Here is a 72,089-nt window from a genome sequence, read left to right on the forward strand (position 1 = left end):
TGTGTGATGTCCTTAGGTTAGTTAGGTTTAAGTAGTTCTAAGTTCTAGGGGACTGATGACCACAGCTGTTAAGTCCCATAGTGCTCAGAGCCATTTGAACCATTTTGACAACTTACTCCATATCAGGTACACAATACGAGGGAGCGGGTTCCACAGCTTCACGGCTTCCCTCCAAATTTTGTTCCCAGAGAAGTCACAGAACTTGTATCTCCAAGCTCCCCATGTCGGCAAAACGCCCAACCAATTTCACACCACAACGTGTAACGGTCATCACGCTCGTTGGGCAGCCGTTGACACTCGCCTCCCTGCGAATGTCATGTGATCTCCAGGGTTACCCGTCGAAAGCTAACAACCAACTCCTTTCGCCCACCAACCCGGACGATAAGACACGCGAAAAGCAAAGATAACTTAGCTCAACACAATCGATCTCAACGATACATAAACAAAATAAAACTGTCACCAGCTCGCCACGGCTCAGCAACTTTCTCTAGGTTATGTAGATGGCTTAAATTCGGTTACTGATTTGCTTTCTTCACAGATGACACAACATCAGTCAGGGCAGCTGCTTGATGCCTGTTGTCATGTAAAATTCCGAGTCTCGCTTTTTACAGAGCCACAGATTTTTCAACTTTTACTTTGTTATTTCAGTACTATTTATTCCTTCCCAGATACGTAATATCTCTCTGGGGATACGGTCGGCGACTAGACCAGCATCAGCCCATTTGGTTCTATTGGTCTTCTCCTATATTTTGCATTTTATTTGTAGTTCTCTGCTAACTTCTGCTATTCTTTTCTACTTGTTCGCCCTGATCGTTTCCTACAGATCCTTTTTTATCCAGTAGACTTTGACTAACTATAGTTTTGCAAAATTTAGTAATGGTATGTCAGATTATTGTACTTCACAGTTGGAACAGATATCAGAATTAGTAAGTTTTCTCGAAGGTTCTACAGAGATGTAGTTCCAGTTGTGGATCGTGTGGCTCAGAGGGATATGTGGAAAATTTCCTGATTCTAGAAAACTTACTTTATTGTCGTCATACTGGATTCTTTCTGTCAACGGCTGACTGCTCCTGTAGCACGTCGCAAGAACTCTGCAATAGATGAGAACGTTTAGTGTAGAAAGGAATCTTGTGAAGTCTCCTTCCTTTTACCATTATAGAGGAGAAACTTTAAGTGTCAGTTTAGTTTCAAACTTCGTAGTTTTTCGTCCAAGGTATGTGGGTAAAAATTGTGCCAACTTTCGTGGAATAAGAAGGGAACTGATAACTGTAGAGTATGATGATGTTAACATCGATGTCGGTGTGTATTACAAAATAACTTTCACAAAATAGGTAACATCCGTAGAGGAAGCCATACTATACATAGATACTGGTTACTGCCCATACTAATGTTAATCTTAGCCTACTGTGTTATCCTACACGAAGGGACAAACAACCTACATTCCTGTGGGAGATATATAACAACGACAATACTCCACGATCACTGCACTTCATCCTGTAGAGAACTGCCGTCGTTACACGCAATTCCAGTTCCGGTACACATCGTTCACTCTATCGTCCCATTAGCTGCCACAACCTCTACACACTAATTAAAATTTATCTGCCGTACATCAAAAATTCTCATGAAAAATTCTTTACTGCATTCTACATTACTTTCACTAACTTCATACCACAAAACATTGTGATACAGTTGGATAACTTGCTGCCAGTCGATATAGAATGAAGCGACAAAAGTCATGGGATACCGCCTAATGTCATGTCGGATCTCCTTTTGTACAGCATAGGACAACAAATCGACATGGCATGGGCTCAAAAAATCGTTGGAAGACCCTGCAGCAATATTGTGCCATATTGCCTCTATAGGTGTTCATAATTATGTCGCATAATTGTTCGATGAGTGTCATTTCGAGCGATCTGGGTAGCCAAATCATTCGTTCATATTGTCAAGAACTTTCTACAAACCAATCGTAAACAGCCGTGGCCCAGTGACATAGCGCAATGTCATTCTATCTTTATTTAGAAACACGAGAACCGTCAGTGGCTTCGTTTTCTCCTAGTACCCAATTATAGCCGAGGAGCCAGTCCATACCATGTAAACTCAGCCCACACAATTATCGAGTGACCATCAGCTCGCAAACGGGTTTTAGAATATGTGCAGCGTATGAAAACAGTTGTGCTGTTGTGTACAGTGCTTGTATGACGCAACAAGCAACTGAGCGATATGTATATTGACATAGTCTGTTGCAAAGGGTTCTCTATGTTTTTAAATATTTCATCGATTACAAACCTTTTATAATGTGCTATTTTTATCCACTTGACATCTTTTCCGCGAGGTCAGCTGTTTTACAGCAAAACATTTTAATAAATGGAGATGAAGTATAGTCTGTTGAAACGGGTTGTCTATATTTAAAAAAAATATTTTATACGATTTTGGCTGTTCAGTTGTTTGTAACCCTACAATCAGCTCTTAACAACTGAAATCTGGACACATCTGATCAGGCCACGGTTTTCCAGTCCCCTAAGGTCCAACCGGTATGGTCACGAGTCCAGGAGAGGCGCTGCAGGCCATGTCGTGCTGTTAGCAAACGCACTCGCGTCAGTCGTCTGCTACCATAGCCCATTAACGCCAAATTTCGATGCACTGTCCTAACGGATATATTCATCATACGTCCCTCACTAATTTCTCTGGTTATTTGACGCAAAGGCCGCTGCTCTCGGCCGTTAAGTGTTGACCATCGGCCACTACGCAGTCCGTAGTGAGAGTTGATGCGTCAAATTTCGTATTCTCGGCACACGCTTAACGCTCTGGACCACAGAATAAATAGTCCCCTATCGATTTCCGAAATGAAATGTACCATGCGTCTAGCTCCAACCGCCATTTCGCGTTCAAAATCTATTAAATCCCGTCGTGCGGCCATAATCACTTCAAAAACCCTTTCTCACGAATCACCTAAGCGCAAATGAAGTTCCGCCAATGCACTGCCCTTCCACACCTTGTGTGTGCGGTACTACCGTGATCTGTACGTGAGCAAATCGCTATCCCGTGGCTTTTGTCAATTCGTTTATTGGGACATGGGTGTTGGATGTCGGTCGTCAGCTCCTTGAACGCCAATGGGAGGATCTTCGTTCTGTGGAGGGACGTGGAATTTGGACACTTCCATTGCACTCGATTGTGATGTATAGTCTTATTATATACGGAAGGAAACATCATCATTTCATCTGTTTTCTGAATCCAAATGTAATCCTGGAAGTACACGGAAGAGCCAAAGAAAATGGTACACCTGCCTAATATCGTGAGCACGCAGAAGTGACGCAGCAGGACGTGGCATGCACTCAACTAATGTCTGAAGTAGTGCTGGAGTCAACTGACACCATAAATCCTGCAGGGCTGTCCATAAATCCGTAAGAGTACGTGGAGCTGGAGATCTCTTCTGAACAGCACGTTGCAAGGCACCCAGATATGCTCAATATTGTTCATGTTGGGAAGTCTCGTGGCCAGATGAAGTGTTTAAAAACTCAGAAGAGTGTTCCTGGAGACACTCTCTAGCAGTTTTAGATGTCTGTTCTGTCACATTGTTCTGCGAGAATTGCCCAAGTACGTCGGAATGGACAATCTACATCTACGTGATTACTCTGCTAGTCACAATAAGTGCCTGGCAGAGGGTTCAATGAACCGGCTTCAAGCTGTCTCTCTACTGAACCACCTTCAAGTTGTCTCTCTACCGTTCCACTCTCGAACGGCGAGCAGGAAAAACGAACACTGAAATTTTTCTGTGCGAGTCCTGATTACTCTTATTTTATTGTGATGATCATTTTTCCCTTTGTTGGTGGGTGCCAACAGAATGTTTTCACAATCGGAGGAGAAAACTGGTGATTGAAATTTCATGACAAGATCCCGTCGCAACGGAAAACGCCTTTGTTTTAATGATTGCCACTCCAATTCACGTATCATGTGTGTGACACTACACTGCCCTTCTGTTTACTTTTTCGATGTCATCCGTCAGTCGCACCTTACGCGGATCCCACACCGCATAGCAATACTCCTGAACAGGGCGGACAAGCGTGGTGTCAGCAGTCTCTTTAGAAGATCTGTTGCTCCTTCTAAGTGTTCTGCCAATGAATCGCAGTCTTTGGTTTGCTCTACCCACAACATTATCTATGTGATCGTTCAGATTTAGGATATTTGTAATTGTAATCCCTAAGTATTTAGCTGAATTTACAGCCTACATATTTGTGTGACTTATCGGGTAATCGAAACTTAGCGAATTTCTTTTAGTACTCATGTGAATAACTTCACACTTTTCTTTATTCAGGGTCAATTGCCACTTTTCGCACCGCACAGATACCTCATCTAAATCATTTTGAAACTCGTTTAATCATCTGATGACTTTACAAGACGGTAAATGACAGCATCGTCTGCAAACAATCTACGACGGCTACTGAGATTGTTTCCTACGTCGTTAATATAGATCAGGAATAATAGAGGGTTGGTTCAAATGGCTCTGAGCACTATGGGACTTAACATCTTAGGTCATCAGTCCCCTAGAACTTAGAACTACTTAAACCCAACTAACCTAAGGACATCACACCCATCCATGCCCGAGGCAGGATTCGAACCTGCGACCGTAGCTGTCCCACGGTTCCGTACTGCAGCGCCTAGAACCGCACGGCCACAGCGGCCGGCAATAATAGAGGGCCTATAACACTTACTTGCGGAATACCGGATATTATTTCTGTTTTTCTCGATGACATTCCGTCTATTACTACGAACTGTGACCTTTCAGACAGGAAATCACGAATCCAGTCGCACAACTGAGGCGATATTCCATAGGCACGCAGTTTGGTTAGAAGATGATTGTGAGGAACGGTGTCGAAAGCTTTCTGGAAATCTAAAAATAGTTAATCAATTTGACATCCCCTGTCGATATCACTCATTACTTCATGAGAATAAACAGCCAGATGTGTTTCACAAGAACGATATTTGCTGAATCCGTGCTGACTACGTGTCAATAAATCGTGTTCTTCGAGGTACTTCATGATGTTCGCGAATACAATTTATGTCCCAAAACCCTACTGCAAGTCGATGTTAGTGATATGGGCCTGTAATTCAACGGATTACTCCTACTTCCCTTTTTGGGTATTGGTGTGACTTGAGCAATTTTCCAGTCTGAAGGTGCAGATCTTTCTGTGAGCGAGCAGTTCTATATAATTGCTAAATATGTAGCTATAGTATCAGCATACTCAGAGAGGAACCTGACTGGTATACAATCTGGACTGGAAGGCTTGCTTTTATTAAGTGATTTAAGCTGCGTTCCGACACCGAGGATATCTATTTCTATGATTCTCATCTTGGTAGTTGTTGTTGATTGTAATTCAGGAATATTTACTTCTTTCGTGAAGGAGTTTCGGAAAATCGTGTTTGATAACTCTGCTTTAGTGGCACTATCATCAGTGACTTCACCGTTGTTATCGTGTAGTGGAGGTATTTATTGCATCTTCCCACTGGTGTGCTTTATGTATGATCAGAATCTCTTTGGGTTTTCTGCCATATTTCAGGACAGAGTTTAGTTGTGGAAATTATTGAAACCATCTCGCATTGAAGTACGCGCTATATTTAGAACTACTGCAAAACTTTGCCATTCATTGGGATTTTGCGTTCTTTTAAGTTTGGCATGCTTTTTTCGCTGCTTCTACAACAGCGATCTGACCCGTTTTGTTTACCGTGAGTGATCAGTACCATCACTTATTAATGTATTAACATTATTTATTACCACTGTCACTTCAGACACTCAACTCATTTTAATAGTATTTGTCACGTAAAAATTTATTTCTTAGATAGCTATAATTAAAAAAAAAAAGCATTGTATGTGTGAAACCCTGGTCTGAAGTATGAGAGGGCCTGATGACCCTAAATATATTAGGCTAAATAAATAAATACAAAAAAGTAACAAATATCGCGTCATCAAACAATTTCACCCACCCAGCGAGATCTTCAGAGTACTCTTTCCATCTATCCTCCCTCTCCTCTGCATTTAACAGTAAAATTCCCATTACGTTCTTCATGATGTCGTCCTTGTTTCAATTTCCCTGATGGTTGTTTTGACTTCTCTATTCGTTGAATCTATCATTCCAAAGATCATATCATTTCCATTTCTTCATATTTTCCCTGCACCCATTTTGCTTTGGTTTCCAGCATTTCCTATTTATTTCATTCCGTTCATATTGCTGTATATCTGTCTTCCTCTGAACTTCTTTGTACTCCCTTCTTTCGTCGACCTAATGAAGTATTTCTTCTGCCATCCATGGTTTCTTCGTAGATCCATTCCTGGTAGATATATTTTCCTCTCCAGTTTCAACAATGAACCTTTCTAGAGATGTCTACTCCTCTTCACTGAATGCTGTGCTAATCCTTATCACAGTATCCAAATCCATAAGCAACATCAAATGCGTTTCATCGTCCCGCAGTACTTCAGTATCACACTACCTTCCACACTGATTCTTTCGGACGATCCTCTTAAACTTCAGTCAGCTTTTCATCACTACTAAGCTGCGATCTAAGTCTATATCTGCTCCTGGACACACTTTACAATTCGGTGTTCGGTTTCTGAGTATCTGTCTATCCACAATGTAGTCGAACTGGGATCTTCCAGTGTCTCTGCGCCTTTTCCAAGTATAATTCTCTTCCTGCAATTCTTGAAAAGAGTGGTAGCTCAAATTTGTTGCAGAACTCAATTAGTCTTTCTCCTCTCTCATTCATATTACCAACCCCTTAATCTCCCATAATCCTTCCATCTACTCCTTCCCCCACAACCCAATTTATATCCTCTGAATTACGCTTTCAATATACTCGTACCTTTTCCAACCCTTCGTCTTCTGCTTGAGATGTCGGTATATATACCCGAAAAATTGGTATTGGCGTTGGTTTGCTTTACTATCACTGAACTGTTCACAATAACTCAATCTCTGGCCTACCGTTCTATTAATTAAGAAGCCTACTCCCTTTGTATCAACAGCGCTTGATACCTCACATAAGGGTTGGCACAATTTTAAGAAAAACCACATAGAAGTGGACCTATACATTTGTTCATTTGTTGTTTCTTGTAATACACTTTATTGCTTAAAAACAAATATAAGTACTATTTAAAAACCTTGTTAAGAGAATAACAATGTGCAAGCTCCGAACGACTGGTATTTAGATTGTAAATGTCGTTACTTCTCCCTGTCTGTGGCAGGCTGAGAAGGGAGTTTGCTTAATTTTATCAGCAGGGATTACTTTTATTCATTTTTATATAAGGCTGCTGTGGGGAAGGATGTTATGCACACTTTTTCTCTCTCGGCAGCGTAGCCTTCCCTGACAATTCTGTCCGCTTTAGAATTGATGTTTAGGCCCATCAAAGTTCAGAGTACAATCTTATCAATTGAATTTGAGGTCGCAACGGATAACGCAATTTGTAATTTTGGGGGTAGTCAGAGAAAACTACGTCCTGCACGAATCTAGTCTTGTGCCAATAATTTTAGTAAAGGGGCAGCGTGATTAATATGATTCTTTTTTCTTAGGTATGGTTTAAATGAGCAAGCCGAGAACGGAAATTAGTTCGAAAAACAAAGTTAATTTTATTTTAACCAACGTTAGACAAAAATTAACAAAGTTACTTCTTAACAATCTTTTGAATACACATTTGCATCATCCTGTTGGGGAGGGGGGGGGGGGGGAAGGAAAATCTTGGAGAGCACGTGGTCACTACACTACTATGCTGATACATACACATGCACTAAGTTATCACTGAAATGCAAATATCGTAACTATATCTCTATGCAGATTTTCTATGTACAGTGGCTGGCATCGACAGGACTCGTGGCTGGTATCTCCAGCGTGAAGTGCTTGAATACGAAAGAAAAGCTACACTTGTCACTAAATTTTCAATAAGTTGTTAAACATCGACACACGCTAGCATAAATGTTCAGCAATCGCAAAAACTGGCTACAAATCCTTTTATTAGCTTTCTTGGCGGTTGCAGTTTGAAACTAGGCACAACATGGCGGGTCGCAACGAAAATCTAGAACGGAGAAGATTATTCTTTTATCGGATAAATTGAACGAAATTCAATAAATGGTTCTTAATAAATCAATCGCAAAAAAGCCTCTGATAAATAAATTCTTAACATTAAACATTTAAACATTCAAATACCTTTGGTCTGATTTCGACGCAGCGTTCTGAAGGAACTCCTCGTAACCGTTGCGTGGCTCTTTCTCCCAAGCAGCGCGAGGTGGTGGGGGAAGCCCATGACCAACCTCTGCTAAGAAAACTTTTTTTTAGACTTTCGCACCTCTGGTCGAACCCTCCTGTTCCTGCTCTTTGCCTTCCACTGACTGTGTTAAAGTTGGTAGAAGATTCTGAGACCCACTACATCTCTGGTTCGTCTGCTACCACACTCAAAACATTCACACCTGACCACGTACTGGAGATGTGGGGAAATGTAAATAGGGCCACAGGACGTGCATATTGTAATGAGAATAAAAAACTTTGATCCATAATTGTTTCTACATGCATGTAATTTGGGACTGAGATTATTTCACTGTTCATTAATTACGTAAAGTTATTCAGTTTACGCTGATAATGTCTGTCAGCTGATAGCAATATATTATAACACTGATTTTAACTACATAACGAAACCTATTGTGACGTTACAAACGCTCAAAAATTTAATGAACTTGCATAGGAATAATCCATTAATAACAAACTTTAACAATTTATACCACTAAGAACAGGACTTGAAACCAAGAATATACAGTCGGCAAGTACAAGTAAGAAGTCACACCAACTGCGGTTTATCAATAAAATGAATTACAAATGACTGTCACTAAACGTACTAACAGTTCCCAAGAATGGATAACACACTGAACAAACGAATAACTCCCATCCAAAACACAGAAAGGATAAAAACTGACGCCACCGAGTGTTGCTATTGAAATTTCCTTAACAATGTATAAGCTTCAATAAAATACCTTAAGGAATAAAATGCTCAATCCCCAAAATGGAAGAAATGCTGGGAAGGCATACAATTCAAATGTGACTCTCAGCTGATACGCACCAGCAGAAACATTGAGAATGACCGTTAAATAAATATATAATGCCCCAAAATACAAGATAGCTGGCAAATAGAGCAGGTGTCTATCACAGACAACAAGTAGGCAAGTTTTACAATGAGTGGAGCTAGTTAATGACTGCGAATAAAAGGAAAAGGTGAACAGTTCATTTTCATAAGCAACAGGCCTTAAAACTTAACGCTGGAGCGTTGCTCTTGGGGGGTGAAAGGAAAAAGAATTGTTATTTTATATTTTTTTTGAAAAATGTCGAAAAAGTTAATATTTTGGTGGGCCACTTGGCAACAGAATCAGGAATTGATTACACTATTATAATAACATACGTTGAGCGTTAAATACCTGAATCAGAGCAGCGTATTGATATATTTGAGATCGTTCGGAAGAAACATTATCATTTCCGTGCATTTTTATAGTCGCAATGTAGTCATACCCGGAACAACACTAAGGGACCCGAAGATTTATAGACTTTAAAAGAAATGCAACACTACACAATTAAAAAAAGAAGAGTTGATTCAGAAATAATAGGGAAACGATAATGTTCCTTCTGCCTCAAGCTGCGTTCGGCCCATCAGCGTGATCGTAATTTCTGGTGATAATCAGAGATATTAGAGCCCACACAGAAGCACGCCGACAATCCTTCTTTCCACGAACAATACGAGACTGGAATAGAAGGGAAAACCGATAGAGGTACTCAGGGTACCCTCCGCCACACACCGTTAGGTGGCTTGCGGAGTATGGATGTAGATGTAGATGTAGTGAGCAATATTGGAGCACCTACGTAGATTTAGCCAAACATCTTACTTCGTAGCTGAGACCATTGGTGGGAAAATACTCACATCACATTCGTAGCTGAGCTGACTTTGTCAGAGGACTGGAGACTAAGCAGTTCTGACCATTTGGTTAGCTTTGATGTAATATCACTTTTTACAAAGGTCTCTCTCGCAGATTCTTTGACACTGATTGGCAGAAAGTTTCAGGCAGACCTCACTGCTTTGATCTAGTCTGCTCTATCCTCAGCGTATTTTGTGTTCAACGAAGAATATTTTGAACCGACTGACGGCGTCGCGATGGGCAGCCCTCTGTCTCCCTTGGTGGCCAACCATTTTACGGAGGATTTCGAGGAGAGAGCGCCTGAATCTGCTGCCCTTAAACCACTATATTCTGACCGATACTTTCGTAGTGTGGCCTCAGGGAGAAGATAAGCTACGTCTTTTCGGGACTCTATTATAAAGAATCAGTGAAAAGATGCCTGGCGGGAAATCTGATGAACCGTGATAGCTGCTACCATTTGGAATCTGCGTGGAACACCCCCTATGGGAGTGAAATATTGAGTGAAAGCTTTTTGTGAAAATAAATCGTTATTGAAGAGTTCCTAAAGTCTTTTTGAAGCTTCGTCTATGAATACTGGTAGTTGAATTTCTGATTTTACAAATAAAAAGATACGAGTTTCTGTGTTTTTGGAAACTGGACCGCTAAGTGGGTGAAATAAAGAATGAGAATTTTGGGGAATGTATTTTATTATGAAAGCTTTTTTGAACCTAAATCTATGAAAATTTCAATTTGGCTTCTCAGTTAGAAATAAAGAAAAATAAGTGTTTCACTGCTTTTGGAAATTCAGGCGCCAAAGGGGTGAAATAGGGTGAGACTAATTCACCGCCTTATCATCGCCCAGCCCAAAACGCTAAGAATATGAACTTGGAGTTTGGCGACGATGTGCATCTTCAACTGCTGGCGTCGTTTCTGAGGTGAGTGTCCGATATTCCACTCCTAAGGGTGTGAAACAGGGGAAGAAAGGCATTTTGAAAGTATGTTCGCAATAAAGGAAATTCTGAAGCTAGAACTACGAAAACTGGTATTTGGTTTCTCAGTCACAAAATAAAAATATACGTTTTTCATTTTTGAAAATTTATCCACTAAGGGGGCAAAGTAGTGGGTGAAAGATTTTCTGAAAATAAATAATTACTCAAGGACTACTAGCGGCTTTCTAAGGCAACATCTATGGCAACTGATTCTTCGGTTACAAATTGGAAAATACCTGTTTCAGTGTTCCTCGATTTCAACCCCTAAAGGAATGCAATAAGAGGGTGAAAATTTTTAAGAAAATAATTCGTTACGTTAAAAGAAAATTAAAGTTAAATTTTCTGAAATGTGGTATTTCACGTCTCGGTTAGATACAAAGAAATGTATGTTGGAGGATGAAAATTCCTATGGAAATATCGCCACAAGAACAAAAAAGGCATGATTAACAGATACTTTGGACTCCAGCTACTAGAATTGCTTTTTGGTCAGAAGTACATGCGGAAAAGGCCATTCTTATATGGGCTTAATTAGCGTGGAAAGCTTATCAGGTGTTGCAATTTGTGTATAACATAAAAATTAGATTAAACAAAAGAAATCTCTGCAGGCCATAGAGTCTATGCAAGCGAAGCAGCAGGCGCTAAGGTAGGTACAAGTTACACGTTAGACAACACTGCCTTGCTGCTCCTTTGCAGCCATGTTGGAGTGATGATATCTGGATTGGTTTTCGTGATATTATTATTTTAGAGGAATGCTTTTAAACATAGTGGCGATTTGTGAAATGTGCGGGTGAAGCTGAAGAAACGTTTTGCAGAATCTTTCAACTTTTTTAAAAAATATTATGAAGATGAGGCCCTGTGTCGCACGCAGTGCTGCAAATAGTTTTCATGATTTATAGTTGGTCGCCAGTCAGCTGAAGATGGTCATCGACCAGTAAGGCCTCCCACTTCAGCTGATGGCTCACACATTCAGAACAGCAGTGACGTGATCCATGCAAAGAGATTAGCATCTCAGTTGGGTGATGCGTCGACCTGCGGCAAAATTTATTACCCGTTTGATGGCAAAACAACATGAAGAAAATCGAGCAGATGTTTATTGCAACTTTTTGAACAAATCCATGGCGATTGAACATCCATGTAAAGGATCATAGCGGGAATCGAAAGCTGGATTGACGGCATCGACATTGAGACAAAAGTTCTACCATTACAAAGGACTGGTAAAGGATCCCTACGCCCTTAAAAGCACATTACTCTCAGGAGAGATCTAAGCAGATCCTTTTCAATATTACCATTCTTAAGACTCCCATTAAATTTCAGTTGGATACGGTTGCCTTTTCATGTCAATCAAAGAGCTTAAATACAAAAAACTGGATACGTCACAGTACTGCATAGCGACTCTGTTGTCGTAGCGAGCAAAATACTCCGCTCCGGTGTGTCCGTGAATTGAATGCCGTGTACAAAGAAAATATCGTACCAACTCTCATTGATTAAAGTTTCTGCCCAATTGCAAAACGTTTTTGGTTTAGATGAGTTTCAACCTTCGGTCCCCATATCGATACACAGTCCATAATACTTCCCTTCAACGGTTTTTGACGAACTTTCTTCTCACGTCACACCGGACTGCATTGCACTAAAGATTATACACACCACGTCACACCCCAAGTGGCAAGAAGGATTGCCATGAACAACGCACTACAAATCCTGACTGGTGAGGGATGAGGGTGGAGTAGAGATGCGTTTGAAGGTCACTTTCGTACATTTTTCTTAAATAACTCGAAAATCATGGCCTCCAGTGAAAATGTATCTCAGTAAAAAATTTAACTACATTAAATTTCCTATAAAAAGGTGCAGTTCACTTTTTCTGTAGAATAAACAGCTTTCGCGTAGCGAGCGAGAATATGAAAATCACGCGCGTGATTTATGAAAGCCAGCTATAACGGTGTGGGTTGCCCAAAACGACAGCGATAGAGGCGGGTGACACCCTATCTAACTGATTATCCACTGATTATCTAGCATGTATTTCAGATTGTATGTGTACGTGGTTGTATCCTTTTCATTACCTTTGTTGGACAATCTCTAACTCTTCTATTTGTCTAGTTTCGTAAGGGTCCCAAACTCATGAGTAATTTTTGATTATCAGTCGAAACAAGAGTTTTGTCAACAATTTCTAGGGATGATTTACATTTCATTAATATTTTTCAATGAATCTCAAATTGGCGTCTGCTTTCTTTCTGCCTTCTTCTACAGTTTTTGCCCTCTACGATGGAAGTCACTACCTGATGTCTTAGCAGATCTGTCCCTCCTCTTTGTCGGTGTTTTTCACATATTCCTTTCCTCTCCGATTCTGCGCAGAACCTCCTCATTCCTCACCGTAGCAGTCCACCTTTCAACATTCGTCTGTAGCACCACACCTCTAACGCTTCGATTCTCTTTTGTTCCGGTTTCCGACACCCCTTGTTTCACTACCATACAATGCTGTACTCCTAATGTACGTTCCCAGAAATTTCTTCCTCGAAGTAAGGCCTGTTTTTGATACTAGTAGACTTCTCTTGGCCAGGGATGCCCTTATTGTGAGTGCTAGTCGGCTTTTGATGTCCTCATTGCTCATTCCATCATTGGTTGTTTCGCTGCCTAGGTAGTAGAATTCCTTAACTTCATCTACTTCGTGACCATAAATCCTGAAGTTAAGTTTCTCGCTGTTCTCATTTTTGCTACAACTCATTACTTTCGTATTTCTTCGATTTACTCTCAATCAATATTTTGTACTCATTAGACTGTTCATTCCATTCAGCGCATCGTGTAATTCTTTCTTACTTTACTCAGGGTAGAACTGTCATCAGCGAATTAGTTTTATGCCGTCGTTTTAGAGCGCTCTAGACGGGAACTGTTTTCAGTGATTTATCGCCAATAGCGTAATTAACGATTAACGGAACTCTTCGCCCGTTTATGTGAAGTACGTTAAATTACGTTCACGATTGACTATCGGTGGTTTCTACACCAATCATAGATCCTACACTTCGAAGCGTTGCATCCTGGTTGCACATGACAGTAAGGTCCATAAAACGCCTCATGAAGCGTCTGGCGTCATTCACAGGATTCTATACAGCCACACACACACACACACACACACACACACACACACACAAAAACACACACATTATATAGGGGGCGAGAAGGGTGGAGACGGGGGGAAGTTGGAAAGAGGGTGGGAGTTGGAGAAGTGAGGGAGGAGGTGGGAGGGGGTAGGGGTGACGAGAGTAGGAGGGAGAGGGAATGAAAGCGAAGTAAGAGGGACTATATCGCTTCCGTGCGGTACTCCTGAAAGTACCATTACATTTGTCGATTTAATCCCATTACGCGTGACGTTGAACTTACCTGCTGGGGAAACTTAAGTGCAGTCATAAATCTGGCCCTATACTCAGTAACCTCGCAGTCTGTCCAATTACCAGCATAGCGAAATGTGTTTCATGTCTCCTGGAAGTCAACGAACATGGCATCAGGCAGTGCGTCGTTGCCTATGATGCATTAGACCTCATGTGCAAAGTGACTTGTGTTCAACAATATTTCTGTCTAAGGAACTCACTTTTTCATAGAGGAGATTTCGATTCTCCGAAAAGGTTATTATGTATGAGCGGATGAAGTGTTCGGTTACAGCGATTTGTCTATGTAAAATGCAGCGGTGGTGAAATGGCATCATGTACGTTCTCTTTTAGAGGATGTCGTGGGAGAGCTGTGTCTGCTCGTGAAGCCCGTGCGCTTTCACTCGCTGCTCCGCAGCGACGTCGAAGCGAGCAGTGCTCCTGGGAGCCCGGCCATCTGTCAGCAGGGGAGGGAAGGGAAAGTGGAGCTGTCGTAAGCCGCCACCGCCCACTGGCTTACCGGACATATATCAGCGGCTGCTGCGTGCCGGATCGGTCTGCGAGACGACTGGGCGTGCCGCAAGGGAACATCAAAGTGGGAGGGAGTCCAAGGGGGGCTAGCCACAAACAGCAGACCGCCACTGTTGACAGTCTACACTCAGGCGCCACAGCAAGTTGCTCCGCACCAGGATGCTTAGCGGCACATAAATACCGAACTAGATTCGAGAACCGCTGGCAGTGTTTGAAAGTAAATACTCCGTGTAGAGAAGCAACTCAAGTCTTTTAATAAAAGGAAGTCATCCGATGTCTATTGTATGCCAATTAGGTTTTTTTCGAAGTACATCGACGAAATATAACTTTTTTTAGCAATATACAACCATTGGCTCGACGACAGAGCCGTACCTAAAGGCTGGTTCAAATGGCTCTGAGCACTATGGGACTAAACATCTATGGTCATCAGTCCCCTAGAACTTAGAACTACTTAAACCTAACTAACCTAAGGACGTCACACAACACCCAGTCATCACGAGGCAGAGAAAATCCCTGACCCCGCCGGGAATCGAACCCGGGAACCCGAGCGCGGGAAGCGAGAACGCTACCGCACGACCACGAGCTGCGGACTAAAGGCTGGAAACTTTTACAGGTCACGCCAGTACACGAGAAAGAAAACAGAAGTATTCTGTCGAATTGTAGACACATATCACTGACATCGATTTGTGGTATGATACCGCGTTCCTATTTTATAAAAAACCTGAAAGAAAGTGATCTGTTACCAAATAAGCAACATCGTTCTTTTGGTACTTAAATGACTCTTTAGTCGCAAGAAATAACGAGTGACATCGACAGGTCATCTCAAGTTCCATATTTTCAGATTTCCAGTCGGTTTTTAAAACCGTCCCTGACATGCGACTGTTAATCAGTTTGCGTTTCTATTGCGTCTAGATTCGTATTTCCACTCAGAAAGGTCATATGTCGTGGTAACTGACGGGAAGTCATTGAGTGAAACGGAAGAGATAGCTGGGGCTGCTCAAGTAAGTGATAAGGCCTTCTGCTGTTCTTAAATTCTATAATCGAGTTTGGAGATAATATGAGCAGACCTCTTAGAAAGTCTGCAAATATTGCAACTGCCATTACTCCTGTAGTAAAGTTGCAAGAAATGAAGTGGCTTTGCCAATTCCTGGCTGGGTCATTTGATGTAGATCGGCCTGTACTTCCGCTTCTTGATTAATTTCTGCCACTTATCTGGCCCAGTTGCCGCAGATCAATAAATAAGACATCCATCTTCCGTCCTTTGTAGTGTTACATCTCCTGTTAGAAGCAGAGCTTGAGCAGTTTTTATTACTTGCTACTAAACGAATGAGCTTCCACCTTCAAACTAAACAGCCACTTTTTCCTTGGACTGTCTGCGATTGAACCATGGCCAATGAGCGATCTTTTGTGAAGATACGGCAAAGGGGACACGTCAGTGTCATCGAGACTGAATGGTGCCCCAGTGTTCCTTATTAGAAAGTTTCTCCTCTTTTGTAGAAGACAGTTACTCTGTCTATCTTTGAACAGTGCAGAATGAGAAGCAAACATTAGGTCGCCAAAAGTGTTTCTGTAACCATTTCTCAAAGTGACATTCTGGTGCCACAGAGACTGAAATAAAAGATTGCTCACGCAATGCTTATTTTTTTCAAAATGTTCGAATGGCTCAATTTCAAAGGCTCACCTGAAGTATATATCGACAAACTGACACCACGTAATGTTAGTTAAAAACAAGCTCTTCTTTTATGTGCTGTAACATCCCATTAGCCACTCTCAAGAGTGTCATGAGGTGAGGGTCGAGATGTCAGTTCCCTCTCGTCTCTAAGGCTAAGGCAAGCTTACACGTTGTTCTTACGAAGGGGATAGGTGGAGCCCAGACGCAGAGTAAAAAGAGTATTCTGGCGCTTAGATTCCGGCAGGAGTAGATTTACATACGTTGCGGCTAGCAGACTTCTAGTAGATTCATATGGGCACCGACGCTGACTTCAGGTTGTGGCACAGACTTTTCGGTTGATAAGTGCTGCTTCGTTGGTAAGGTACCAGATTCCGGTATGTATTGTGTATTCTCAGGCAACTGTATGGAGACGAGTATTTTAATTCAGGCCTTCTCCAATACTTTTACTCGTACATGGACGACAGATTAATGAATCTAGTCCGTATATTTTCCTCAAAAGACTGCTCAAGCAATGCTAAATGGGTGGTATTGATCTTCTTACACGCCTAATTAAACTTCATTTTGATGCAATATGATGATGCATCCAGTTGTTTTTGGTTGACCAAGATTATTAAAGATGATGTCCTTCACTTTGTCTCACTAGCTTTTCCCTGCAGCCCACTCACGAGTGTCCGAAGTGTTGTGCAATTGACCCTTAAGTAAACGGATTTGTTTAGTTTTTCATAAGTGAATTCTATATAAATTATTTATTCCATTTATGTGAGTATGCGAAGTATTAAGTCATCAGACATAATATAGATTTATAGCTACCTTTCCACGGAGAGATTATTGCTGCCCCATATCACTTAAATGTTTTTTCATTTTTAGTAATACTGGCTCCATGCGTTTGTATAAGTTCAACCCCTATTCATTATGATTAGTGTAGAACATTTCGATATAGCTCAACATGCCAGGATCTCATCAGTTCAGATCATTTGTACTGTATATAGCTCACTGTATATAGGTGTCTCTGGTAGTAGAGCACTTGTAGATCAAAACGAATTACAATATGATTTAGACTATCTATGTGGTCCGAAAAGTGACAGTAGATCCTAAGAATAAAGAAGCGGATCCTCCATATGAGTACTGAAAAGATACGTTACATTTCGCTTATACGATGAATCACACTAATTTACAGGTTATCTATTCAACTAAATACCTAGAGTTTACCATTAGGAACAACTTAACTTTGAACCGGCACACAGGTAACGTTGTTGACACGCGAACCAAAAATTGCATTTTGTTGGCAGGAAATTTATAAGATGCAACAAATCTACTAAAGAGACTACCCATACCACACTATATCGCCGATTCCCGCATGAAGAGAGAAACAATGTAGGTACCATTAAGAACAGTATACTTCGTTAAATGTTACGTTTGATCAACATCAAAGAATGTACATACAAAGTCAAAGACCTATATACTAATCACATATGTTACCATACGCTCCCACATCTTCTTCTCCCTAGCCAGCCGTTGTGGCCGAGCGGTTCTAGGTACTTCAATCCGGAACCGCGCTGCTTCTCCGGTCGCAGGTTCGAATCTTGCCTCGGGCATGGATGTGTGTGATGCCCTTAGGTTAGTTAGGTTCTAAATGTAGGGGACTGGTGACCTCAGATGTTAAGTCCGATAGTGCTCAGAGGCATTTGAACCATTTTTTCTTCTCCCTCAAGTCAGTGACCAGCTGAATCATGGGCTGAATTAAAGTTGGGCAACACAGCGCTACGTATTTTCCCACCTCGTCATTTCAGCAGCTTTTCAATACAGGCTCGTTTCCACATATGATAGAGACGAACTTCGTGCAACAGAGCCTTGTCACAAATTCTTGGCACTGTGGATAATTTTTTCTGTCAAATTTGTTGAAAACTTCGCAGTGATATAAAGTATTCCTCCTCTGTTATCTTACAGAAATGCTCTGTAAATTTCTGTCTAAGAAGGTGTTCGCACCTCAGATATGTGGTCGCCATAGCTCCCAGACCTGAAGGTATTGCATTTAGTTTTTATTCATTACGAAAATATGCTAAAGTCAAGACGATGGAAAGAATGCCGTTATCCCGCGTAAGACATCGGGAGTTGATCACAACCTCGATACCAACAAGAGTAATGTTGAGTCACTCGGCTGTCACCTGCGGCCGTTCTGAAATGTCCTGCTGCAGCATTTAACTGTTTCTGTCATTCTTTGCCAACGTCCTCCCCACCTTGCTACCCTCTAAAGAATAAACGTCAACGTGATTTTACTCTGGGCAAGGAATGACAATGTGTGGAGCCCACATTTCGGCCATATGTTCGTTGGCGGCTTGAAACGGTGTAGCGTTGTCCGTATATATGGCCTGCGGCAACCGATTCCACCCCACGAAGCGCTCAAATGCCAGTAGAAATCTGTCACTAATGTTATCGAACACAATTGTAGGTGGGCAGGACAGGTAGCAGCGTATGTGGAGAGAGAGACTGAGCATTTGTTAATAATGGGCCTGCAAAGACAACTTCTGCAACCGCGAAAGGTTTTCGTGTTTGTAAGCGATCTGCCGGGAGAGGGATTTCTGTTTGCTGACAAGGTGTCCTTTTGGCGAGTTTATATGCCAGGTACATACACAATGATGCGAACATCTAAGTGGTGAGCCCGAACTTAAGTGTGCGTGAATACAAGCAGAAAGTGGCTATTAAAGGGTAATGATTGACTCATGTTGTCTGAAAGTTTAACGTAATGAAGATGTGCTCCGAATCTGGTACGATCGTTTGGAAAAAAGGGACTGAAACGTTTGATTTCTGATCCGGTAGGCCATTCTTGGCCTTCTGTGAGAGCAATCGTTTCCTGTTAAAGTATAGGATATCCCGCAAGACAGGGATGGCGCAGTTCAGTTCTTGTTAAGGAACCGCAGATGAGATTGTTATGTTATTGCCACAAAAGTTATGATGCTTCGTGTAATCTTTAGTATTTTCCAATGAATGCTCGACTTTTTAAAGGCAAAGTCTTGAGGAGAGCACTTTGTGATGTACGATCCGAAGTGTCGAGAGTTGTACCAATTTTTGTGACCGAAGATGAGGAGGACCTTTGAGCCACGGAGGTCCGTGTCACATCCTTCTCCGTCGTGTTCTGTGTATTTTCCTCCAGGTATGGTATCCTTAAGAAGTGGTTCTATGAGGTTTTGCGGATGTTTTTCGTAGCAGAAATTGGGACCACTCATTCGCTTTATTATTATCTCGAACAAGGATGTTAATTTCAATATTCTCGGTGACCAAAAGTTTTCATTTCTTCTTCATGGCAGCAGCCATTCTTACAAGGCTGCACGCTTACGTTCCTGGTCTGAGGAACAATCGTTCTCCTTGTCAAACCTCTGTCGATCTGTTAAATTATCGACCGCGCGACCGCTACGGTCGCAGGTTCGAATCCTGCCTAGGGCATGGATGTTTGTGATGTCCTTAGGTTAGTTAGGTTTAAGTAGTTCTAAGTTCTTGAGGACTGCTGACCTCAGATGTTAAGTCCCATAATGCCCAGAGCCATTTGAACCATTTTTGTTAAATCATCCGATACCAATTTCATAGACAATGTCTGGGACCATTTGTAAAAGCGAGAAATACGTAACCATGATAACCCACAACTTGGTGTCTCTTAGAGATGTGTTGTTCATCGAGTGGCTTCAGGTGGATATGGAAGACTTCGACATTCACGAACAAATTACAAGGACGAAAGGAAAGTACACTCCTGGAAATGGAAAAAAGAACACATTGACACCGGTGTGTCAGACCCACCATACTTGCTCCGGACACTGCGAGAGGGCTGTACAAGCAATGATCACTCGCGCGGCACAGCGGACACACCAGGAACCGCGGTGTTGGCCGTCGAATGGCGCTAGCTGCGCAGCATTTGTGCACCGCCGCGGTCAGTGTCAGCCAGTTTGCCGTGGCATACGGAGCTCCATCGCAGTCTTTAACACTGGTAGCATGCCGCGACAGCGTGGACGTGAACCGTATGTGCAGTTGACGGACTTTGAGCGAGGGCGTATGGTGGGCATGCGGGAGGCCGGGTGGACGTACCGCCGAATTGCTCAACACGTGGGGCGTGAGGTCTCCACAGTACATCGATGTTGTCGCCAGTGGTCGGCGGAAGGTGCACGTGCCCGTCGACCAGGGACCGGACCGCAGCGACGCACGGATGCACGCCAAGACCGTAGGATCCTACGCAGTGCCGTAGGGGACCGCACCGCCACTTCCCAGCAAATTAGGGACACTGTTGCTCCTGGGGTATCGGCGAGGACCATTCGCAACCGTCTCCATGAAGCTGGGCTACGGTCCCGCACACCGTTAGGCCGTCTTCCGCTCACGCCCCAACATCGTGCAGCCCGCCTCCAGTGGTGTCGCGACAGGCGTGAATGGAGGGACGAATGGAGACGTGTCGTCTTCAGCGATGAGAGTCGCTTCTGCCTTGGTGCCAATGATGGTCGTATGCGTGTTTGGCGCCGTGCAGGTGAGCGCCACAATCAGGACTGCATACGACCGAGGCACACAGGGCCAACACCCGGCATCATGGTGTGGGGAGCGATCTCCTACACTGGCCGTACACCACTGGTGATCGTCGAGGGGACACTGAATAGTGCACGGTACATCCAAACCGTCATCGAACCCATCGTTCTACCATTCCTAGACCGGCAAGGGAACTCGCTGTTCCAACAGGACAATGCACGTCCGCATGTATCCCGTGCCACCCAACGTGCTCTAGAAGGTGTAAGTCAACTACCCTGGCCAGCAAGATCTCCGGATCTGTCCCCCAATTGAGCATGTTTGGGACTGGATGAAGCGTCGTCTCACGCGGTCTGCACGTCCAGCACGAACGGTGGTCCAACTGAGGCGCCAGGTGGAAATGGCATGGCAAGCCGTTCCACAGGACTACATCCAGCATCTCTACGATCGTCTCCATGGGAGAATAGCAGCCTGCATTGCTGCGAAAGGTGGATATACACTGTACTAGTGCCGACATTGTGCATGCTCTGTTGCCTGTGTCTATGTGCCTGTGGTTCTGTCAGTGTGATCATGTGATGTATCTGACCCCAGGAATGTGTCAATAAAGTTTCCCCTTCCTGGGACAATGAATTCATGGTGTTCTTATTTCAATTTCCAGGAGTGTATCTTGTAAAGTCAATAAGGACATCACCTTATAAAAATTCCATTACAAGCAGTTCAATGCAGATTTACCATAGTTTTCACATAAGAAAAAAGATATTTAATCATGATCCCTTTTTAGTAAAGCCTTATGGTCATTCTTACTCGATGCAAGTTGCCTTTCAGTAGCAAAATTTTTACAACATTTCAAATAGAAAAGTTGAAACAAGGAAGTGAAATATCTTACTGCAAGTAGTGCAAGCTGTCTTGTAGATAATTATATTTTTACATTATATTACAGTTATCATTTTCCATGGATCCCTTGGAGAGGAGTCTCTGGGCTGTGGGAAGAGCCAAAGTTTATTTACTCAGGTACATGGATATTGTAAAATTCTAGTGCAGCTTGAGTTATGAGCTATAATCCTTGTGGAGATATTCATCGATGGAATAGAAGGAGCTGGCCAACAGGATGTTCTTTGATTCACTCTAAAACCGATCTTTATCACTTACAAGACCTTTGATATGCTCAGGTCAGTTAATGAATATATGAGTACCAATGTATTTTACTCCTTCTTGTGCAAATGTTAAGCTTTTATAGTTATTATACAGGTTGTTCTTGGTTCTGGTATTATAATCATGTTTTGTACTATTTTGTGTAAGAAGAGACATGTTGGAAATGACAAATGACATCAATGAGTGTATGTACTGAGAAGTAGTAGTTAGAATACCAAGTCCCTTAAAGAGGTCTCTGCATGATGATCTAGGACTGACACCAGATATAATTCTAATGACTCGTTTCTGAATTTTGAAAATGTTCTGTTTGTGAGAGGAGTTTCCCCAAAAGATGATTCCATAACTCGCTAGTGAATGGAAGTAGACCGAATAAACTAACTTCTTCAATTTTAAATCAACTATTTCTGCTATCATGCGTACTACAAATGTAGCTGAACAAACGCGTTTCATTAAGTCTATAGTGTGAGTTTTCCAATTAAGGTTGTGGTCAATTTGTTGTCCTAAAAATTTGACGCTGTCTACATCTTTAATTTCATTGTTTGAATACACTATACTTATAGGATCAGGTATTCTTTGTGAGGTACTATGGTGTATGTACTGGGTCTTATCAAAATTCAGTGACAATCCATTTGCTGTGAACAAACGATTGATACTTACAAATATTTCATTAGTTTATTGCTCAGTGAGATCACTGGTACTGTTTTTTATAGAAATACTTGTAACATCTGCAATAAAGCCAATGAAACGAACTCAGTCCATAGAAAGAACACACTTATTTTTACCTAACATTGAATATTGTAAAATATTCTGCTATCAAACCAACAATAATGTATGAGAGCTATTAGGAAATGGGAAGGTAGGGTTAAAAAAAAAAAACAGCAACTTACCTTGTCCTTATTACACTTTGGCCTCTCTACTCCTTGAGTTTAAGATGGGTGAAGGCTTCAGTCGTCGATAAGATATTAAGCGATATTTAATTATAACAAATTATACCGAAAACAATGCGTTTCTGATGGATTCTCGATGTGCCGTTACCCTGAAACGGTGTACTTGCATAATACGCAACTTACAATAAATCATTAACCACGAATATGATATTTTCCGTTATTTTATTACAACAAATCGTACAAATAACAAATTTTCAAGAGATGCTTAATTTCCTAGTGCTTAGAAATGGCATTTAAGCATATGAGCTTCAATTGAAAGCCAAAATTGCGTTTCATGTCTCTGTACAGTAGAAACATAGTATCGTCTGACGTGGGTGGAGTTCTTACTTCTCATTGGTCTACGTTCAGATGCACTTCCAGAATATCTTACATACAAGATATTGTCCTGGGCGTTCGGAGACTCGCTGTGACGTTAGAAATTCTGCACAATCAACGTTCAACGTTGGGGTGCACGTTCCGCGTGCCGACGGCATGACAGTTAGATCGACTTTGTCTAGTACCGTTAAGGCTTTAGTTGTGGACGAGAGTGTTGTAGCAGCAGCACGCGGCGCGGATGAATCAGGTTAGCAGTGGGCAGATGGTGTCCATGGTCGCTTGTGGCGTCGGCTCGAAATAAGCCTGCCCGGTCGAGCGCTCATAAATCATACCACCCAGCCAACGGGAAAGGCCTGCGGCTGCGCTGACATTTTAATTGCGGGTTAAATGCTTTCCCTTCAGAGGAAACTATTTTCCGTCCGCATAAAAACAGAAGATGGAGTTTCAAAGTGCAAACATTCTTTTAACCACTGTTCACAGGAGAAGAAAACAGAAATTAATAATCAGCAAACACAAAACTCTTGTTTCGTGACACCAGCTACTTTCATGACATTCAAGTATCATTTTGAAGAGACCTCGAAGAACTGTTTAAATGTTTTGAACGAAGAAAAAGATATAAAGAAAAAACTCTATCTATTCGGTCTTCCTTCTGTTGAACTGTACAAGGGGTTCACATTTAATATAACTATACAGTTACAACTACAATGTAATGAAGGACAGTCTTTAGCATGGTACGAGAATGAGCATGTAATATTCACTATAGACGAATATCGAAGCTTATGTTGGTAAAAATCTTAACATCATGACTCGAGCAAGAGCAGTATATATGCAAACAACTGAGAAAGACAAAACTTTCAAATTGCAGTTAAGGTATACTATTGAGATGTAATACCAAACGTTACCATAAACTAACGTGGTTGAAATCTGATTAACTGTGGTGATGTAGTAGTTGAGGAGGCCAAAAAGACATCTACAAAGCGGTAAAATATCAATACGTTTATATAGAATGTGTACACTTCGTAACTGAAATATACTAGTTGTTTCACAAAGAATATACGTGTTTAGAATGTATGTATTTATTTAACTGTAAGACTTACAACTATAAAATTGTGACACACATTTACGAATCTCTCAAGTTTAGTTTATTGATGCTCATTGTGTCCTCCACCAGCGACACGAACGATATCACATCTATACTCCAATTCCTCCTGTACTCGACAAAGCATCGTCACTGATGTTATGGCAGTATGGATACGGTTCTTCAACTCCTCTAGGATTTTAGTAGTGGTGCAGAAACGTCGGCCTTGATGAACCACAACGGGAAGATGTCACAGGGCGTCAAATCCGGTGACCGTGTAGACCAGTTGAGAACCGCTAAGTCACCGGCTGTTTGACGACTAATCCAAGTGCTCGATGTAGTTTCACTCAGAAACACGGGCACATTGCGACTTCAATCGGGGGGATGCTCTGTCTTGTTGAAAAAATTAAGTTGTCCTCGTTCAACCTCGGGAACAACCACTTTTATAACATAGCAAGATACAACTGACCTTTTACCGTGTTTTTAGCAAACAAGAAAGGGCCGTAAACAGATGAATGGGATATCGCACAAAACACATTGACTTTGGGATAATCTCATACATAATGAGATTTTCACTCTGCAGCGGAGTGTGCGCTGATATGAAACTTCCTGGCAGATTAAAACTGTGTGCCCGACCGAGACTCGAACTCGGGACCTTTGCCTTTCGCGGGCAAGTGCTCTACCAACTGAGCTACCGAAGCACGACTCACGCCCGGTACTCACAGCTTTACTTCTGCCAGTACCTCGTCTCCTACCTTCCAAACTTTACAGAAGCTCTCCTGCGAACCTTGCAGAACTAGCACTCCTGAAAGAAAGGATATTGCGGAGACATGGCTTAGCCACAGCCTTGGGGATGTTTCCAGAATGAGATTTTCACTCTGCAGCGGAGTGTGCGCTGATATGAAACTTCGTGGCAGATTAAAACTGTGTGCCCGACCGAGACTCGCACTCGGGACCTTTGCCTTTCGCGGGCAAGTGCTCTACCAACTGAGCTACTGAAGCACGACTCACGCCCGGTACTCACAGCTTTACTTCTGCCAGTACCTCGTCTCCTACCTTCCAAACTTTACAGAAGCTCTCCTGCGAACCTTGCAGAACTAGCACTCCTGAAAGAAAGGATATTGCGGAGACATGGCTTAGCCACAGCCTTGGGGATGTTTCCAGAATGAGATTTTCACTCTGCAGCGGAGTGTGCGCTGATATGAAACTTCCTGGCAGATTAAAACTGTGTGCCCGACCGAGACTCGAACTCGGGACCTTTGCCTTTCGCGGGCAAGTGCTCTACCAACAGAGCTACTGAAGCACGACTCACGCCCGGTACTCACAGCTTTACTTCTGCCAGTACCTCGTCTCCTACCTTCCAAACTTTACAGAAGCTCTCCTGCGAACCTTGCAGAACTAGCACTCCTGAAAGAAAGGATATTGCGGAGACATGGCTTAGCCACAGCCTTGGGGATGTTTCCAGAATGAGATTTTCACTCTGCAGCGGAGTGTGCGCTGATATGAAACTTCCTGGCAGATTAAAACTGTGTGCCCGACCGAGACTCGAACTCGGGACCTTTGCCTTTCGCGGGCAAGTGCTCTACCAACTGAGCTACCGAAGCACGACTCACGCCCGGTACTCACAGCTTTACTTCTGCCAGTACCTCGTCTCCCACCTTCCAAACTTTACAGAAGCTCTCCTGCGAACCTTGCAGAACTAGCACTCCTGAAAGAAAGGATATTGCGGAGACATGGCTTAGCCACAGCCTTGGGGATGTTTCCAGAATGAGATTTTCACTCTGCAGCGGAGTGTGCGCTGATATGAAACTTCCTGGCAGATTAAAACTGTAGAGCACTTGCCCGCGAAAGGCAAAGGTCCCGAGTTCGAGTCTCGGTGGGGCACACAGTTTTAATCTGCCAGGAAGTTTCATATCAGCGCACACTCCGCTGCAGAGTGAAAATCTCATTCTGGAAACATCCCCAAGGCTGTGGCTAAGCCATGTCTCCGCAATATCCTTTCTTTCAGGAGTGCTAGTTCTGCAAGGTTCGCAGGAGAGCTTCTGTAAAGTTTGGAAGGTAGGAGACGAGGTACTGGCAGAAGTAAAGCTGTGAGTACCGGGCGTGAGTCGTGCTTCGGTAGCTTAGTTGGTAGAGCACTTGCCCGCGAAAGGCAAAGGTCCCGATTTCGAGTCTCGGTCGGGCACACAGTTTTAATCTGCCAGGAAGTTTCATATCAGCGCACACTCCGCTGCAGAGTGAAAATCTCATTCTGGAAACATCCCCAAGGCTGTGGCTGAGCCATGTCTCCGCAATATCCTTTCTATCAGGAGTGCTAGTTCTGCAAGGTTCGCAGGAGAGCTTCTGTAAAGTTTGGAAGGTAGGAGACGAGGTACTGGCAGAAGTAAAGCTGTGAGTACCGGGCGTTAGTCGTGCTTCGGTAGCTCAGTTGGTAGAGCACTTGCCTGCGAAAGGCAAAGGTCCCGAGTTCGAGTCTCGGTCGGGCACACAGTTTTAATCTGCCAGGAAGTTTCATATCAGCGCACACTCCGCTGCAGAGTGAAAATCTCATTCTGGAAACATCCCCAAGGCTGTGGCTAAGCCATGTCTCCGCAATATCCTTTCTTTCAGGAGTGCTAGTTCTGCAAGTTTCGCAGGAGAGCTTCTGTAAAGTTTGGAAGGTAGGAGACGAGGTACTGGCAGAAGTAAAGCTGTGAGTACCGGGCGTGAGTCGTGCTTCGGTAGCTCAGTTGGTAGAGCACTTGCCTGCGAAAGGCAAAGGTCCCGAGTTCGAGTCTCGGTCGGGCACACAGTTTTAATCTGCCAGGTAGTTTCATATCAGCGCACACTCCGCTGCAGAGTGAAAATCTCATTCTGGAAACATCCCCAAGGCTGTGGCTAAGCCATGTCTCCGCAATATCCTTTCTTTCAGGAGTGCTAGTTCTGCAAGGTTCGCAGGAGAGCTTCTGTAAAGTTTGGAAGGTAGGAGACGAGGTACTGGCAGAAGTAAAGCTGTGAGTACCGGGCGTGAGTCGTGCTTCGGTAGCTCAGTTGGTAGAGCACTTGCCCGCGAAAGGCAAAGGTCCCGAGTTCGAGTCTCGGTCGGGCACACAGTTTTAATCTGCCAGGAAGTTTCATATCAGCGCACACTCCGCTGCAGAGTGAAAATCTCATTCTGGAAACATCCCCAAGGCTGTGGCTAAGCCATGTCTCCGCAATATCCTTTCTTTCAGGAGTGCTAGTTCTGCAAGGTTCGCAGGAGAGCTTCTGTAAAGTTTGGAAGGTAGGAGACGAGGTACTGGCAGAAGTAAAGCTGTGAGTACCGGGCGTGAGTCGTGCTTCGGTAGCTTAGTTGGTAGAGCACTTGCCCGCGAAAGGCAAAGGTCCCGATTTCGAGTCTCGGTCGGGCACACAGTTTTAATCTGCCAGGAAGTTTCATATCAGCGCACACTCCGCTGCAGAGTGAAAATCTCATTCTGGAAACATCCCCAAGGCTGTGGCTGAGCCATGTCTCCGCAATATCCTTTCTATCAGGAGTGCTAGTTCTGCAAGGTTCGCAGGAGAGCTTCTGTAAAGTTTGGAAGGTAGGAGACGAGGTACTGGCAGAAGTAAAGCTGTGAGTACCGGGCGTTAGTCGTGCTTCGGTAGCTCAGTTGGTAGAGCACTTGCCTGCGAAAGGCAAAGGTCCCGAGTTCGAGTCTCGGTCGGGCACACAGTTTTAATCTGCCAGGAAGTTTCATATCAGCGCACACTCCGCTGCAGAGTGAAAATCTCATTCTGGAAACATCCCCAAGGCTGTGGCTAAGCCATGTCTCCGCAATATCCTTTCTTTCAGGAGTGCTAGTTCTGCAAGTTTCGCAGGAGAGCTTCTGTAAAGTTTGGAAGGTAGGAGACGAGGTACTGGCAGAAGTAAAGCTGTGAGTACCGGGCGTGAGTCGTGCTTCGGTAGCTCAGTTGGTAGAGCACTTGCCTGCGAAAGGCAAAGGTCCCGAGTTCGAGTCTCGGTCGGGCACACAGTTTTAATCTGCCAGGTAGTTTCATATCAGCGCACACTCCGCTGCAGAGTGAAAATCTCATTCTGGAAACATCCCCAAGGCTGTGGCTAAGCCATGTCTCCGCAATATCCTTTCTTTCAGGAGTGCTAGTTCTGCAAGGTTCGCAGGAGAGCTTCTGTAAAGTTTGGAAGGTAGGAGACGAGGTACTGGCAGAAGTAAAGCTGTGAGTACCGGGCGTGAGTCGTGCTTCGGTAGCTCAGTTGGTAGAGCACTTGCCCGCGAAAGGCAAAGGTCCCGAGTTCGAGTCTCGGTCGGGCACACAGTTTTAATCTGCCAGGAAGTTTCATATCAGCGCACACTCCGCTGCAGAGTGAAAATCTCATTCTGGAAACATCCCCAAGGCTGTGGCTAAGCCATGTCTCCGCAATATCCTTTCTTTCAGGAGTGCTAGTTCTGCAAGGTTCGCAGGAGAGCTTCTGTAAAGTTTGGAAGGTAGGAGACGAGGTACTGGCAGAAGTAAAGCTGTGAGTACCGGGCGTGAGTCGTGCTTCGGTAGCTCAGTTGGTAGAGCACTTGCCCGCGAAAGGCAAAGGTCCCGAGTTCGAGTCTCGGTCGGGCACACAGTTTTAATCTGCCAGGAAGTTTCATATCAGCGCACACTCCGCTGCAGAGTGAAAATCTCATTCTGGAAACATCCCCAAGGCTGTGGCTAAGCCATGTCTCCGCAATATCCTTTCTTTCAGGAGTGCTAGTTCTGCAAGGTTCGCAGGAGAGCTTCTGTAAAGTTTGGAAGGTAGGAGACGAGGTACTGGCAGAAGTAAAGCTGTGAGTACCGGGCGTGAGTCGTGCTTCGGTAGCTCAGTTGGTAGAGCACTTGCCCGCGAAAGGCAAAGGTCCCGAGTTCGAGTCTCGGTCGGGCACACAGTTTTAATCTGCCAGGAAGTTTCATATCAGCGCACACTCCGCTGCAGAGTGAAAATCTCATTCTGGAAACATCCCCAAGGCTGTGGCTAAGCCATGTCTCCGCAATATCCTTTCTTTCAGGAGTGCTAGTTCTGCAAGGTTCGCAGGAGAGCTTCTGTAAAGTTTGGAAGGTAGGAGACGAGGTACTGGCAGAAGTAAAGCTGTGAGTACCGGGCGTGAGTCGTGCTTCGGTAGCTCAGTTGGTAGAGCACTTGCCCGCGAAAGGCAAAGGTCCCGAGTTCGAGTCTCGGTCGGGCACACAGTTTTAATCTGCCAGGAAGTTTCATATCAGCGCACACTCCGCTGCAGAGTGAAAATCTCATTCTGGAAACATCCCCAAGGCTGTGGCTAAGCCATGTCTCCGCAATATCCTTTCTTTCAGGAGTGCTAGTTCTGCAAGGTTCGCAGGAGAGCTTCTGTAAAGTTTGGAAGGTAGGAGACGAGGTACTGGCAGAAGTAAAGCTGTGAGTACCGGGCGTGAGTCGTGCTTCGGTAGCTCTGTTGGTAGAGCACTTGCCCGCGAAAGGCAAAGGTCCCGAGTTCGAGTCTCGGTCGGGCACACAGTTTTAATCTGCCAGGAAGTTTCAATCTCATACATGTTCAGTGTGTGGGCGTGTGAGCTCTGCAGGCTCCAAACTCGAATATTGTGTTTATTTACTTTCCCACTAAGGTGGAAGGGCGTTTCATAACTAAACACGATGCGTTGTGTGAAACTGTTAGCACTGTCAATAGGATTCTGAACTCGTCAGAAAATGTCACACGTTTACTTTCGTCATCATGACGTAGAGTCTGTAACGGTTGTTACAAGCCGATGTCTCATAATACTCCAAATCGTTGTTGCAGGCAGCTGTAACTCGCGACTGGTACGAAGAGTAGATTTCGTAGAAGTAGGTTGGAAAGCGGCTAGAACTGGTGCGACATTTTCGTCGGAAACACGAGGGTGGCCAGTACTCTTTCCCTTACATACACATCCCGTGTCTTCGAACTGTCGATACCATCTTCGAATCATCAATTCATTAGGTAGATCAGTTTGTTACTTCTGCCTGAAACGCATTTGCACTGTAATCACGGAATTAAATTTCGAAAATTCGAGAACACAAAATACTTTCTGCTGCGGAGTAGCCATTTTGAAACATGTGACGGCAACCTAGTAAACAGAAGGCAACCGACATCTATCGACAATGAATATAAACTAGACAATGTATTCGTTGCTTCAATATATCTAGAGCCCCTACCGTCTTAACTCTAAATGGGAAAAATATCGATTTCTCTCTTTCAGAAATGAGTCTAGAAGTAATAACAGATGAAAATCTAAGTTGGATTGGCACATGATATGTCTCCATGTCCTACAAAAATGTAAAAAACTCTTCGCTCTGGACGTGAAAAAGGATCTTTAACATACTTCCGTGTATTGATTACAGCGATATTACCCTGCAACGTGTTTCTCAGGAAAGGTGGCAGCACCAGAAACAGGTTATGAATGCCTGTGTTCGTTATATCTGTTATGGTTGACTCTTTGATCGTGTGCACAGTTATCGTGGTTGCATACAGACAGGCACAGAGACTTCGATACCCTCTATCTTCTGTACTGTCTTACCTACGTACAGTGTCCCTCATACATCTCCTCTTATCTGAACAACACTGCAGAAACACCCGTCCCCATCAGAGCAAAGTTCTTTCTCTCCCATTCCATCGTTCAGCCACCTTCTCGAAATCCTTCTCGGTATCAGGAATCCGACTCTGGAACAACCTTCGTATTGTATTAGAGAACTAAATACCGTCTCCAGCTTCAGAAGACTGGAAATGACATATCGTCTAAAGCAACAATAAGACTGACATTGTCTCTGCGCACTGTTGTTATTCTTGTACATCTCTCTCTCTAACCTGATCTTCCTCATTTCCCAGTATCCATAGGCAACAGAGCTTCCTTAAATTTTCTTTTCTCAGAACTTGCTATATCAGAAAACATATATCTTGTAGATCTATGAACTTCTTATACCTGCTAACATAATTATTGTTATTAATGTCACAATTAATGTCGTTATTATTATTATTATAATTATTAAAACTATAGCTATGATCACTATTGGTGGCTGCAGCTGCAGTAGTACAGGGTGACACAGAACAGAACAGAACATTTCCACAATCCAATAAAACTAGAAATGATGAAGGAAAGAAATTGCATTCATAGTAATTGAAACCTGACAACTTTGTCATTTTTTAAAAATTATGTCCTTCAGATGGCGTCCTCCTGTACGAATAGTTTCGTCAGATCTGCTGTTGAGATTCCTCATTGACCGCTGCAACATTTCAGCTGGGATACTGTGAATTGCATCCCGAATTCTCTGTTTTAGCTCATCCAGGGTTATCGGTTGAGTCGTGTAGACTTTGCTCTTGAGGCAGCCCCACAAGAATAAATCAAAAAAGGATAAATCTATCAATCTAGGGGGCCAGGGAATGTTATCGGATCGTGAGATCACCCGGTTGCCAAACAATTCTCGCACATATGTCACTGATTGCCGTGCAGTGTGTGATGTCGCTCCGTCCTGTTGAAACCAGGCTTCTTGAACGTTTGCAAAATTGTTCAATGTATGTGAAACAAAAGCTCGTAACACCTCTACGTAGCAAGCGGTATTTACAGTTATTGTGTTTCCCTGTTCATTTACGGAAAAATACGGTCCGATAATACCATGTTATGATACACTACACCATACTGCCACTTTACTAGTGTCTAAAGGGCGCTCTTGAACGTCATTAGGATTTGTGTTTGCCCAGTAGCGGTAGTTCTGTTTATTCACGTAACCTGTGCGATGAAAATGTGCCGCATCTGACATCCACAACTTGTTTAGGAATTCATCGTCATTGTTTATTTTTGTTATCATTTGTTGACAGAATCCTAATCGTAACCGGTAATCGTTGTCTTTCAATTGCTGCACCATCTGTAGTTCGTACAGAAGAAATTTTAAATCAATATGAAAAATTCTGCGAACACTCTCCCGGAACATTCCAACCACTGCTGTTTGCTTACAAATTTAACGCCTTGGGTTCCGTAAGGCAGACTCGCGTACGACATCAGTGTTCGCTGGAGAACGCACACTTCTTGGTCGTCCTGTTGGTTTCTCTTCAAAGTTATTAATCCAATATTTCATCGCGTGTTTCCACGGAACGGCATCATGACGTCCTAAATTATAAGAACGTCGAAACTCCCTCTGCGCCGCTGCCAAACTATCATTATTTTTATAAACCATTTTTATTGCTAACGCGCGCAGTTATCCGTTCCACTAATCCATGATTGCTGAAATGGCGGTCTGTTTACTCGCTGTCATGAACCCGCAGTGCTGCCACCTGCCCATGGCTGGCACTACTCATTTCAAAAATTTCCGCTATTCTTTGTCACTCTTTGCAAGTAATAGTAACTAACAGTTAACTTCGTTAGCTCATAGATAATATAATTTAGTCACAATACTATTTCAGACACTCAAATCACTTTACTACTAGTTGTCATAATAGAACTGTTACTTCTTAGGCAACTATCAGATAATGTGTACGTGCGAAATTCTGGTCCTATATAAGAGACGGTATTATGTTCATAATCAGATCATGTTAAATAAATAAATAAAAATAAATAAATATCCGAGCTTTGCCGCAACGATCGGTAGTGTTGACAACATAATACTTTGTAATGTTGTACATTCACTTTGAAACACCCCTACATACCTGTAATTGCCATGATTCTTCTGCTATGCTGAGTAATATACCAGGAGAGTAATGTTCTTGATAAAAACAAGGGGTCTTGAATGCTGATACAATCCGATAAGTTTCTGAGAACTAGTTGTGCTTAGTAGCACCGTTAGGTCGGTATATTTTCTCACTGGAGTCTCCCACACTAAGGCTGATATAAGTAAAGATACACTGAATGAGCCGCGCACGGCTCGTGTTCATGCCATTTATTGTTTGTCATCTTTTATTACGGTACTGCTGCCTCGTTTTCTTATTCCATTTATTAGCGTCACTAACTTCCTGCCTTACTTGCCCGTGAGCGACAGCAGCAGCGCGTATCGATAAGTGCACTCTCGTACCATCTCTGAAGCCACCGATAGTATTTCCGGGTCGTCGTGTGTCTGGCAATTAGTTGTAGGCGAACCAAGAGTGCGGTCGGGACGCAGCAGCAGTGAAGTCGGGGACGGAGCGCCGGTGAGGCGCGGACAGCCAGTGCTCGCCGACCGCTGGCGACACACATGAACTGTCCGACAGAGGGAGACTGAGAGCGGGACGACCGTTGGTTGGTCGTTCGGTTGGTCGTCTCATCGGACGACTTATATTTGGGCCTGGACAGTTATTCGATTGGCGTGGAGCAGCAAGGAAGTCTCCGTCGCGGGGAGTCTGGCCGGGTCCGCTGGCGGTGTGCACGCGCCGTTGGGGTGTGAGGTGCTGCTTGCGAGTGCTACGATGTTCGTCGCCCACCGATCATGGACATGAAAGTTGAGTCCTCACTTAGCCTACTATCGAGCCTCAACTGTTTACATTTCTTCGTTTGATCCTGGATCTCGCTTTTGGGAGATTCCCGCGAGCAACAACGTGTGTGTATTCAGGTCTTCCTGTGGAGTTTAACTTAATTTATTGCCTGTTGTTGAAGTTGATCAGCGGTATCTTCTGCCTTGTGGCCGTTGACGATCCGGTTACCTGCCCTGGTTGTTGACCCTTGAAAACTTCCGAGCGCCGTTCCTTGTCTCTTACATAGTAATTTCCCTGTTTGGGTTTTAGTTGTTTGGTTGATCTATAGGCTTCAGCCGAGTATCAATATCTCTTAAATTAATGTTCTTGTCTTACCCTTAAGACATGAGATTGTTATTATTATATATGGGGCCATCAGCCGAATTTTGCGTGAAATGTTTTAAGATAAGGCCTTCTGCCTTTTAAATTTAAACTCTTTTCTAGCCGTTAAACATATTTTGTTGATATTTGGCCTTCAGCTATTAATGTCTCTTAAATTAATGTTCTTGTCTTGCCCTTAAGGCATGAGATTGTTATTCTCTATAGGGGCCTTCGCCGAATTTTATATGAAATGGTTTAAGATACGGCCTTCTGCCTTTTAAAATTGAAACTCTTCTTTCTAGGGCTTAAGCCGTTAAATTATTTGCTGATGTGCGGCCTTCAGCCTTGTTTTAATGTCTCTTAAATAAATGTTCTTGTCTTGCCCTTAAAGCATAAGATTGTTATGCTTTTGTATGGGGCCTTCAGCCGAATTTTGCATGAAATGTTTTAAGGTAAGGCCTTTTGCCTTTTGATTGAAACTCTTCTTATTGATTAATATGTGGCCTCCAGCCAAGTTCCATTAAAATTAAATTGCTAAGGCCTTCAGTCTGTTTAGATTGAGGATTTAGAAAATATTTTTCGGTGAAACCTTCAGAAGAACCTTGTATTTCAATTTCTTGCTTTGGACTTGCATCTTGGATTTTGAGTGTGGCCTTCAGTCGATCTAAAGTTAATCAAAGGAGGTCGATTAAAGTTTTGAGTGTTTTGCATACTTGTTGTAATACTGTGCGTTGATAAATAAATTTTGTATGTTGAGTGCAACTGACAGCAACTTATTTTGGCCACTTTCCACAACCTAATCCGCTCTTTCCTGCTAGCCCAGGCATTTCACTTAATCTGGGACGAAGCTCCGAGTGCAGCTGCTTAAGATGACGTGCCATCCAATAAGATTCAAAGGCAGTGAGACCACGTGGATTTAGCGTCCTCTAGTACCGTGTACGTGTGGCGCCACTCATCGGAAACCGTGAGTGATGGAAGAGCGATCTCGCTGGCAGGGCACTGGCTGTTGCTTAAATGTGCCGCATCCCGTGCAGCTGTCTGCAAGGCATGCGCGCTGAGTGCAGACGGCGAAGCTTGTTTGATATTGCAAATTATCTATCGGCTTGTAGGATGACCAGAAACGCGTCGTTACGCACATTTATGGAGTAGAAAATAATCAACGAGGCAAAACATTCCGAATGTTGATAACTTCGCATTTCGCGAGAAAAATATTCCGATTCGACTAAGCAAAGCTTGACACCTGTAGATTAACTAGCTAGCGAGTTTCAGTGGATCAGTTACTGGTGCAACCTTTCGTTTCAATGAAACAGGAATTAGCATTTAACTTCATTGAGGAATGGTCACATACGACAGATAGATCGTTACACGAGTGACGAGGCTTAAGGGCTGGTACAGGTGGAGGGCACGGTTTGTTGCTTGTGATTAGGAGACACATGTTGCCAAGGGACAGAGCTTCCACAATAAATTCGACTGATCGAGAAATTCAGCAGGTACTTTGACGTAATTGCACTGAATTCCCAGTCTGCTTGAAGAATTAACGAACAGACAATCAGTTGTAAAATGGAAGGCTTAAACAAATTTTCCTTGTTTAAGCCCCTTGCCATGACTTCAACGTTTATAAAAAGTCTTCTTCAGAAGGAGATTGTAACGACTGGGTTACATGTTGTGGCGGAAGTTCTTTGAAATAGATCTGAAAGGCGTTATCCAGATAATACTAGCAGTACATTTGTGAGCTAATGTTAAACGATAACCACTATGTTGTGCATGTTTCAATTATTATGGAGGTGAAATTTTATATTGGACTGACGCCTTAAGGCTGTAATTTAACGTACCTCCACAACAATATGTAAACCAGTTGTCACTATGTCCTTCAGAAGAAAACGTTTTTATAAACGTTAAAACCATGGTCATGGTGTTTAATTAAACCTGCCAATTTGCAACTGATTGGCTGTTTACTAAGTCTTCAAAAAACGGTTCAAATGGCTCTAAGCAGTATTGTACTTAACATCTGAGGTCATGAGTTCCCTAGACTTAGAACTACTTAAATCTACCTAACCTAAAGACATCACACACATCTATGACCGAGGTAGGTTTCGAACCTGCGACGTAGCAGCCGCGTAGTTCCGGACTGATGCGCCTAGAACCGCTCGACCACAGCGGCCGGCACTAAGTCTTCAAGAAGATTTCATCTTGTCGTGGCTGCTACAGCCATGTACAAAATTTGGAATTTTCGAGTGTTCTAAACGCCGAACTAACACGACGGCAGTTCCAGACAGATGTGTAAACATAACGGTACTGTCATAATAAACGAATAAATAATTAAGTATAAATTAATTAAGTATGACAAATACAGGTACACCAAAATAGTGTACATTTTTACGATACAAGATTATTTATTGTTATTCTTGCACACGCAATCCCTGTGTTCTTCGTCAATATTATATGGGTGCGGTAACAATAATTATGACTGCACAGTTCACTGATTAAGCCTCATATAAATAGTGAGCTAAAGGTGCTTGCCGTTCACTTTATACAAGTTCTTTGGAACCAAGATGTTAGGTCTAAGCAGCTCGTTTTAGACCAGATGACTTGCTTTTATTAAGTGATTTCAGATGCTTCACTACTCCGAGGATATTTACTTCTATGTTACTCATTATGACAGCTGTTCTAGATTAGAATTCTGGAATATTTACTTCGTTTTCTTTTGTGAGGGCATTTCGGGAGGCTGTATTTAGTAACTCTGCTTTGGCAGCACTGTCTTCGATAGTATCTCTATTGCTATCGCGCAGAGAAGGCATTGGTCGTTTCTTGCCGCTAACATACTTCACATACGACCAGGATCTCTTTGGATTTTCTGCCAAGTTTCGAGACAAAGTTTATTTGTGGAAACTGTTATAAAGATCTTGCATTGAAGTCAGCGCTAAATTTCGATCTTCTGCAAGAGATCGCCAATCTTCGGGATTTTGCGTCTATTTAAGTTTGGCATATTTGTTTCGTTGTTTCTGCAACAGTGTTCTAACCCGTTTGTGTACTAATGAGGATCAGCTTCGTTCTTTGTTTATTTGTTTGGTATAAATCTCTCAATTGCTTTCGATACCATTTCTTTGAATTTAAGCCACATCTGGTCTACACTTATATTATTAGTTTGGAATGAGTGCAGATTGTCTCTCAGGAAGGCGTCAAATGAATATTTATCTGCTTTTTTGAATAGGTATATTTTTCGCTTATTTTTCGAGGATTTGCGGATTACAATATTCAGTCTCGCTACGACAACCCTGTGTTCACTAATCCCTGAATCGGTTCTGATGCTCGTTATTAATTCAGGATTATTTGCTGCAAAGAGGTCAAGCGTGTTTTCACAACTTTTTACTATTCGAGAGGACTCATGAACTACGAGCTGCTAGAAATAATTTCTAGACAATGCTTTTAGCACAGTTTCGGATGATATTTTATGAGTACCTCCGGAATTAAACCTGTATTTTCGTCAACATATCGAGGGTAAATTAAAGTCACCACCAACTATTATCGTATGAGTGGGGTACGTGTTTGAAATCGAACTCAAGTTTTCTTTGAACCTTGCAGCAACTGTACCATCTGAATTGGGAGATCGGTTAAAAGATCCAATTATTATTTTATTCCGGTTGCCACCAATGACCTCTGCCCATACTAACTCACAGGAAGTATCTACTTCAATTTTGCGACAAGTCGAACTACTTCTGACAGCAACAAACACGCCACCGCCAACCGTGTTCAGCCTATCCTTTCGGAACACCGTTAGTTTCTTCGGAAAAATTTCGGCAGAGCTTCGGATTTAGCCAGGTTTCAGTGCCGATAAAGATTTGAGCATCAGTGCTTTCTATTAGCGCTTGGAGCTCTGGTACTTTCCCAAAACATCTACGACAATTTAGAATGGAGACACCCTCATGAATCCCCGACACTGCTTGTCATAAGGGGACTATTCTAGCTCGTAGAGGTTCTGTAATGGTGAGGGGTGTGTGCTGTTGGAGTGATATAGTCTAAATACGACTCTGACAGCTGACACGTACGTAAGTATCCTGTCTGATTAGCTGCATCCATCCATGTCCAGCGTGCATTCCGACGGACTTGAGCAATTCCAACGGGACTATGCCGCACCCCACACGTCTAGAATTGCTACAGATTGGCTCCAGAACACTCTTCTGACTTTGAACACTTCCGCTGGCCACCAAACTCTCCAGACATGAACATTATATCTGGGATGCCTTGCAACGTGCTGTTCAAAAGAGATCTCCACCTCCTCGCGTTATTACGGAATTATGGACAGCCCTGCAGGATTCATGGTGTCAGCTCCCTCCAGCGCTACTCCAGACATTAGTCGAGTCCATGCTACGTCGTGTTGCGGCGCTTCTGCGTGCGCGCGAGGGTCCTACACGATATTAGGCAGGTTTACGAGTTTCTTTGGCTCTTCAGTGTATATATCACGACACGAAAAGGTTGGAGATATCTGTATGTGAACTTACTTTACTTCAATACTACACTACTTTTCTGGCCCCTCATGATTACTGTAATTTTTGCGGTATCATTTTAAATTATTAGATTAAATATTCTTGTACCTGTGGGTTATGTCCACCTGCACAACCTGTGGGTTATGTCCACCTGCACGCGTTACAGTAGCTCCTTTTTCGTCGGTTATAGTTGAAAAGCTGCATCCCATCCTATCCCCGTTTCCATACACAAAGCTAATATATTTATTTACCGAATGTAACTGCATTAGTATTCTCAAGTGAAGAACTTCTGCAAGAACAGTCTTCGAATCTAAATAAAAGATATTAGGATATTTCTCCATGTCGGTAAATTGTCATTCATCAAACATCTCAGCCCTTTCATCACATTCTGTCATAGCGCTGTAGATAAACGGAAAAAGCGCACCTGTCGGAAGCTCCATCACACTCGCCGGTTAACCACATCAGCCCTTCAGCTCTAGTATGTCCTGCTATTATTGAATAGTCGTATTTATCAGCGAGACTAATTGTAAGGGCCAGCGATCCTCCATAGACAAGTGAATAACGCCACAGTTACTTGTAGCGTCGAACGGTTGTTCAGTATCCCAAGGCAGACTTGTATTGCCGTCGACTAACACTCCAGGTCGTTATCAGACGTTAGAAATGTCCAGTACGAATGCACTCAAGAACAGCTGATCTACCAAGAACCACACAGTAGTGTGTGGTGCTCCCTTTCGCCAAAATGAAGGCTATGAGGTGTCATGATACGCTAGTGAAATGGTTGCAGTAAACAAGTACTGCATTTCATGTCACGTGCTGTGTCCCACCGGGCACCGAAACTCCCTGTGATACAACTGTGTCGTTTGAGTTGCCTGCTGAGCAGGAGTTAGGCGGTGAACCTACGTACGGTATAAAGATACAGCTCCGCTGTGGCCTACAGAGTATCGCCTTTCACGCATGAGGAAATAGAGCGTTGCTTGCTATCATTTCGCTAGCTGTGTATTTATGTGAGGTGCAAGATTTGATAAAGAGAGTCGACTGGAGAGTCCATCGATGGGTCTAATTCTGCAACAGACATCCAGTCTTCTAGCTATGACGAGGGCCAGCAGACAACAGCCTGCAACTAGTTTTCTATGGCCGTCGTCGTCCATCAGTTCAGCGTTATTCGATTGAATTTAAGAAAGATTTTTTGACACAGTCTACCGATCGTATTATGACTTTAATACATGAGTGATACTTGAAAAATATTGCAGTTGACGTCGGATCTCATCCAAAAAACTGTTAAGTATTGTGTAATTGATTCCATAATAATCAGTTATTTCAAAATGATCATTCAGTAATTTGATGAAATTCATGCTTGACATCAGCTGTACAAATTTATTCTTTAATTTCTAGCAGTTTCGGTTTTAGTGAGCATCTTCACACGAAGGAAAATGAACCGTACGTTAGATGGAAATGCAATTCAACATTAGATTGGATAAACCTGAGTCACAAAATGTTTACAAAACTGCAAATCATTATCAACATAGCACAAAATTAACTTCATTACATTTAAACAGAATGATAGTCAGTCAACATCTTACTACCTTAATGATCATTCTGTTTAATTATAGTAAAAAGAATTTTGTGCTGGTGTCGAAACCATGACCTGCTACATGTGGTTCCGTAAACATTTTGTAGCTCCGATAGTTTTCATTTTATCCAGTTGAAATCTTAACTGGATTTCCATATGATGCACAGCTTTATTTACCTTAACGCGAAGATGATCGATAAGAATAAATCCGGTAAAAAATGAAGAATAATAATTTTGTTCACCTGATGACACTCATCCAATTCTACAAATTTCTGACATTTGTATCGAGTAAACTATTAGTCTCCCAGAAGTGTGGTTAGTTTCAGCTTTGGTACAACCTGTACAACAACTTTCACGCGAGGACCAGGGAACATCATTGCGAAAACTTTACCCTACAACAGAGCACTATACAGCACCACATTAAATCCACATGTGTACGTCCACCATCTTCTGAACGGTGCTCTGTTGGCAAATGGTATCGATTAATCTATCGCGTTACCAGCGTGTAAGAAAGTTTACGACAAATGATCATACCAAGTAACATTTTTCAATGCTTCCATCATCATTTTATGGAGATGCTGTTATGTGATGTAGAAGTGCGAAAGTACGATGTACGTCCCGTGTCTATTACTGGTGCATCCTAAGAGCTGACAACATCATCGGAGCACCGACCACCATCCTTATTACGATAACATTACAGCAGGATACCGAATCAGTGTTGCATTTCCCGACGGGAAAATTTCACTTAGGTAATAACATAGTCAGGATTCCGAAAACAGATATTGGAAGGTAAGGCGTATCCAGGAGCAGATATAGACTCAGATCAGAATTTAGTAGTGATGAAGAGTGGGCTGATGTGTAAGAGAATAGTGAGGAAGTATCAACGCTCGAAGAAGTGAGGTGCGGTAGTACTAAGGAAGGCTATAGATACTGCGATAAGGAATGACTCAGTAGACAGTTCGGTTGAAGAGTAATGGGCATCTCTAAAAATAGCGATCACTAAAGTTAGAAAGAAAATTTTAGGTACGAAGAAAGTAACTAGGAAGAAGCCATTGGTAATAGGAGAAATACTGCAGTTGATAGATGAAAGAAGGATGCACAAAAAGAGCAGGAAAATCAGGAATACAGTAGTACGAGTCACTTATGACTCAAATAAATAGGAAGTACAGGGAGACTAGGGCGAAATGGCTGCACGAAAAATTTGAAGAAATCGAAACAGAAAAATTGTCGGAGGGAATCACTCAGAATAAAGCAAAGTCAAAACCACTTTCGGTGAAATTAAAAGCGATGGCTGTTGCTTTAAGAGTGCAGTGGGAACTCTTCTGTTAAATGCAGACGAGAAAGCTGATAAATGGAAAGAATATACGGAAGTCCTCAATGTGGAGCAAGACTTGGCTGACGGTATGATAGAAGAAGAAACAGGAGTCGATATATAAGATACAGGGTATCCAATATGAGAATCACAATTTAAGAGCTTTGCAAGACTTAAATCAAATAACTCAGAAATGATAGATAACATGCCATCAGAATTTCTTAAATAACTGCGGGAAGTGGCAACAAATCAAGTGTTGACGTTGGCGTGTAGAATATAAGCCTGGCGACACACCATCTGACTTTCGGATAAAATATCATCCACACAATTTCAAAGACTGCAAGTGCTGACAAGTGTGGGAATTATCTTAAAGTAAGCTTAACAGTTAACGTATCCAAGTTGCTGACAAGAATAATATACAGATGAATGGAAAACAAAATTGACGATGTGGCAGATGACGATCAGTTTGACTTTAGGAGAGGTAAACGCACCAGAGAGGCGTCGACTGTGGAAACGGACACATATTCTACACGCAACGTGAACAGTCGATTTGTTGCCACTTCCCACAGTTATTTAAGAAATTCTGATGGAATGTTATCTATCCCTTCTGACTTTTTTGATCTTAAGTCTTGCGAAGCTCTGACAGCACCAAATTTTCCCTCTCCTTTCTGACTCTATTACTGAACAACTCAAACACGACAGCATGCTCTGTATGCAGTGTGTTCATAATAAAAGTTCTAGTTTCTAAATGTTGTAGAAGGAGTGCCACTACCCAGAACGAAGTGAAATTTTAACACCATGTTTTTGATGCAGGGGGAAACGTCATGGTAGAAAAAAGACTAATAGACTGGGCTGTAAGCACACCAACAGACGCGCGTCACATGGCTGTTTCTGAGTTTGCGCCCGAACGCCCACGAAAAGTCGAGCGGTTGTTTGTAAACATACAATGTACGGGGAACAGCCGGAACGTTGGCCATGCCTGAGACCATGGTGCATAAATTACTACGAAATATCCTGCACCGCTATCCATACAAAACCACCCATGTTCAGCAGTTGCTTGCTGCTGACCTGCCACCAAGACAAATGTTCCCTCTGGAATTTCTTGCTCGCATGGGCGCGGATAATGAATAGCCATAGAACAGTCTGTGGAATATGGGCTACGGAAAATCTGCACGCACTTCTTCCGGTACCACTATAACAGTGGGTTCGTGGTACGAGTTGACGCAATCGTTTATGACAGGGCAGTACTTTTTCGAAGAGATGAGAAATTCGGGTCCTGTTGCCTGCAACTTAACTGGTAAACCCTATGAGAGTTTTTAGATCACCAACGTCATTTCAAACCTCCAACAGCGTAGACGTGTGGGCACTATCATTTTTATGCAAAATGGCACTCCTAAGCACAATGCACAGACAATGAAGCGGATGCTGCAGACACATTTCGGAAACGCTGGATTTATCAGGCGTCGTTTTCCTACAGCCTTGCCGTCCAGATCACCAGATTTAAACCGGCGACTTGTAGCCGTGCGGTTATCCGAAAGATGTGTTCAGTACTCCAGTTACGGCACTCCAGTCTGTGGAACTTGCTGTCTTTCAGTTTCAATATGTGGTAGAAATAGGTGACCAGCTAATCGAACAATTCTTGCTCCAGTCTCACAATTAGAAACCGATGTCATTTTGGTTTTTTCTCGGTTTTGGCCCAGGACAATTAAACACCGATTTCACTTTGCTCTTTAGGGCTGTTTCTTGGCGTCAGGTCAATTAAAAACGGATGTTTCTCATCCGATGTAGTACCACCTTGCCTTGTTGGACAGGCTTACTTAATTCACAATGCCACAACGTTGGCTGCTGACCCTGTGTAGCCGTGAAAATTGAACAATACGGATGGTGTAACGTGGAACACGGACCGTAGCCTTCGCATTGTGATTCATTTCCCGATTGAAACCGACCCTACTAAACGCTATTAAAACACTTACAGCGCTACGTTTTGGTAAAGCTTTCAATAGTGTTTTTTCCATGAATTTCCCCCTGCGCCAAAAATATGTTCTTCGAATTTGATGTCATTCTGAGCAGTTCTCTTCCACAGCGTTATGAAAATAGAAATATGATTTATAATAAACACAGCTACTTACAGCAAGCAGTCTTGAGAAGAAAAGCGGTTGTACCCTATTACATTTTCCAACCCAACATGCCACACAAAATGTTGAGCACTACGTTTAATTATTAGTAGTGGTTCCTGGATAAGGAAGGGGCCAGAAAAGCATGTTTGAACCTAAATGAAGTTGCTAGCGAAGCCTGCAGGGCGCGCTGTTGCATTTGACCATCCCATGAACAGCAGCCGTAGAATTCTCTCAATGCGTTGCAGAATAGTGTCTGTACAGTTGTGACTGCATTGTGCTGGAGCTAAGTAACTTCGGACGTGGGCAAATTGTTGGTGCTTGTGTGATGGGTGCTCCGGAGACAAGATAACCAAAATGTCTGGTGCTCCAAGAGGCACCATGTCAAAAAATTTAACACCGCACACAGGGAAAGCGGGAAAATGCTATCTGCTAAGTCACAACGCGGAGGAAACAGTCGTGTGTCGCGATAGAAGGTCACTGAAGAGGATTACGACGAAAAATAAGGGGTCGTCAAGTGAAAACTTTCTGCAGGGCTGAACGTCGCACTCGCGAACCCTGTTTGAGCCAAAAAACACGAAGGGGCCCGATAAGCTGGCAATTTCAGCACGAGCTGGAATTCCAGAAGCACTCATCAGTGATCCAAACGCCTGTAACATGGAAACGTGGCGCCGAAGCCACAATACCTGGACTATGGAGCAATGAACGAATGTAATTTTTTTGTGGTAAGGTCTTATGGGACCAAACTACTGAGGTCATCGGTCCCTAAGCTTACACACTACTTAATCTAACTTAAGCTAACCTACGCTAAGGACAACACACAAACCCATGCCAGAGAGAGGACTCGGAACTTCCGACGGGGGAACCCGCACGAACCGTTACAACGCGTCCAGACCGCGCGGCTAACCCGGGCCGCTGTAATTTGGTCAGGTGAGTGTTGTTGCGCACTGTTTTCAACTTCCTGCCGAGTTTACGTCTAAAGAGTGAAACATGACGGGGATTCAGTGATGATTTAGGCAGTTATATCGCGGTACTCAGCTAGCCCCACGGGTACTTCAAGGTGGCATTACTGCCAAGCATTATTTGACGCTTTTGGCTTTTCAGGGCCAACCCACGATACAATGTTTGCTCCCCAATGGTGACGCTCCGTTGCAAGCCGACAACCCTTGTTCACACAGCTCGCATCATACAGAACTGACTTTGTGAACACGGGGATCACTCGTCGCAACGCCCTTGGCCACGTCAGTCGCCAGATATAAATATTATTCAGCTTTTGTGGTCTCCTTTGTAGGGAAGGGTGAGTAATCGTCATCCGCCTTCATCATCGTTACCTCAGTGTCTCACTATTTTACAGAAAGAATGATAAGATTGCCTTGAAAACCATACAGAACCTGTACGTAGCCATTGCGAGGCGACTGGAAGCTGTTCGGAATGCCAACGGTTTCCCAACGCCCTATTAGGCACGTTAATATCTTTTGTATTTGGTGTTTTCATATTTAATTCCACCTCCGGTAGCACTGACTAGCTACAATATTAAGCATGCTTCACCTATTTGTCACGTGGTTGGTGCTCTAGGCTATCAGATGAGGCGATATTCTGTATAAATGGCTTAAGCGAGATGCTACGTGACCAAACAACACAAATTTACATGTAAAATGCATTTACATTTCGACGTTACGCCTGTTTGTTCGATGTACCATATCAATCCATTCACGAATTGTGTTTCTGGAAGTACGCAATATAACGGTTGTCGACTGCTACGCCATCTATATTATACTCTTAAACATTTCTGAGGCACAAATATCTGTAGATGTATGAATACTTGAATGTCTCACACGCTCTATAAATCTAGTGGAGAAGGTCTATCCTTCAATGAATCCCTGTTTTCTCATAGCCATACTACACTCCTGGAAATTGAAATAAGAACACCGTGAATTCATTGTCCCAGGAAGGGGAAACTTTGACACATTCCTGGGGTCAGATACATCACATGATCACACTGACAGAACCACAGGCACATAGACACAGGCAACAGAGCATGCACAATGTCAGCACTAGTACAGTGTATATCCACCTTTCGCAGCAATGCAGGCTGCTATTCTCCCATGGAGACGATCGTAGAGATGCTGGATGTAGTCCTGTGGAACGGCTTGCCATGCCATTTCCACCTGGCGCCTCAGTTGGACCAGCGTTCGTGCTGGACGTGCAGACCGCGTGAGACGACGCTTCATCCAGTCCCAAACATGCTCAATGGGGGACAGATCCGGAGATCTTGCTGGCCAGGGTAGTTGACTTACACCTTCTAGAGCACGTTGGGTGGCACGGGATACATGCGGACGTGCATTGTGTTGTTGGAACAGCAAGTTCCCTTGCCGGTCTAGGAATGGTAGAACGATGGGTTCGATGACGGTTTGGATGTACCGTGCACTATTCATTGTCCCCTCGACGATCACCAGTGGTGTACGGCCAGTGCAGGAGATCGCTCCCCACTCCATGATGCCGGATGTTGGCCCTGTGTGCCTCGGTCGTATGCAGTCCTGATTGTGGCGCTCACCCGCACGGCGCCAAACACGCATACGACCATCATTGGCACCAAGGCAGAAGCGACTCTCATCGCTGAAGACACGTCTCCATTCGTCCCTCCATTCACGCCTGTCGCGACACCACTGGAGGCGGGCTGCACGATGTTGGGGCGTGAGCGGAAGACGGGCCTAACGGTGTGCGGGACCGTAGCCCAGCTTCATGGAGACGGTTGCGAATGGTCCTCGCCGATACCCCAGGAGCAACAGTGTCCCTAATTTGCTGGGAAGTGGCAGTGCGGTCCCCTACGGCACTGTGTAGGATCCTACGGTCTTGGCGTGATTCCGTGCGTCGCTGCGGTCCGGTCCCAGGTCGACGGGCACGTGCACCTTCCGCCGACCACTGGCGACAACATCGATGTACTGTGGAGACCTCACGCCCCACGTGTTGAGCAATTCGGCGGTACGTCCACCCGGCCACCCGCATGCCCACTATACGCCCTCGCTCAAAGTCCGTCAACTGCACATACGGTTCACGTCCACGCTGTCGCGGCATGCTACCAGTGTTAATGACTGCGATGGAGCTCCGTATGCCACGGCAAACTGGCTGACACTGACGGCGGCGGTGCACAAATGCTGCGCAGCTAGCCCCATTCGACGGCCAACACCGCGGTTCCTGGTGTGTCCGCTGTGCCGTGCGTGTGATCATTGCTTGTACAGCCCTCTCGCAGTGTCCGGAGCAAGTATGGTGGGTCTGACACACCGGTGTCAATGTGTTCTTTTTTCCATTTCCAGGAGTGTATCTTTGAAAACAGCTGCGTTTTCATTTTTAGAATACGTACCTCATCTCTCATATTCCTACAGTTAATTTGTCATGTAAGGCGTCTCTTATTAGTCGAACACGATTATGCTTTAATTATATTTTGTTTTATAACTTCAGTTTTGCTACGTCTTTGACTATTACCTTCAACAAAAAAATTTGAATTAAAGAATCCTACCATTAATTGTTCCCAGTTGAGTAACAGCGTGCATATGAATCTTCACACGAACTGTCAACGAATTTTTGTTACCGATAAACTGTCTGAAAACTAGATTAACATTCCATTTTATCTATTTGACCTGTGAAACAGAAATTCCAGTTGACGTCTAAGCTATTGTGGAACATGTACCAACGTTAGCAAAAAAATTTATATCAACATCCTCTGTGTGCCAGGCCGCAAAAATTTCCGGTCGTCGTGACTGATTTTGCGAGACACTGAGGTAGCAGACAGATCGATAAGTTTTAGTCGTAGTCAACAGCTCGTTGTTGAACACAATAAATAATTACTCAGAGCTTTATTTGTCCGCTTGATTTGGAATGAACTGCTTAAATATTATGGGACGGTTTTTGAATAATGGTAAGTAATGTACTCACTTGATTTCGAGATGGTTCATTTTATACCTTAAACACCTTTATAGAGAAAATTAGTTTTGTACAGAACGTTGATGAGAATGGAACTGAAAGCGTTCATTCATTTTTAGGGACAGATAGAATACTGTATTTAAAACTCAGTTGTGACTTCTGTAGACATTTATGGAGCTTATGGTTCCGTTAACATGTAACGTCATTCTTGTGCTGAAGCGGCTCTCGTAATAACGTCTGCAACCGATCCAATTCAGGTATATAGACAATATTGCTTGTACTTCATTTCAGCCAGGCACCAGGGGACAACATTGGTTTTGCTTTGTTTAGACCAGAGATCAGTAGCATTATAGAGAGAATCCCACACCTGATTCTTATACCTGACACAACACAACAACAATGTTGCTCAAGGGGGGAAAAACTAACAATCAATTATGAATATGTGTTTAGCTGAGTCTCTCTCGAATCACCCTTTCTGTGTGCCTGTGTGTGTGAAAGAGAGAGAGAGCTACAAAATTGCTCTGAGCACTATGGGGCTCAACTTATGAGGTCATTAGTCCCCTAGAACTTCGAACTAGTTAAACGTAACTAACCTAAGAACATCACACACGTCCATGCCCGAGGCAGGATTCGAACCTGCGACCGGAGCGGTCACGCGGTTCCAGATTGCAGCGCCTAGAACCGCACGGCCATTTCGGCCCGCAGAGAGAGTTACAAGGATGGGGTGAATTTAGTAATACGTTTTATATAAAGCTTTGTTTGTATTGCATTTTCTGTATGACAGACTTTATTGTTTCATTTTTTTACTAGAATCTATATATTTTGCTTCTTATGAATGATTATGAGGGCTGCAGCTTACGTGTTCGGAAAACGAGAACGTCGCCGTGCCGCTGTTGTTGACAGACGGGGCTACAACGTTCGTCACAATTAACAACTGTCACCAAGCTTCACCACTGAAAAAAATAAGTCTCACAAAGTACATCAACACAGAGAATAATTTACGAGTTCAAACAGAGGGAAAGGAGCAGAGGTTATTAGATAATGGAACGGTATTTAGCGGAATCAAATCAGTACAGCCCAGCTGAGACTTAATTTTTCTGTTGTTTAACTAATGAAAACGCCATGTCGAGAAATACAGTATATGAGCGAGCTTTGTATTCCAGTAAGAGGAGGAACGTATGTACGCAAAATAAGTATTGTCTCCAAATCCTATTGTGAGAGCAGAGACATAACAAATATAGACAGTAGTGTCAAGTACTATTTTTTAAGTAAAATTACCACTGAAGACGGATAAGTTGTTACAGTGCTGTTACACAACTGTTTTCTCTGTGAACTTGGACAATATCGAGTGGATCAGCGTCTTACGAGTGAAGACTGGATATTTACAGGCTAACGGGGAAATCTGCCTTTTAGATAAAGAAAAGCTATTATAATTAGTCAAACTTTTTTTGCATTCGGTAGATTCGAGCTCTGGAGTGCGATTCTGGAAGCAATACAAAATGCCCATCGGCGTTTGGCGTAACCTATCTACTGCATTCAAAAGAGCAAAACGTCACAAATGTCTTTAGACGTGGAGCTGGAGCTTGCTAAATATGGAAAATAGGGCAGATGTTCCGTCAATCAGAACTTTAAATGGCTTGTTTTACCACTGCCAAAGCACTGAAATGATCAACATTGGTATCTCGATGAAAAATAATTTTCTCTTTCTCACAAATTTTTCGATCAAATTTGTCTAGGGGTCTTGCGTAATATTACAAAGTTACTGTTTTACCCTTTTCAAGTTAATCAGTAGAGTAAATCCGTGTAGAATTCCACAAAACAGGCCACCACCTTCTCAAAGGCGAAATGCTGTTGGTCTTTCCTTGGTGCACACGCTGTGGCTTCCATTCAATGTTTTGAGAGCTGCTTTTTTTCTGAATGAAATTTCAGATCAAAGACTATTCCATAGTAACATATTAACACATAAAAAAATTATATTGCTTTTAAATGGTCTAAAAATGATGGGAAATTGAAATTCGCATTGATTCGCAACAAATCTAGCGCTCATATTACCCAATGATTTCTCGTAGTAAGATATTAATTTTGTTACAGAAGAAGCTTAGGAGTATCGTGGTGTAGTGGTTATGATACTAGCCAGTTCTATCGAAGGTCGTGAGTTCAAAACTCTCCTCGACTAAACAATTTTAATTTTTATATTCGGTTCGAGTACATTCTAGAAGTATCCACAAATGTCAAGAAGCATTGTACTGGAATGTTCTGTAGCTATATATATACTGTGTGTGTGTTCTGGACGGAGGCAGTTCACTCCGCACTCTTGTATGTGCAAGTGCTGATTAAACGTTCGTTAAATGAAGTTAGTGTTCATCATTCAACTAATTACACCTTCTTTTACGTGACATTATAAAGTACATCACACTTTCTCTTCTGAGAGGTCAGTGTACTCAGATGTTTTACACACTTCTAATTCCCTATCGTTCGGTACCATACTGTACACTTTCTTCAGTTCTGCACCACCTGTTTCGTGTTTCCTTCAAGCTATTTGAATCCATTTCTCAATTCCTTAACAGTTGAAAATGAATGAGCACATTCCTTACAAACTTTCAGTATTTTTCTATATACACTACTGGCCCTTAAAATTGCTACACCACGAAGATGACGTGCTACAGACGCGAAATTTAACCGACAGGAGGAAGATGCTGTGATTTTCAAATGATTAGCTTTTCAGAGCATTCACACAAGGTTGGCGGCGGTGGCGAAACATGCGACGTGCTGACATGAGGAAAGTTCCCAACCGATTTCTCATACACAAACAGCAGTTGACCGGCTTTACCTGGTGAAACGTTGTTGTGATGCCTCGTGTAAGGAGGAGAAAAGCGTACTATCACGTTTCCGACTGTGACAAAGGTCGGATTGTAGCCTGTAGCGATTGCGGTTTATCGTATCGCGACATTGCTGCTCGTGTTAGTCGAGATCCAATGACTGTTAGCAGAATATGGAATCGGTGGGTTCAGGAGGGTAATACGGAACGCCGTGCTGGATCCCAACGGCCTCGTATCACTAGCAGTCGATATGACAGGCATCTTATCCTCATGGCTGTAACGGATCGTGGAGCCACGTCTCGATCCCTGAGTCAACAGATGGGGACGTTTGCAAGACAACAACAATCTGCACGAACAGCTCGACGACGTTTGCAGCAGCATGGACTATCAGCTCGGAGATCATGGCTGCGGTTACCACTGACGCCGTATCAGACATCAGCGCCTGCGATGGTGTACTCAACGACGAACCTGGGTGCACGAATGGCAAAACGTCATTTTTTTCGGATGAATCCAGGTTCTGTTTACAGTATCATGATGATCGCATCCGTGTTTGGCGACATCGCGGTGAACGCACATTGGAAGCGTGTATTCGTCATCGCCATACTGGCGTATCACCATGCGTGGTGGTATGGGGTGCCATTGGTTACACGTCTCGGTCACCTCTTGCTCGCATTGACGGCACTTTGAACAGTGGACCTTACATTTCAGATGTGTTACGACCCATGGCTCTACCCTTCATTCGATCTCTGCGAAACCCTACATTTCAGCAGGATAATGAACGACCCAATGTTGCAGGTCCTGTACGGGCCTTTCTGGACACAGAAAGTGTTCGACTGCTGCCCTGGCCAGCACATTCTCCAGATCTCTCACCAACTGAAAACATTTCATCAATGGAGGCCGAGCAACTGGCTCATCACAATACGCCAGTCACTACTCTTTATGAACTGTGGTATCGTAATGAAGCTGCATGGGCAGCTGTACCTGTACACGCCATCCAAGCTCTGTTTGACTCAATGCCCAGGCCGTTATTACGGCCAAAGGTGGTTGTACTGGGAACTGATTTCTCAGGATCTATACACCCAAATTGCGTGAAAATGTAATCACATGTCAGTTCTAGTATAATATATTTGTCCAATGAATACCCGTTTATCGCCAACATTTCTTCTTGGTGTAACAATTTTAATGGCCAGTAGTGTAGTTCTATCCCGAGTACAGTTTTTGGTGGCGACACGGTATTACAGTTTATTAATTTGTTTGCAACTCGTACAAAAATACTATTTTAAAAGGTTATGTATAGAAAACTGTTCCACAGATGAAATGCATGTTTGACTTATATTACTGCTCTTCATACGTAAATGCAAGAAAGTCATTTTATTCATTTCATTCTAAGTGTTATTCGTATGCAACAAAATGACACTGGAAGTTGACATCCAGCTAGAGATAAAACGTCACGCTAAGATTATTTCCATTTTTAGTAACGGAAATTAGCATTCAACTGGATTACGCATTGCTATGTATTTCAGTGTTCTTTAATACTTTTCTGTTGAGCTACGACGACAGACAGTTTTTTCCTTCAGTTAGAAAAGTATATCATTTCAACACAGTATAAATCTATAAATTAAAGCTGCCAAAACTCGGCTTCATGGATTCCATGAAGATTAATATTCCGTACACAATCACAACTGAAAATATCGTGCATATAAAAGGCATTACAATTCACGCACAAGAGATGACCATCAAACACCTCACATATTATACACTTGGAGCAGTTAGATTAGATTAGATTGGATTAGATTAGTACTTGTTCGATAGATCATAAATACTACAAATTGTAATGATGTTGAACATGTCAGGTTAATATAAGGTGTCTATACAAGATATTACATTACACAAAATATTACATGACATTTAATATTTTTAATTCTTTTTGTGGGGCTTAGAAAATTGCCCACTTACTATATCCAAAACTTCATCTATTGAGTAGAAAGAGTTACCATTAAGAAATTCTTTTAATTTCCTTTTAAATGCTATATGGCTATCTGTCACATTTTGATGCTATTAGGTAAGTGACCAAAGACTTTTGTGGCAGTATAATTTATCCCCTTCTGAGTCAAAGTCAGATTTAGCCTTGAGTAGTGAAGATCGTCCCTAGTGTTGTAGCCATGTACACTGCTATTACTTTTGAATTCGTTGGGATTGTTAATAACAAATTTCATAAGTGAATAAATATACTGTGAGGCTACAGTGAAGATCTCTAGCTCTTTAAATAAGTGTCTGCAGGATATTCTTGGATGAGCTCCAATTATTCTGATTACACGCTTTTGTGCAATGAACACTCTTTTACTCGATGATGAGTTACCCCAAAATATGACGCCATACGAAAGCAGAGAATGAAAATAGGCGTGGTAAGCTAATATACTCAGATTTGAATCGCCAAAATTTGCAAAATAGCATAAGTAGTTGAAGTCAAACGTTTCAGCAGATCTTCAATGTGTTTTTTCCAGTTTAACCCCTCATCAATGCATAAACCTAGATATTTTGAATATTCTACCTTAGCTACCGATTTCTGATCAAAGTATATATTTATTAATGGTGTCATTCCATTTAATTTGTGGAAATGTATATAATGTGTGTTGTCAAAGTTTAATGAGAGCCCATTTGCAGAGAACCACTCAATGATTTTCTGAGAAACATCGTTTACATTTCCACCAGTTAATTATTATCTGTCGGGTGTGATAGCTACATGTGTATCATCGGGAGAAAATACCAGCTTTGCATCTTCATGAATACAGAATGGCTTGTCATTAATATATATTAAGAGCAGCAGAGGACTCAAGACCGAACCCTGCGACACCCCATTCTTGATTGTTCCCCAGTTTTAGAAATCACCAGTTTTTTGCATATTATGTGAACTGCTTATTTCAACTGCTAACTCTTCAGGTTAGGTATGATTTAAACCATTTTAGCGATGTCCCATTCATAACACAGTACTTGAGCTTATCGAGAAGTATTCCGTGATTTACACAATAAAAAGCCTTTGAGAGATCACAAAAAATCCCAATGGGTGACTTCTGGTCACTCAGAGCATTTAATATTTCGTTAGTGAAAGTATATATTGCATTTTTCGTTGAAGAACCTTTTTAGAAGCCAAACTTACGTTTTGTTAAAACTTCATTTTTACAAAGGTGTGAAGCCACTTTACAATACATTACTTTTTCAAGAATTTTGGAAAAGGCAGTCAGAACAGTGATTGGGCGGCAGTTGTTGACATCAGACGTATCCCCTTTTATATGCAGTGGTTTAACAATGCATACTTTAGTCTATCTGTGAACATACCCTGCTTCAGAGAGCTGTTACATATGTAGCTAAGAATCCCACTTATCTCTTTGGAACAAGCTTTTATTATCCTGCTGGAAATGCCATCAATTCCTTGTGAGCGTTTATTCTTGAGAGAGTTTATTATCTTCCTAATTTCAGAAGGAGAGGTGGGTGGAATTTCAATTATGTTAAATTGTGTGGGTAAGGCCTCTTCCATCAGCTGCCTTGCTTCTTCTAATGAACATTTAGATCCTATTTTCTCTATAACATTTAAAAAATGATTATTCGAAATGTTTTCGACTTCTGGCTTGTTTTTTTTTTTCTAGTTTCCATTCGCTTTGATAGTAATGCCATCATCTTGTACTCTCGATTGCTCTGTCTCCCTTGTAGTAATATACCAAATGGTTTTGATTTTGTTACCAGAGGTATTAATCTCAGACATGATGCACATGCTTCTGGACTTTATAATAACCTTTCTTAATGTAGCACAGTAGATTTTATATTTGGCTGTTTCTGGGTCATTAGTCCTTCTTGTTGTTAGATACAGTTCCCTTTTGTGGTTACAAGATTTTCTATTCCTTTAGTAAGCCAAGGTTTTTTGCATGGTTTCTTATAATTAGATTTAACTACTTTCTTGGTGAAACAGTTTTCAAATTCTCTTACAAGTGTATCATGAAATAAGTTATATTTTAAATTAGCATCAAGTTCCTTGTAGACCTCATCCCAGTCTAACTGCTGAAGATTTTCCCTCACATTTCTAATTGTTGGGTCATTAATTAAATGCACAATTTTGGAGGGTAGTTTTGAATTACTGAACAGACCTATGTCATATACTGTAATTAGATGAGCACCATGATCAGAAAGGCCATTCTCAAAAGGACAAGAATTTATGTTTTTAAACCTATCTTGGTCTATAAAAGTGTTATCTATCAAAGTGCTGCTGTCCCTTACCACCCGGGTAGGAAAATTAATGACAGATGTCAAAGTGAAAGAACTGAGTAAGACTTCCAGGTCAGCCTTCCTATTACACTCTTTCAGTGTATCAACACTGAAGTCCCCACAAATAATAATTTGCTTTCCCCTATCTGTCAGATAGCACAACAAGGTATCCAAGTTTTCCAGGAATAAATGAAAGTTTTCTGAAGGGACCCTATATACTGTTATGATTATAAAGGAGCCCTCCTTCAGTTTAAGTTGACAGGCACATGCTTCTACACGTTGCTCTAGACAAAACATTTTTGTATCTAAGCTTTTTACACAGTGATAACTTTTGACATACAATGGCAACTCCTCCTCTCACCTTATTGTCTCTACTCATATGTGCAACTAGTTTATAACCACTGATATTTACCTTTTCCATATCAGACACAATGTGATGCTCAGACAGGCATATTATATCTATTACATCACCAGATTCAATGTCATCTAAACAAACCAGGTGCTCATCTCCTTTATTCTTCAATCCCAGAATATTTTGGTGAAAAATGGTAACATTACTTTTTCCTTTACTTTTGTAAGAATCGATGTTTTTCTTTAATCCACCAATATTTTGGTTAAATATGGTAACATTATTATTAACTTTACTGTTGTGAGAATCTTGTGAGTTTTGGACCTCTTTAGCACCTGTCTGCCTGAACTTCTCATTGGACATTGATATTAGTCTAAAAAAGAGGTACATCCATGAGTACTAGCGTCCCCCCTTATGCATTTCGCTAACAACCCTGCCAGTTAACCCTTCGCTTTCCTATTGAAGAATTGTGACAGATCATCAAGAGTCAGTCTAAACGGTAAATTAACATCAACAATATTTATTTTCTGGATTGCTGAACCCTAAGAACCAGGGTGCTATCTTTCATTTCACAGTAGTGGCAAAGAATAACTATAGTTAGGGAATGTCGATAAGAGATTTGTGAAGTGATGTCCCAGAAACCTTCAGAGGAAGAGAACAGATTTCGAAACTGTCCTCCCCTAAACAGTCTACAGTCATTCTGGTATAACCGTTACACGAAATGGCGTTAGCGTTTAGCTGCTGAACTTTTTATTGGAGCTTCTCTTTCCCTCAGACAGTTTCCCATCCGTCCCTCTGTAATATAATAACTAGTCTGCTAAATTTCTCAGATCTGTCCTCTTAGTCATCTTGGTTAAGTTTTATGTGTTTTCATTGTTGAATACACAGAACAAGAGAATTAATCTTTTCTCCAGTAAAACGTCAATTATTCTATTCATCTTGTGACTCTACTGTACTTTGCTGTCTCCTCCACCGCTGATTATAAATTTTTTAGGAGAAAGAGTGATGGGAAGTGGCACTGACGGCTGTTGTCCTGTTTTTCGCACCTCTGGTGTCAGAGCGACAATGGTCCGGTGCCGCGTAGTGCAGTGTACTTTGACTAATGAATATGTACAGAGACAAATAGACTCACTCTTTTGTGTGTAAATTTTATTTCACCATATGTTAACGAAGTGTACTTTACATTCTGAGCAGAAGAAAGCAATAAAGAAGTAAGTAGGGCCTCCTACCTATTTTAGCTGACAAGTCGAGTGTAGTTTTCATTTGGAAATGTTGTATACCACCAAGATAGGATCATAAAAATTGAGGTTGTAAATGATCAGAAGTGATCTAAGTTTATTCTCTCCTCACTCATGTTCCAAATTTTAACTTAAGAAGTTTCAACAACTGACATAATACACATTATTTACTTACGCAGTTTGTAACTAACCAAAGAAATGTTTCCCAAAAATAATGTGTGCTTCTTATTAGAAAGACGAGTTCGTCGATGTTTTTTGTTTGATGTGCAGAGCGTCAGTAGTCCCGATTTAAGTACCTTTCATTCCTATCGTTTCTAGTTTGTTTGCCGGCCGGTGTGGCCGAGGAGATCTAGGCGCTTCAGTCTGGAACCGCGCGACCGCTACGGTCGCAGGTTCGAATACTGCCTCGGGCATGGATGTGTGTGATGTCCTTAGGTTAGTTAGGTTTAAGTAGTTCTAAGTTCTAGAGGACTGATGACCTTTAGATATTAAGTCCCATAGCGCTCAGAGCCATTTGAACCGTATTTTTCTAGTTTGTTTACCCTTCATCAGCAATTCTATGTATTCTTATTTCTCACCTAAAATGTTAATCTTTAGGACTTTGCATTCAATATTGATTTCTTCGTACATTTTCTATTGCGTTCGGTTTAAGCTAGTTACACCATCCATGCTAACTACTTTTCAAATATATCATGTTATACGAGGAAAATTCAATAAGCAACGCAACATATTTTTTCTAAAAGCAGGTTGGTTTTATTCAGGATTCCAATACGACATATTGTTCCTCACTTTTTTGGTTATAAAACCCTATTTTTCAACATAATCTCCGTTCAGTGCTATTGCCTTACGCCATCCTACTGGGAGGACCTGTACGCCCGCTTGGCACCACGCTACTCGTCGACACCGGAGCCAAAGACTTGCTCTATCAGTATCCTCCTCGTTATCCACATATTGTTTTCCGTGGACTCATTGGGCCAAACAGATGGAAATCAGAAAAATCTGAGCATTATTGTATAAGGAAGTACAGTCCTACGATGTTTTGTGAGGTCCTCTCTGATTTGCAGACTTGTGTGAGAGTTTGCGTTGTCACGGAGAAGCAGACATGTGTTTGCATTTTCGCGACGACCAATACGCTGAAGTCGTTTCTTCGATTTCCTGACGGTTGCACAGTACACTTCAGAGTTTATCATTGCACCAAGTGGGAGGACATCAAACACAGTAACTCTTAATGAGTCCCACAAGACCGCCGCCATGACTTCATAGGCTGTGAGTACGGCTTTGAACTTTTTCGCAGGAGGAGAGGTGATGTGGCACCATTCTATGGATTGCCATTTTGTTTCCGGTTCTACGTGATGAAGCCATCTTTTATCGCTTGTGACGATATTCGACAAAAATTGGCAATGCGCAAGCATTTCCGCACAGATAGTCCGTTGTTTTTATGGTATCCTGTTAAGCGGTGACGTACTTTTGAGTACCCCAGCTAATGCATTATGTCACTACAATCAACAGAGGAGCCCATGGGTGCAGCGAGTTATTTAAGTGTGATCTGCCGATAAACTCGAATGAACTTTCCAACATTGCAGCGTTCAGAGCTGTGTGTGACCGGCCAACACGCGAGAGATTGGATGGTTTATACGACCTTGTTGCGATGTTCACAGACACCTTACCTTGCCTAACGACTCAGCGCTCTTTTGTTTTTTTACTGCCAGTTCTCCATAGATATCCTGCCAGCGCCTATGAACATCTGAGATGCTGATTTTCCACCAAAAGGAATTCTGTGTCAGCTCTATGCCTGAAACGCACGTCTGTTACAGATGCCATTTTAAAGGCTATGTACAGCACCACCAGCTATCGAAACTTCATGATATTATAGGGGTTGAAGCAGGAATGTTCCACGATGTCCGACAGCAAATTCCGAATTTTTCAACCGAAACTGGCTGAGAAAAAAAAGTGTTGCTAATTAAACGTTCCTCGTATTATACTATATATTTTGTTTATTTGTCAAGCAATGACTTTTTTGTGTATTTCTTCGCAGTTCTCTTCTATTTTTTTTTCCATTCCTCGTCATCGAAGGTTTACTACATAGCTCCTATGGGCTTCAAGATTTTTGTTTTCTTTATTCTTCCTTTTTGAGTCATCTCAATACTTTAACAATCAGGCAGAGTCGTAGGCGCGAGTGCTTGCATTTCACATACTCTGGAAATACGTTTTTATGAAGGTGTGAAAGATTCAATTTAACAGTTTTGTATTTATTTCAGTGCAACGTTCCAGTTTTTTTCCGAGTAGTATCTCGCATTTTTGTGACGAGTCTCGCACAAGAAGCGAGATAACTTTATTTACAGCGGAAAGGAGGAGCTTGTCAACGAAAAATACGCGAGTGTCTTTTGTTGGAGGCAGCACTCCTTTTTTATCGAATCATGAATATAAGTGGAAACTAAGTCATGCAAATGTAGTTCGTTCCGACAGGGGGCGGTCGCAGATTCACACAAACGCGAAAGGAATTGTGGAAGAAGAAAATAAAAGTAGACCATTCGTAAGGAGACGGCCTAGATAGCGCACGCAACGACAATTTGATTATGGTTAACGAAGAGAAAAGACATCACTGTAAAGAAGGCAGAACGGCGGCGTCATCTCCTTCCGTTTGACGGCGAGGCGCTGGAAACCAGCCAGAGGGAAATGTATGGGAAGCAGACCACAGGAACACACAGAATGGCCATTCTGAGTCAACTGTGCGGAAGAAAAGAACGTCCGGAAAGGAGAGGGAGACCAGCGCACTGGAGGCGGAGTTTCTGCACTGCAGGCCGTCAGCGGAGAACCGCCAGACACTCGCTGGGACATAAACACTACATCAAGAGACGGACACTAGTAACCATTTGTCAGTGGTTGTGCCCACAGTAGACTAATCACTGGATGTTTCCACTGTTCTTATTTCTCCCTCAGACAGGATCAGAGAACCGTGTTCCAGTCCTTCAGGCAAGTACGAGGTACAGGTGGTGGACAAAACAATACAGGTATGAACCCGTCTCAGGTACACAAATCTACTTATCAATGATCCGGACCAGTATTTTCATACAAATAACACCTATTCCCAGAGCTAACCAAGACGCTTGACCCAACTATTGTATCACCAACTCGGTGTTTTGGAATATATTAGGTAGCGCATGCTGTCGCGAGCGTACCGATTGAACCGTATGTATTACGTAAATAGCACCTTCACGTTAAGAGGGACCATTTATGTAGTGACCTGGTAGCGATTATACTTCATTTAGTGAAATAAAAATCTGATTTGTTTCCTATGACTAGACATAACGAAATTTTACGTCACAAAAAGCCGGAAGTGATGATTATTTAGTAGGAGGACCAAAAAAGAAGTTCCGGAGGACCTTCTAACTGTTAAAGACATCGAGGAAACTCATATGAATTTTTCAAGTAAATTTTCTTAGGTACTGAAACAGAAAGAAAGGGTACTGAAAACTATATTAGACACAGGCAGTAAAGATGTAAATATCATGAAAGGGTACAGTACCACCCGACATTGAAAATAGGTACAACATACTTCATTATTCTTGTCAGAACAACACATTTTTTGTAAAAATAATACAGCGAAGCCAGATACCAGAGTGGGAAAGAAGGACAATTTATTTATTTAATTGATCACATGTGCACTCCCACAAAATAAATCCCTACATCCAGTTTGGTGAGATCGGTGAAATGAATGAATGTATGGTCGTCTGCTAACCGCAGATAGTGAATGTGAATATATGATCATCTTTGAGACGATCCTTTGGCCACCTATGATGGGACCAAAGAGATGAAATTTACCTGAGCTTTGAGCGCCTGAAATGTGGCTGACCAATACGGTAGCAAGGTGCTCTCCCACTTCGGCAGAGTTGCGAGAGGACCTGAAGAACGGCCATGTTTTGGGACTCTGCCGCTGGATCTAGTGTGGTAAGACCTGTCTTAGGCATGTTCCGTAAGGACAAAAGAGTGGAGACATGGTATGCATGTGAAATACTTAAGAGTAGTTTAGAATAATAATTTCTGTATTTCAGGAACTTTTGTGGGGAGAATTGAATGTCAGGCAGGTAATATTAATGGGATCATAGTAATCTTTGGAAGTGACCAACGGTCACAATGAAACCACGTGTAGCAATAAGTTGAAATACTCAGATGGTAGAGCACTTGCCCACGAAAGGCAAAGGTCCCGAGTTCGAGTCTCGGTCAGGCACACAGTTTTAATCTGCCAGGAAGTTTCATATCAGCGCACACTCCGCTGCAGAGTGAAAATCTCATTCAAGTTGAAATACTTCCGAGTGCTTAAGTTAAGCTGAATTTCTAGCGTGAGTACTATAAGTTGGAAATATTTAAGAAATTGCGTGAGCAGGACTTGAAATTAGAGACGAGTACATCCACGTGGTGAGTACTGTGTGAGTCTCAATCTGTGTATGAGACAAAGGATAAAGAGAAGTACTCGTCCATGGTATCAGTTGAGGACTCGCGTGTGTGATGAATATGTTCTTAATATTACTTTGCGTGTTATGTTTCCGTGTGACGCTTAATTCAAACTATAATACTCTGAGAGAGAAGCAAGGTGAGTCAGCCGTCTATCCAGCAACGCCACTTGCACAGAAAGACGTGCATATAACGTCCAGAATTCGTAGTAGGAAAGAAAAGTTACGAAGTGGGGCAGTGTCGTGTGGAACTGGGATGAATACTAATTGAAGTGGGAAAGCTGAACGTGATGTGATTATAATGTTGTGACTATTCCTTATGTTGTATTCCATGTTGCAGTGTAGTGTATGTCATGTAATTTAAGCATGTGTGGTTTGCATGGGAGAGTAGCAAGGTAGTTTCAGAGGTAGTGCGTTATGCATGTTCCTCTGGAGGAAAGTTCCGTGATGCTGGTTGTGAGAGTCGAAGTGAGAGATATAGAAAAAGATCCACCATCCTATCCAGAAAGTGCACTGTAGTGTTAAAGAATTACGAGACCATAAAATAGAGAATCACCAATGTAAAGCCATGCCCTCTGGGCGGAATTTCTCATGTGTTATTGTTGTAGGTTATAGAATTTGTGTGTTTAGGTTATAGAATTTATCGGAATAAATAAGATAGTGAAAAGAAAAAGATTGGTGGCCTTTTCCTTCGAATTGTATGTTGCCATGATATCCAGAATTTATAACGTGTGCGCTATTCATATTCAGTGCGATGACCACGTGTTGATCAAAGCCGTTAAATAAAAAAGAAAATGTGGTATTGCCAGTGCGTAGTGAACAGTCAGAGTTGTGTAAACTACTAATAGTCAGATGTGCGTTTCCGTTGCGCAATATTCATACAGAAGAATAATTTGTAACTTAATTGTGAGTACTAGGGTTCATGTTACTCGATAAATAAGAATGAATCCACTCCCTTGGCAGACCACTCATCTTGCAGGCCTGACTGCTTGATGCCACAGTATGAGCAAGGCATGTGGGTGCCTCTCATAATTTCGACCCTGCCAGGATTTTGCTGTTAGTTTGCTGTTAAAATTTTTTTTAATGGAATATATTGTGATAGCGCTAAGAAGTAAAACTTTTTTTGTTTGCAATTTCTTTCTGGATTGGTGTGGATCTTTAATTATTTTTTTGTGTAATCGCTTGCTACATAGTCCAAGGCTGGAAGACTGTTGTATAAATTTTTTTTGCGTAATGTCTGTAGTAACTAGGTTGCAGTCGAAAAGTGTAGTCACCATGGAGAATAGTGATTCTGGGGTGAACATAGCAGTGCAGCAGGAAGTAGGTGTAGACCTTGGGTTAATGAGCGAGAACGGCAAACACTGGGAAGGGGCTGAATTGTTCAGCAGACCGCAGCTAGGTGATCCTTTAAGCAGCGGGCTTTGTCCACAATCGGGGGCTTTTCCCGACAACGCGGGTGAACCGGTACTAGGTCAGGTATGCAGTGAAAGTGTAGCCACCCTTAGCGAAGCTACGGTTTCTCAGGTGAACGAGGTGAGCGCACCGAAAGTAGCAAATGACAATGTGCTACTGCAGTTTTTACAGAGGATGGATAGAGATAATAAGGAAAGATTGGAAGCGATGGATGGAGATAATAAGGAGAGAGATAGGGAGACTAAGGAAAGATTGGAAGCAAATAAGGAAAGATTGGAGGCAAATAAGGAAAGATTGGAGGCAATGGATAAGGGAAATAAAGAGGCAATGAGGAAGCTACACACAGTTATCGATGAGCGTCTGTCCGGAGTTAATAATCGGTTAGATGAGGGGGAGAAGAATCTGGATGCGTTGAAGCAAGTATGTGATGACGTGAAAGAAAAAGCCAATAATTTGGAGGTACGAATAAGTGCAATAGAGAGTGATATTACAGAATATAGGTACGTGTTGCCGGATGAGCGAATCAAGGAGATAGTGTAAGACTTATTTGCAGATAAACAAGGGGCATTAGACAGCGTGGAAGCTCAAGTCACCCGGCAGGAAGTGGCGCTAAATAAACACAGGGGTGAAGTTGCGGAGGTAGTGGTCAGAATGAATACGATTAGCGCAGATGTAGAAAAGATCAGTATAAGAGTCGAAACAGGCTCTGACAGTACGCAGCGAGAGGTTTATGCCGACCAGGAGGAGATACAATCACTATTACAGTTTAAAGAGGCACAATTAGAAACATATAGGAAACATAGGGAAGAACTAGTACAGTTGGAATTAGCGTGCAGAAGCGAAGGTGAAACACCACCAGGTAGACTGCAGAGGGAGAGTGAGATAAATTCAAAAAAACGAAAATAGGCAGAAAGAGGAAGACGAACTCAGAGAATTAGAAGAACGGTTGTGTCGGATAAAACAGGTGGCAAACCCAACTGGGTATAGTCCAAGGTCGGAAAACATAAATGCGGAAGAAGAATGTAGGAGGCACTTCGTGTCGGTGCAAACGTACACTTGTTTTCCGGATCCAGATAACTACCAACATCCATGCCTGTGGCGGTCTCAATTTCAAGATTGATTACCTTCATCGTGGGGTCTGCTCCTCAAAATGAAGTTTGTGTGTAACCATTTGAGGGACGAGGCTAGATCAAAAATGCAGGAAGTTATTAAAAACTGTAGTAGCTACAAGATATTTTGTGACAAGTTTTTAAATGACTTCTGGCCGAAAAGTAAGCAGGACCAGGTTAAGCAAAGCATATTGATGATGCCAAATTGTAACGAAGGTAGTATAAGAGATCCAGTGGCGTGCTATCAGGAAATGCTGAGACGAAATAGGTATTTGGATGTGCCATACGAACCTGGGGAGCTCATTAGGATCTGTATAACGAAGTTGCCAGTGAAATTGCGCAGAGATATAGCGATAGCAGGCAGAGGCTTAGACGATTCTGCGTCATTTCAGCACTTGTTACAGGAATTGGGTAATGAAAGGAACATCGTGAACGGGCAGGAGAACATGGAATCAGAGGAATGACGGAAATGGAAGATGGCGAGGAAGTAGGGGGCAGAATTCATGGGAATATCGACCGTCAAACCGGGAAAATAGAAGATGGGACAGAGATGGAAGAAGAAGGGAAAATCAAAATGATGGGCGATGAGAGGATAGGCAGTCATTGCGTTCACGACGGGACAATCATTGTCACAATTGAGACGATCAAGGGAAAACAATCTCGTGGGCTTCATCACATTTGTAACATCAAATTATGGAAAAGTTAAGGATAGATCGAAAGTAGGCATGTCATGGTAGATAGTCAGTGTATTTATTTGTGGTGTGTAACATTGTGCAGGGTCAAATCGAACATAAGAATTTTCAGGTGGGATGTCAGGAAGTACGACGGAATAGACTGGTCGAATGAGTCATGAACAGGAGTCGACAGAGTGGTATTGTACGTATTTTTTGTCATGTGAAAAAGGATCAAGCAGAAACGACGTGATGATTAATGAGCGGATAAAGATGGTAGATAATTAGAGAAGCGACGTAATAAATAGTAGTTGATAAAGGTGGTATTTAAGGAGAAAAGCGACGTGAAGCAGTGTGATTAATAAAGAGAGATTCGACGTGATAAAACAGTGGTAAATAAAGGTGAGTAGAATTAATAATGTGGAGATGTCTTAGGTGTATGTTACAGAGAGGCCTGTGTATGCTGCAATAGAGATTGATGCCAATGGCGAAGGAAGACCAGGAAGTGATGGAGTATTGGACGGACGGAGAGCCGAAATACGAATGAAGAGAGATGAGGACAACAGCACAACGTGAAAGGACATAAAGGGAGTATGAGATCCAGATGGTGAACGTTGTGGAATACTGACGTAAGATGTAATATAAGTGTAAATCTAATTCTTTCCATAATATTTGCAATATTAAAAAAATAACTTTTGTTGTTGTTGTTGAAGCCTGATACCAGTGTAACTAATCAACATGGTACCAAGAATGTGTACAGTTATTTTGCAGGATGAATAATTTGTGTATTTTTTGTTCTTAGATGAAATGTCGCAATTCTAAAGTGATATTTAGCTGGATGAATAATCGGTAAAGTGAATGCAGAGGTAAACCAATGGAGAGAGGTGCCAGAGTGAAAGGACGTAATTGGAGACTGGAATGCCATCTCCGAAACAACTCCATGTGTTATGTGGTTGAGTATAAGGGAGCAAAGGTATGGTATGTTGTCGTGAGTGTGCTGGTGTTAAGGTTAGCTGACTTCTAGACCTATTCTGTTAGTGTATTAATGGATTGAATGAGAAGGAAAATATGATATCTGGTGAGTGAGAGTCGTAGAGTAGTGTGATCAATGCGCACACTCCTGTAAAGGGGATGCTAGTGATCCATAAGTAAACATTATTGTGCTTTATTGTTTGATTTGGAGGAACCTCGATGGCAGGTCAGGATCTGACATCATGTGGATGGTACATACATGTCCTAGAATGTTGTTATATATAATAAAAAGGTAAAATATATAAAGAGATACTAATTTCAGTCTGTTACAAGCACAAAGGTACATTGTATGTTGTAGATTTAGAGGCATCAGTTTCTAAAATGTTTATTGTTTTAGGATGTTAAAGTAGTTTACTATTTAACAACATGTGGTAGGTAATTGTGAGCTGTGTAGATTATTTCTTTTTTTTTTTTTTGTTAGAATACTTTCAAGGGGTATTAATTTCAGTCTGTCACAAGCACAAAGATTCGTTGTACATTGTAGTTTTAGAATCAACAGTTTCTAATATTTTCACAGTGATAGGATGTTAGAGTAGTCTACTATTTGATATTGTAATTATGAGCTGTATAGATTGTTGTTATTCCTTTTGTTTTTTTTTGACACTTTCATGTTTTGCAAGAGGGACGACAGGTACAATCAATAGCACAAGTGTGGGCTGTATATAGAAAAGAGATAAATGATGATGTTGTATGTGTAGAAAACTAGGGTGTATGATTTTATGTTTTTTTAACAAAGATTTTTTTATTACCAATGTATCTGATAGATCATACATGTAATCAATGAGTATTTAAATACTGTAAGAATATCCTTTTGTCTCTAATGTTGCGAGATGCACGGAAGGGTCTGCCTGATTGGGTATCGTAGCGCTGAGGTGCCTGTGGTGTCACCGCCAGACACCAAACTTGCTAGGTGTTGTTGTTGTTGTGGTCTTCAGTCCTGAGACTGGTTTGATGCAGCTCTCCATGCTACTCTATCCTGTGCAAGCTTTTTCATCTCCCAGTACCTACTGCAACCTACATCCTTCTGAATCTGCTTAGTGTATTCATCTCTTGGTCTCCCTCTACGATTTTTACCCTCCACGCTGCCCTCCAATACTAAATTGGTGATCCCTTGATGCCTCAGAACATGTCCTACCAACCGATCCCTTCTTCTGGTCAAGTTGTGCCACAAACTTCTCTTCTCCCCAATCCTATTCAATACTTCCTCATTAGTTATGTGATCTACCCATCTAATCTTCAGCATTCTTCTGTAGCACCACATTTCGAAAGCTTCTATTCTCTTCTTGTCCAAACTATTTATCGTCCATGTTTCACTTCCATACATGGCTACACTCCATACGAATACTTTCAGAAATGACTTCCTGACACTTAAATCAATACTGGATGTTAACAAATTTCTCTTCTTCAGAAACGCTTTCCTTGCCATTGCCAGCCTACATTTTATATCCTCTCTACTTCGACCATCATCAGCTATTTTGCTCCCCAAATAGCAAAACTCCTTTACTACTTTAAGTGCCTCATTTCCTAATCTAATTCCCTCAGCATCACCCAACTTAATTAGACTACATTCCATTATCCTTGTTTTGCTTTTGTTGATGTTCATCTTATATCCTCCTTTCAAGACACTGTCCATTCCATTCAACTGCTCTTCCAAGTCCTTTGCTGTCTCTGACAGAATTACAATGTCATCGGCGAACCTCAAAGTTTTTATTTCTTCTCCATGAATTTTAATACCTACTCCGAATTTTTCTTTTGTTTCCTTTACTGCTTGCTCAATATACAGATTGAACAACATCGGGGAGAGGCTACAACCCTGTCTTACTCCCTTCCCAACAACTGCTTCCCTTTCATGTCCCTCGACTCTTATAACTGCCATCTGGTTTCTGTACAAATTGTAAATAGCCTTTCACTCCCTGTATTTTACCCCTGCCACCTTTAGAATTTGAAAGAGAGTATTCCAGTCAACATTGTCAAAAGCTTTCTCTAAGTCTACAAATGCTAGAAACGTAGGTTTGCCTTTCCTTAATCTTTCTTCTAAGATAAGTCGTAAGGTCAGTATTGCCTCACGTGTTCCAGTGTTTCTACGGAATCCAAACTGATCTTCCCTGAGGTTGGCTTCTACTAGTTTTTCCATTCGTCTGTAAAGAATTCGTGTTAGTATTTTGCAGCTGTGACTTATTAAGCTGATAGTTCGGTAATTTTCACATCTGTCAACACCTGCTTTCTTTGGGATTGGAATTATTATATTCTTCTTGAAGTCTGAGGGTATTTCGCCTGTTTCATACATCTTGCTCACCAGATGGTAGAGTTTTGTCAGGACTGGCTCTCCCACGGCCGTCAGTAGCTCCAATGGAATATTGTCTACTCCGGGGGCCTTGTTTCGACTCAGGTCTTTCAGTGCTCTGTCAAACTCTTCACTCAGTATCGTATCTCCCATTTCCTCTTCATCTGCATCCTCTTCCATTTCCATAATATTGTCCTCAAGTACATCGCCCTTGTATAGACCCTCTATATACTCCTTCCACTTTTCTGCTTTCCCCTCTTTGCCTAGAACTGGGTTTCCATCTGAGCTCTTGATATTCATACAAGTGTTTCTCCTTTCTCCAAAGGTCTCTTTAATTTTCCTGTAGGCGGTATCTATCTTACCCCTAGTGAGATAGGCCTCTACATCCTTACATTTGTCCTCTAGCCATCCCTGCTTAGCCATTTTGCACTTCCTGTCGATCTCATTTTTGAGACGTTTGTATTCCTTTTTGCCTGTTTCACTTACTGCATTTTTATATTTTCTCCTTGCATCAATCAAATTCAATATTTCTTCTGTTACCCAAGGATTTCTACTAGCCCTCGTCTTTTTACCTACTTGATCCTCTGCTGCCTTCACTACTTCATCCCTCAAAGCTACCCATTCTTCTTCTACTGTATTTATTTCCCCCATTCCTGTCAATTGCTCCCTTATGCTCTCCCTGAATCTCTGTACAACCTCTGGTTCTTTTAGTTTATCCAGGTCCCATCTCCTTAAATTCCCACCTTTTTGCAGTTTCTTCAGTTTTAATCTACAGGTCATAACCAATAGATCGTGGTCAGAGTCCACATCTGCCCCTGGAAATGTCTTACAATTTAAAACCTAGTTCCTAAATCTCTGTCTTACCATTATATAATCTATCTGACACCTTTTAGTATCTCCAGGGTTCTTCCATGTATACAACCTTCTTTCATGATTCTTAAACCAAGTGTTAGCTATGATTATGTTGTGCTCTGTGCAAAATTCTACCAGGCGGCTTCCTCTTTCATTTCTGTCCCCCAATCCATATTCACCTACTATGTTTCCTTCTCTCCCTTTTCCTACACTCGAATTCCAGTCACCCATGACTATTAAATTTTCGTCTCCCTTCACAATCTGAATAATTTCTTTTATTTCATCATACATTTCTTCAATTTCTTCGTCATCTGCAGAGCTAGTTGGCATATAAACTTGTACTACTGTAGTAGGTGTGGGCTTCGTATCTATCTTGGCCACAATAATGCGTTCACTATGCTGTTTGTAGTAGCTTACCCGCATTCCTATTTTCCTATTCATTATTAAACCTACTCCTGCATTACCCCTATTTGATTTTGTGTTTATAACCCTGTAGTCACCTGACCAGAAGTCTTGTTCCTCCTGCCACCGAACTTCACTAATTCCCACTATATCTAACTTCAACCTATCCATTTCCCTTTTTAAATTTTCTAACCTACCTGCCCGATTAAGGGATCTGACATTCCACGCTCCGATCCGTAGTTTTCTTTCTCCTGATAACGACATCCTCTTGAGTAGTCCCCGCCCAGAGATCCGAATGGGGGACTATTTTACCTCCGGAATATTTTACCGAAGAGGACGCCATCATCATGTAATCATACAGTAAAGCTGCATGCCCTCGGGAAAAATTACAGCTGTAGTTTCCCCTTGCTTTCAGCCGTTCGCAGTACCAGCACAGCAAGGCCGTTTTGGTTATTGTTACAAGGCCAGATCAGTCAATCATCCAGACTGTTGCCCTTGCAACTACTGAAAAGGCTGCTGCCCCTCTTCAGGAACCACACGTTTGTCTGGCCTCTCAACAGATACCCCTCCATTGTGGTTGCACCTACGGTACGGCAATCTGTATCGCTGAGGCACGCAAGCCTCCCCACCAACGGCAAGGTCCATGGTTCATGGGGGGGACTTGCTAGGTGGTAGCTTTAAATCGGCCGCGGTCCATTAGTACATGTCGGACCCGCGTGTCGCCACTTTCAGTGATAGCAGACCGAGCGCCACCACATGGCAGGTCTAGAGAGACGTACTAGCACTCGCCCCAGTTGTATGGACGACGTAGCTAGCGATGCACACTTACGAAGCCTCGCTCATTTGCAGAGCACATAATTAGAATAGCCTTCAGCTAAGTCAATGGCTACGACCTAGCAAGGCTCCATTAGCAGTATATTGTCTGAAACTATAGAGTCTCACTTGTCTCGTCAAGAGCGATGTACCAAAAGGATGGATTAAAGTTAAGTATTCCAGAAGCTGTACCTCCACGTACAGCGCAGAAATTCATTTGCTGGTCTATTTTCCTCTCGCAGTACCGCTACGATATCCTGTATCGGTCCACTGCTAAGCATGGCGTTGTCCCGTTTGCCTGTTGCTGAGGATAAAGCATTCGATTCTTCCGAACTTGCTTGCATGTTCATTTATGCGGAAACCGATTACGTGGTCCAATCGTTTCCGATTGATTTTCGTCGTGTAGCTACAGCCACAGCTGCTGACCCTGTCCTTGCTACTGTTTTGCGTTTTGTTGCTACGCAATGGCCCTTGTCAAGGTCGCGGATCGAGGATCCGCTGGTTCGCCGATTTTTTGCTCACAAGGAGAGACTTTTTGTACGACATGGTGTTTTGTTGTTGCGTTCTGATAATGATCAGTCGTGGTCCTACGGTCGTTACAGTCCTCTGTCTTACGGCTTCTTCACCAAGGACATTGCGGTATAGTGCGAACGAAACAACTTGCTCGTCAGCACTGTACTTGGTTCGGAATCGATGCTGCGATTACGAATATGTGCTCTTCTTGCATGACGTGTGCCGAACAACAATCTGCACCGCCGCGGAAATTCTTTGCATGGCCGCAAGCCACTTCCCCCTGGCAACGCTTGCACATCGATTTTGCTGGTCCGTTCTGGAATGCTCGATGGTTGGTTGTTGTCGATTCTTTCAGTAATTTTCCGTTTGTTGTCCGGTTGTCTTCCGCGACGTCATCTGCCACCATCCAAGCGTTATCTGCTATCGTTTGCATTGAAGGTCTTCCTCAGACTATTGTTTCCGACAATGGCCCACAATTCATGTCCGCAGAATTTCAGTCATTCTGCACGGCCAATGGTATTCAACATCTGACATCCGCGCCGTTTTCGCCTCAGTGAAACGGTGCCGCTGAACGATTGGTCCGGACTTTCAAGTCACAGATGTTGAAAGAGTCGCATTCTCGGGAGGATGCGTTGTTGCTCTTTTTGTCTTCGTATCGCTCTCAGCCCCGAGATGGTCGCTCGCCGGCTGAGTTGCTCCACGGTCGTCCTCATCGAACCTTGATGTCTTTGCTGCATCCGCCGCATCAGGTTCCTGTGCAGCGGCAGCCACCTGCTTTTGCTCCGGGCGACGTTGTCTATTATCGCAACTATCGCGGTTCACAGCGTTGGCTCGCAGAGCGCATTCTTCGCTGCCTCGGCCGCGCTATGTATTTGGTTTTGGGGGCCTCTAGTGAGGTGCGTCGGCATCTCAATCAGCTGCGCCTCTGTCGTCGCCTGGGTTCTGCCGCTCCCCGTCTGCTTTCAGCGACGGTGTCGTCCGGTCAGCGCCCTGGGGACCCATCTACTGGCTAGCCTCATCCCCAGGTGTTCTGACGCTGCCTTCCATTTTGCCTCATGGCGACGCGCCGCCGCCGCCGCCTGTTCTCCCGCTGGCGCCGCCCGCAGTGGACGCGTCGCTGCAACCGCCTGGCGCCTCCCTGGGTCACGCGACGCCGATCGCTTCCCGTGACCAGATGTCCTCCGCCATGGAATTCTTGCCCGCTCCGGACCAGATGTCGTCTTCGCCCATCGGGTGCCCCGACGCAATGGAGGTCGACCCTTCGGCCCCTCCTATATCTCTAAGGGCGCATACACCGCATGTTGACGTGCACCCTGGACTAGGTTTTCAGGCGTTTCCTAGCTCCCCTCGGACCGAATGGCCGGGTGCGGGTGGCACAGCCTCGCCTGTTGTTAGGCTCCCCACCTCATCGCATACGTCAACATGGGGTCCTCCCCACGGCGGGCGGAAGCCTTATAACACGATCGTTTGCCGATTTGCGGGGGAGGAATGTTGTGTCACCGCCAGACACCACACTTGCTAGGTGGTAGCTTTAAATTGGCCGCGGTCCATTAGTACATGTCGGACCCGCGTGTCGCCACTTTCAGTGATAGCAGACCGAGCGCCACCACATGGCAGGTCTAGAGAGACGTACTAGCAGTCGCCCCAGTTGTATGGACGACGTAGCTAGCGATGCACACTTACGAAGCCTCGCTCATTTGCAGAGCACATAATTAGAATAGCCTTCAGCTAAGTCAATGGCTACGACCTAGCAAGGCGCCATTAGCAGTATATTGTCTGAAACTATAGAGTCTCACTTGTCTCATCAAGAGCGATGTACCAAAAGGATGGATTAAAGTTAAGTATTCCAGAAGCTACGTACTTTTCTTTATAGCATTCATTACGTATCCTGTTTCAGATCTCACGCCATCCTGCTTTAGCTTAGCGTGTGCCTTTCGGCTTCCTCTCATTGTGTCTAGGCTGTCTTGTCTAGACACAACAGTGCCCACTCAGAACGCGCCGGTACCTACATAAAAATGAAGGAGGCCAAGCTGACGTCGCCATGGGAGAGGCGACAGAGCCGCAGCGCTTCCCACTCCACTGTCGGTCGGGGTACACTCCACGCGCCCGCTACAACAGGTCAACGGCCTGGGGCGACACGCACGTACCACTGGCCATTCATAAGTTCTGCCACCCTTACGACTGGAGACAGTATCCCGCGGAGGCAACAGCGGGTGGTTTCTTCTGCTCAATGGCTCGCACGGCTTCAGAGTGACGACAGAATGAACGACGCGCGGCAGAGT

Source organism: Schistocerca piceifrons, chromosome 5, assembly GCF_021461385.2.
Source record: "Schistocerca piceifrons isolate TAMUIC-IGC-003096 chromosome 5, iqSchPice1.1, whole genome shotgun sequence".
Taxonomy (NCBI): domain Eukaryota; kingdom Metazoa; phylum Arthropoda; class Insecta; order Orthoptera; family Acrididae; genus Schistocerca; species Schistocerca piceifrons.